At 40.3% G+C, this 52,660-nt stretch overlaps 5 protein-coding genes and 1 long non-coding RNA gene across 8 annotated transcripts in view; 2 read left to right on the top strand and 4 right to left on the bottom strand.

The window, feature by feature from the left end:
- LOC103391046 (neuronal acetylcholine receptor subunit alpha-3-like) overlaps nt 1–5,723 on the bottom strand; it is an 11,415-nt gene extending 5,692 nt beyond the window's left edge. Inside the window, exon 1 of the mRNA XM_008327158.3 lies at nt 5,456–5,723. Coding sequence (XP_008325380.1) covers nt 5,456–5,513 — 58 coding nt within the window. The 5' untranslated portion in view covers nt 5,514–5,723. The remainder of the gene's footprint in view (nt 1–5,455) is intronic.
- Nucleotides 5,724–10,172: 4,449 nt separating this feature from the next.
- On the bottom strand, nt 10,173–18,114 carry chrnb5b (cholinergic receptor, nicotinic, beta 5b). Its single transcript, XM_008327151.3, has 7 exons — nt 17,548–18,114; nt 17,167–17,296; nt 14,918–15,063; nt 14,767–14,811; nt 14,559–14,668; nt 11,774–12,764; nt 10,173–11,046 (listed from the first exon to the last, which is right to left on the bottom strand). The coding sequence occupies exons 1-7, from the start codon at nt 17,650–17,652 to the stop codon at nt 10,885–10,887; spliced, it is 1,689 nt and encodes a 562-aa protein (XP_008325373.2). The 5' UTR covers nt 17,653–18,114; the 3' UTR covers nt 10,173–10,884.
- Nucleotides 18,115–24,477: 6,363 nt separating this feature from the next.
- On the bottom strand, nt 24,478–35,257 carry LOC103391036 (E3 ubiquitin-protein ligase RNF38-like). Of its 2 annotated transcripts, XM_025063256.1 has the most exons (13): nt 34,816–35,257; nt 33,761–34,234; nt 30,089–30,141; nt 29,774–29,955; nt 28,999–29,479; nt 28,678–28,818; nt 28,388–28,576; nt 27,923–28,084; nt 27,731–27,834; nt 27,271–27,352; nt 27,048–27,169; nt 26,718–26,817; nt 24,478–25,453 (listed from the first exon to the last, which is right to left on the bottom strand). In XM_025063256.1, the coding sequence occupies exons 2-13, from the start codon at nt 34,050–34,052 to the stop codon at nt 25,391–25,393; spliced, it is 1,971 nt and encodes a 656-aa protein (XP_024919024.1). In that variant the 5' UTR covers nt 34,053–34,234; nt 34,816–35,257; the 3' UTR covers nt 24,478–25,390. The 2 variants fall into 2 exon arrangements, with proteins under 2 accessions (XP_024919024.1, XP_024919025.1); XM_025063257.1 differs by lacking the exon at nt 34,816–35,257 and having other exon boundaries at nt 29,774–30,141; nt 33,761–33,846.
- Nucleotides 35,258–36,147: 890 nt separating this feature from the next.
- Nucleotides 36,148–40,817, bottom strand: LOC103391035 (zinc finger CCHC domain-containing protein 7-like). 2 transcript variants are annotated; one of them, XM_025063380.1, is made up of 9 exons: nt 40,019–40,817; nt 39,829–39,881; nt 39,366–39,476; nt 38,675–38,845; nt 38,366–38,401; nt 37,948–38,052; nt 37,421–37,538; nt 36,536–36,711; nt 36,148–36,442 (listed from the first exon to the last, which is right to left on the bottom strand). In XM_025063380.1, exons 1-9 carry the CDS (start codon nt 40,410–40,412, stop codon nt 36,215–36,217), a joined length of 1,392 nt encoding a protein of 463 aa, XP_024919148.1. In that variant the 5' UTR covers nt 40,413–40,817; the 3' UTR covers nt 36,148–36,214. The 2 variants fall into 2 exon arrangements, with proteins under 2 accessions (XP_024919148.1, XP_008325371.1); XM_008327149.3 differs by having other exon boundaries at nt 36,156–36,711; nt 40,019–40,816.
- A 4,642-nt stretch (nt 40,818–45,459) lies between these two features.
- Nucleotides 45,460–50,126, top strand: LOC103391045 (signal-transducing adaptor protein 1-like). Its single transcript, XM_025063497.1, has 11 exons — nt 45,460–45,676; nt 45,979–46,050; nt 46,427–46,543; nt 46,636–46,692; nt 47,402–47,577; nt 47,702–47,836; nt 48,170–48,239; nt 48,359–48,458; nt 48,962–49,099; nt 49,322–49,428; nt 49,593–50,126. Exons 1-10 carry the CDS (start codon nt 45,515–45,517, stop codon nt 49,381–49,383), a joined length of 1,089 nt encoding a protein of 362 aa, XP_024919265.1. The 5' UTR covers nt 45,460–45,514; the 3' UTR covers nt 49,384–49,428; nt 49,593–50,126.
- Nucleotides 50,127–51,386: 1,260 nt separating this feature from the next.
- Nucleotides 51,387–52,605, top strand: LOC103391034 (uncharacterized). The gene is made up of 3 exons (XR_522754.2): nt 51,387–51,710; nt 52,319–52,388; nt 52,521–52,605. It is a non-coding gene; the product is annotated as an uncharacterized LOC103391034 (long non-coding RNA).
- Nucleotides 52,606–52,660: the final 55 nt, after the last annotated feature.

Here is a 52,660-nt window from a genome sequence, read left to right as displayed (position 1 = left end):
AGAGTGACAGCCAGGGAACATGTGTCTTTGTTCTCCAGGTTTTTGATGACCGTGATGCGTTCATGTACGGAGCTCAGCCTATAAAAGCAACCACACATACATGTAGTGTAATGTAATGTGTGTGCGCTCGTTCACCTTTGAATCCACTCACTCCAAACATCGTATGACTTTTTCACCAGGGCATGAAATCCAGTGGCTCGTCGCCTGTGTGCTCTCACATGAGAAGATGTGGCTCTTTGTTACCAGATGCGATCTCTCGCATGTGAGAGGTTTTATGTAAACTTTGCAGGGTTTTTTTTCTCCATACATTACAATAAAAGTATAATCTAATCATGCAAATTGATCCCAAGGCAGGACCCAGTATTTTATTTTATTATTAACATTCAGGGTAAAGCAGGACGGCTACTTTGACTCAATGAGGCTAAAGTGAGACTCCGGCTGCACCGACCTGATGCATTAATGTGAAATGAAATTGTGTTTTCCTTTACTGCTCGCAGACAGACAGGTGCCAGTGTGTCCTGTACTCCTGGTGCAGAGAGCTGTATGGGCAGCAGTGGTGCTGACGGGGGAGTTCTCTCATTCAGGATGTTTAATGACTGGCCCAAATGCTCATGTTGGTTTTTAATCCATAAAGATCACCTCAAGCAACTTTGGAAACTAAATGTTAATTTCCTGGTGCAGAAACTAAAGGCAACGTCCAGAGAATACTCCGTGAGGACGAGGGAGGTGGTGGAAATATTTAGATACTCCCGCTCTCTTCCTTCGACTTTCTATTTCTTGCCATCTCTCCTCCCATGCTGGAGCTGACTCATTTGAACGCCAGGCCCCTAAGACTAGGATGTCCCAGTGGAATAAAACAGCACGGCTGTCTGTAGGAAGAGGAGAGATTGGGAAAGAGGAGCACGACGGTTTAAAAGCAAATCCATCGGGAAGTGAGGAGAGACGTCAGTGTCTGTGTCTGTGGTGGCCGCTCACCCAATTGGGCAAGAAAGGCCGGGGGGGGGGGGGGGTGGGAGGGGGGGTCCAGTAATCACACGGCAATCGTGTTATGAGAATCCTCAAACCACAACACACAGACCCTAAGCCAAACGTGCACAGTAACAAACACACACACATGCACACACACACACACACACACACACACTGATTCAGTCAGGCTTTAATGCAGCTATATTGCTTCAGGGAGAGAAACCAGAGAGCTGCTCAGTACTTCCAAGCTCAGAAGAGCATTTAAATCTGGCAGAGAGGCAAATGCGCTTCATGATGCTGGCAGACAACTTCATGACAGCAGACGGAGAAAGAAAAAATACTATAAAGGATGAATATAAACCCCTCGGATGGTCAAAAATCAAAGAAAGTCCAAACTCCAAACTCCAGTCCTGAAAGGACCATAAAAACCAGTAGTCTGAGAAAATGTACTCAATCCTGTACACATTACTTTTGGTGGTTTATGACTAAACTACCAACTATGACTCTATTCTCATGAATGTACAACTTTATACTGATTTTTCCCTCTTTTATTTTTGCTAATATTAAGTATGATTTGGGTAATTAATTTTTTTTTATCCTTAATCTGTCCCTGAAACTCAATCAAACTGTTTCACTTTGTTCCTACGATTTGTTAACGAACCTTTACACTTTATATGGTATTGTAGTGAAACCTGTCCTCCTATTATAACTAATCTAACCACATAGACTTGGGATTCAATAAAAAAAAAACCCGTTAGCTAACTTCAAATCTCAACAACAGTTTCCACCAACACGTTCTCCCCATTTAAACTGTTGGACATGCAGCCACGTGGGGGACAAACCTCACCTGTCCTAGAGCACCTGCCCCATAATCTACCCCACATGCTTTATTTTCTCCACCTAATGACTCCCTCACTGATCCAACTCCTATTCCCACCACCTACAAGCTTCTCCATCCAGAGTGTGACTAAAATACCTCGGTACGATTGACTGCAGTATTAGCATTTCCTCAGTTACACAAACAAATCGCTCCATCCTGGATGGCAGGATACAATACCATGTGCAGCCCACTAATCGCCCCCCCACTGGGAACAGTGTGTCATTGTGTGCCTTTTTTTAAGGCACTTATCTGCACACACAGCCCCTGCTCAGGATCATTAAAAAAGCCCACACAGCCAACGAAGGATTGAGGTAAGAGGGAGGGAGAGGGGGGAAACAGAGAGAGGGGAAGAAGAAGGTGAGGGCGAAATCCTGTCATTGTTCTGGGTTTAGTTGGGATCAACTCTAACCAGCAGTGATGTCTGTTCTGTTGTGAGGATATTGGTCATGTCGTCTCAGGTCAAGGGCGATGGGACAAAACAGTCGGCTGTGGTTCTGCAGCTAAAAGAGCAGGACACAGAGTGTCTCTACACCAGGTTGCTGCACGTGTGAAGCCCAAGTCCCAAAACGTCAAAGACTGGGATTGTGACAGTGTGACAGTTCAGTGCTGCACGCCAGAGCCTGCGGGTTGACGGTGCTGTTGCGGCTGGGGGGGGGGGGGGGACGGTGCTGTTGCGGCTGGTGGTGGGAGGAGTTGTTGTTGTGTTGTTGCAAGATACTCAAGAATCCAGAACATTTTCACAGCCTTCAGCCAGAGCTGTCACACCTCCTATGGTTCCTGTTCAAAGGACAGTGTATGTTGTCTTCACCCGGGAAGAAGTTTTAGGGCTGGTAAAATAAACTCAGGGAAGACGTTTGATACGAACGCCACTGGGCTAAACTAACGTAGAGATTATTTTGGGGACTGTCAATGTCATTTTGATAACGACATTTTGATCAAATGTTTACATTTTAATTATGTCAGGGTAGAAAAATTGCTGCAATCGTTGCCTTAACCTACGGTGAAATCAAAAATGTCATCACTTTGCCTTGTTGATTACCAAGCTACAGCTACAGTTTGTTACTCCTCCTGATAAATGATGAGATGTATAATCCAACCACATCTACTAAATAACCCCTGGCCATTTTGCTAATTAGGGATTCCCTGACAGCATGTGGTGAAAAGTGCTCAGGAGACGCTAATGCTAATGAGATGGTTGAATCATCTCCACTGGATCTGTTCAGAGGAATAACACATGTACTCCACTCCATGTAAACCATCATTTTTTCACTCACAAACCAGTGGTATTACTGCAAAAGTCTCAAAGTGTACCTTCTTCATCTTCACTCTCCTCTTCCTCTGAACAAATATAGTATAAATCCTCCTCTCTGTTCAAGTAACGGCAAGAAGTGGGTTTTTTTAAAGCTTGGAAATGCAAACTGAAAAGTTTTCTCAATTCTACTCTGTTACTGATGATATAAAAGCACACACACCCACACACACATATATAGTGTCAGTCAAAACGTACAAAAGCACAAAAAGCCTCTGCATCAAAAATAGTGCATTAAAGCCAGTTATTTTAAACGACACACGGCACTTCACTTTAACTCGGCATGAAAACTTTTCCTTCAAAGCCTCCATCTTTTCCTTGCTCTGCGCTGCGTCTCCTGAGAGTCAGACTTCACTTCATATCTGCTGTGTTAAACCTTGCAGAAAATGGGAAGACTTCGATACTTATTAGGGATGTCCGATAATATCGGCTGACCAAAATGTCGGCCTGATATTAGCATAATTATGTAATATCTGTAAGAATCATTATCATTTTTTTCCTCATAAATGAAAACCTAACACGTAAAGCCTGGTTGTTGCCAAACAATGTGTGATCTCAAAAAAAGTTTTGGGGACAAACGACTGTATATTAAAGTGAAAAACGCTAGATGGCAGCATTGCAGCTCATTTAATTAATCTATTTTAATAATCAGGGGATTGTATGCAGCATGCTGGTGCCAGCAACTCATACAGTGGTTTGTATAGATAAATAAGTAAACATTACCAGGCTATATCGGCTTGATTCTATCGGATTCGGCATATTGGATATCGGCATAAAACTTAATTTCATCCCTTCACATCCCTAAAACGTATAAACGTATATGTGGAAAACAGAAATGTTTGAATACAAATATAAAAAATACACAATAAAACAATCAGAAAATGGCAGCAGAGTAATGAGGACAGTTGGTATGTATCGTCCACGGAGGCCTTCATCAGTCTGGTTAGAGCAGCCATGTGGAGCAGTCCACTGGTGTAAATGTCACTGAACAAAACAACACATCCGTCTAGCTCTCGGACGACACATGTCGTATACCTGTCACTGACCTCTGACCTCTGTGGGTGCAGGGATACCACACTCCTTTGCATCAAGTTCATTCAGGTATGAAATTGTCACTGACAATCAATCAGGTCGGCCCGTGTGTCATCCCTGTGTTGACTTAATTTGCACACACATGGGCGAGTCACACCGTCGTTCTGGGACAGAGTGGACGGTTGACGTGACATGTCCTGGATTCACATCATCAACTCCCGAGAAAACAGAACCTGCCGTGGTCGATGACAAAAACAAACTTTAAGGAAAGGATCTACAGCGGCTGTGACCGGAGCGACAGGCGACAGCTGAACCAGGGACACTCCTGGTTCTGGATCAGTTATGAATTTGTTTGTCCCTGGCCTCCTGTCCATCTGTCCACAATGACAGACATTTACAGTGTGGTGGCCTTCAAAAGGTGGGTCCCAAAAGTGGCCAACCATCAAAGTGCATTTACTGTAGTAGAGTTCAGTGTTACTGAAGGCTACGCCATCGGAGTTCTGGGCGTAAGTGGAGAAGAACAAGCAGGATGACGCTACAAAAGCCATGTATCAGGACCCAGCTACTGCGCACAAATACTACAACTACACATACATTCAGGAATGTTTGTCTCATATAACAGACAGGAGTGGTTTTGTTGTTTACTGCACTTGTGTTGTGGGAATTCTGACTGAAAGTTAAGGCTGAGAGAACATTTTATGTTTAGACAATTCAGTTCAGACTTGTGTTTTAGGATGTTTTGAGGTCATATAATTCATTTTAGGTTTAAGATCCAATAATATGGCAACGCTTTATTTTAGCATAATGATCAAGTGTAACTGAGGTTGATTAAAGTAATGTTTGAGGACTGTGGGATTTTTATGTTGTTCTAAAAAAAATAAAAATAAAAAACAACCCAGAGACAATGACGTGTGTATTTTGTCTGTTTTCCTCGCGTTTCTCTCCTCGTCCTTCGTCTTGGACTCCCACAGTAACCGACGGTCATGACTTCAAAATTAAAATAACAGCGCCCTTGTTTTGTCTTAGTATTTAAAAAAAGTTTAATTTGCATCAGACCAGAACAGATTAAAAAACAACACGTAATTCCCTGTAGTTTTCACAGCCTCGCAGGCAGAAGGACTTTGGGTAAAGTGATAAAAAACGGATTCCACAAACAAAATGAAGTAAATGTGAACTATATTAATCACTCAAAGGCATATTTAGAGTGAAATACTGAGCATGTTTTTTCCGGGTTCCACGCTGACCCACGCCGCGCGGTGTCTTACCTTTCACAGCGAAGAGCAGCAGCAGGAGGACGCTGCACTGTTTCCAAGAGAAATCCATCGGTAGAAGGACGTTTGACGAAGCTGTCAGTGCAGAAAAGATTCTGGTGATGACTATGATGATGATGATGATGATGAAGACAGTCTGCTCAGTAAACACCAGCCGCTGGTTTCCAGCGGTGTTGAAGCACAGGCTGGACTCGGTGCACGCTCTTCACACAAACACAACTTCTGCACCACGATCCCTCCTCTCTCCCCTCCGTCCAGCCCTGCCTCACATGCCCCCCCCCCCTCCCACCCCGCTCACCTCTTCACTCTGCCCTGGGCAGGAGTCACAGCGACCTGATTCACACTGACTCACAGGTGATAAGTTTAGAATAATGAAATGGATTTGGCTTAAAGCCCGCCGGGGATCTGGAGCTCCACTGCAGAAATATCCATCCATCCATCCATCCGTCCATCCATCCATCCTGACCCACATATTACTCTCAGCAGTTATGACACAATTTTAAAAATTAATATTTCTTTATTTTAATTTCTCTACTACTTCTTATATCAGACTTAAAAACAAATACAAACTTTTTATGTTTTTTATATAAAGTGTATAATGACTGATGTGTTTTTAAAAAGACAACAGAATACTTGTACAGTATATTTCCAGTATTCACATATGTGAGAAAACACAGTACAAACACACGCTTCATAGAAAAGGAGTACACCTTTAAACAAGTACAGCAGGAGTAGAGAGTAGAGAGTGTTATTCTGTTTCTCTCGGGGTGGATAATGCAGATTGACATCCAGGACGTATCACATGAAAACAGACTGTGTGTTGGGTCTGTGTCTGCCTTGCCTAAAGGCACATTATGTCAGCAGCCAAAAGGTTGGAGACAACTAGAACAGCTCATTCCCTAATTTTAGGCTCGATTAGTTTAGTGACAGAAGAGTGAAGTCGACCAAGGTCGTTCTTCTTCAGAGTCAAGAGAAGAAATCTGTAGTGAATAAGTGTCAGGGAATAAAGAAAAGGAAGAGAGGGAAACAAGAGGAGGGGAGAGTGTGAAGTGGGTGTGAATAAAAAGAGTGGAGATGAAAGGTTGAGGGGTGGGAGGAAAGGGGAGGGAGATGAAAGGTTGAGGGGTGGGAGGAAATGGGAGGGGAAGAGAAGAGAAGACAAGAGAAGAGAGGAGAACCTTCCTGTTGCATTTTTTTTTCCACACCAACACTTTAATCACAGTACATCCACTGACAAAGGACAGATAGAAAGTACGAGAACGACACACACTGTAAAGTACACACATATTCGTGACATTTCTCTCTCTCTCTTTCACTCACTCACACACACACAGAGAGAGAAATCCTAAAGGTATTTTCCATGGTACAAATGTCATCCTGTAACCTTTACTTGTTTTTATTGAATATTCCCACTTTGACACATGTGCTTCACATCCATTTATTTTTTATTATTTTATTCCTGTACTGCAGTGAAGGCTGGTCGTTGTTTTATATGTTTTTGTTTTTGGAATAATACTGTTCTTTTTTATGTATTCTGCAAAAGGTAAAGTGAAAAGTCTGAAGTGGGATTTAAACACCTCACATGTGTACGTTTGATATCCAACAACTAATGATGAAAGAACACTGAATTCTGGGGGAAAAAATACTCAGAAACGTGTCTAATTTGTTTAATGGAGAGTGAGAGAATCTGGTGGGCCAGATTACAGAGTATTTGTCACTCCAAGGGGACTGCAGTATTTACTCAAATGTTGTATAAATATATAAAAGTCCTTTTCAGCAGAACTCTTCAGCTGGACGGATCTCTCACTTCAAGGAGCGGATCAGGTTTTTCTTCTTCTTCGTCTAATCACGTTACTGTCACAAACTTGTCACTCAGCGTGACGAGACCTTCACCTTTTTCCAACCTGAAGTCTGGTGTTGCAGCATATCCGATCCTCCCGTTCCATTATTGAACAGGTTGTGTCTGGGGGAAAAGTTAGCGCTGACTTCACGCTTTCACCTACAGGTGTCTCCTTCTTAATTCATTTAAAGATTCACTCATACATATTTATGGCATCACTTAATCAAACACTTTTTATTTCATTTTTTTTCTGCTCGTAAAATCCAACGTATTACTAGGTTGATACTCTCAGTGACCAAAGTTTTACTCTAACTGCTGCTGTACTTCCACCTGTTGTAATCGTGGGTGTACGGTTATGAACAGAAACTTCTGGAAACACTCTAAATGTGCTCTGTTTAACCAGACATCAGATCAGATCATAAATGACCCCCCCCTCCACGCTCTCTTCCCATGGATTCCTTTTTCTTTCTGCCTCGTCTAATCCCGGCACTTCCAGCAGCCACGCTGCGCCAAGCTCTCAGCGTCCCCTCTCTCCCACAGCTCATCCTGCTCTGTCAGTCACGCCACACTGTGTGACCCCACTCAACCCTCCAGCTCCCACATCCTTAAACTCATTTTCTGCCCCTGTTGCGTCCCTGCTCTGTCTGCTCCCCCTTCTCCCTCACACACACACGAACACAGCAGAGTTTACCTCCGACTCCACAGCTCATCCTGCTCCAGTCAGTCTGATTGGTCACACCGTGGCCTGTTGCAGCCAGCAGCGACTAATTAAAGTCTCCTCTCAGTTATCTGATTAAAGTCCTCTGCTGATAATTAAACTGTCATCTCTCTTCACTGTTACCATAAACTGTAAAACTGTATCGAACGCCCTCTCACTCTCTCTTTCTCTCTCTCTCTCTCACACACACACACACACACACCAACACCCAGTGATCTGAGAGTGAAAACTTTAGATCCTTAATTTGTGTTCACTGTTTACATAATTATATTTTATATCGTGTTTTGGTTCTGTTTTAAAAAAAAAAAACTGTGGTTGGATTTTACAAAAATATCCATTCCATTGTGAGCATGTAGTAGAACTGTATAGCTGTTTTTGAACTATGTAAAGTTATTTGAAAGTATTATGTACAAACATGGTGATAATGATATGAAGTACGTTTACACTTGTAAAAATTATGTACAAACATGGTGATAATGATAGGAAGTACGTTTACACTTCCATCAAAGAAGAAACTTTATTAATTCAAATCTCATATTGTGTGTTTATTGTTTGCTTTCCCACTGATGTATGTTGCAATGTATTTGTATTGTTCTATCAGACATATACAGTAATGACTGATGGGACAGAGTGCTGTAATTATGAACCACATATTGATTTATTGACCAAATGTATTAACCTATATATGTATTTTAAACATGATTCACAGTAATGACTACAATCCACCAAATCTGTGAGGTCAAATTTGTTGAGTCATACATTTTCATATTTCCCCTCAAATTTTTCTATAATAATAATTCAACCGTTTGACGTAGTAGTGAAACACAACCATTGTCCTGATGACAAACCATAATATGTTGCAGCAAAGACTTGGGTAGGTTCTGGGTGCCGTAGTTTTTTAGTAAGAGACGACGTGTTCTGTTCTGAGACATTCATTGCAGCAATGTCACAGAGCGCCCCCTGGACACATTTTAAATCCCTGTAAAGTGCTCAGATCTCAGCTTAGCGTCTTGTGCCCTCGTCACCGCTGCTCAGTGGATCAGCGGCTCAGAGGCAGTAATGTACTTCATAAATATCGACCTGGGAGCTGAAATGGCAGGTATAAATCCTACAGGTATAAATCCCAATGTCTTGTGGAGGATAATGGGGGAGATGGACGGCAGCTACAGGAAACAGATCATCCTGCTGACACTCACCAGGCTGCAGATAAAAGGTCTGAATACAGCAGGGCACACAGTCAGCTTTTGTGTACGATGATCTTTGACCTTGAGGTTACCTTTCCATCTTTGACTGTCGGAATAGAAAAAAATAATTTAAATATCTTTGATCGGGGTTTGACATTGGTTTTAGAGAAAACAACATTTTTTATATTTGTATATATGTATCGCAATGTGTTTTTAGTTTGCCTTAGAGCAGGCATGGGCAAAAAGTGTCAAACTCACACCCTACTGACACGTCAGGTTTAGTCGTGGTGGTAATACGAGTCCAAGCAAAGTGCAAAGTCAACACTTTCCTACTGAAACTGGAAATCATGTAAGTTCGTGTCCCTTCCCACTCATGTCTCCACAAATGTTCAGCGACAGATACTGACGGTGTCAAGTGTATTTCTGGAAACTGCCGGAATCCACACCGATTCAAAAAGAGATACAAGACTATGGTTTATTTCAAAGTTTTACGTGTGAAGATTTCTTTAAGGAAATGTCGTTGGTTATGAGATTTTCAGATGTGTGTGTTGTGTACGTCAACTTCATTAGCCCATCCCCTCACATGATCAACGTTTTAATGAAAATTGATGCAGACGTCAAGTGTGTGATTTATAAGAGAAGGTGGATCAGCAAAGAAGATAATGAGATCAATGAATTGAACTTAATTCAAAGGCTGTCGATACACAAGTAGGATTAAGTCAAAGTCAACGCTCCACGTGTGTGTGTTTTACATTTGACAAACTCAAACCTATCTGCGCATCTCGAACGTTCTTGTTAATTTTTCACCAGAATTACTCATTTAATTAACAATTCCTAAAAAGATGGAATTATTGACTGAACCCTGATGGTTCTATCATGAAACACATTTTATTACCCAGATAGAAAATGAACATTTACATGACAAAACCAGCCAGTGAAAAAATGAATAAAGGGAGAGATACTGTTTAATTCATTTATTTAAAAAAAAGGATTCGACTCTGCTGCTATAAGTACATTAACAGACAAGTGCAGTGAATGGTTATAAGTTATAAGTTATTCATGAGCCATTTTGAAATAACTGGGAAATATATATATATAGTATGATAGAAGACATAGTGAGTCAATGAGGTCACACCAGTGAACGACTGCAGTTGGTATAAAGTGAATGAGTCGATGAGTTATTGCTTGTTTTTGACCTGATGACAACAGTGATGTGGTCATTATTCAAGGTTGTTACCTTCTAGCATTTTCATAACAACTTCCACTCATTCATTTTGGCCTTGGATTTGTTTGTGTTTACGGTGAACTAAGGCTAACAACACTGATCCAATGTAGTGTTATGTAAACAGGCCAAGACTTTGACCAATCTGTGCCTTTTCTCCCTCTGATTTCCAAGCCATATTCCTGCAGCTCAGCCCCTTTAAAATGATTTTTTTTTTAAATCAATGAAAATGTCATGGTGAAGGATGAAACCTTGGAAGAAAAGAAGAACTGGTCTGGAGGGGAGCAGGTGTGGTGGTGTATTAGGGGCTAAAGTGCATCAGAATATGGTGAGTGACCTGTGAGGCAAACATGTCAGGATATGTGTTACAGTTCCATCAACGCTCAGACTGTAAGGTTTGGGAGTCAAATCCAAAGTCCTGATCAGGTTCAGATGGATGGCCATCGTCGTCTCTGGCTGTTAGGCCTCACTGTGGTCCAGGTCATCCACTACGGGAGTGTTGTAGCTCTGGAACAAGGGCTGCATGAAGAGGCCGAGCGTCCCCACCACACACACACACACAAAGATCCACAGGAAGAGGCGGTCGATCACCATGGCCACGTACTTCCAGTCTTCAATAATCTGGAGGAAAATTATAATCTCGTTATACAGTTTAATGAATGCCGTCCTACAGTCACACCAACAGATTAAAGACAATAAATAATATAATAAGTAAAATATGGTGGAAATTTTCATGTAAATTCTAGGCTTTCAAGGTGAAAATGGTTCGGAACAAATTTCATCGAAGGATCTTAAACAAAGCAGCTCTGAATTATTTCCATCTGTTTTTATTTTCTCCCTGTAGATGAGTGAGGTCCAAAAAAACATTAAACTTCCAATCCATTTTCTTTGCTCTCACCCCGTCTAAATCCAATCTGCTCACTGACACAAAAGCTTTGTGCCCCTAGGGAGGAACACCCCCCACTTTGAGAACCGCTTTCTTTAACATAAAAACTGTTGACGCTACATTTTTACAATAAATATTGACAACATGTGTTTCCTAACATAATCTTCATTCTATTAAATAACTGTTATTAATGTTTTGCTCTCAGGCCTGAGCTAATGCTTCTGGGAAGTGAATGCTGATGTCAGCGAGCTCACCTGCTCAGGAAGAAGATAACATCAAGCTAACATCATGATGGTATATTATGGTATGTATAGGCTCTGACAGCATGTTAGGAAGTGAGGATGTTCTTCGCTCTCACCCGACAGCACAGTTCATATTAACTAACTCTGAGGCATAAAATTGTCCTGACAATACAGAAAAACCAGAGCCGATCTTATCAGGCTCCATCTTCCAAACACTTACCCCTTCATCATCATCCTCACTCTTCATCTTCTCAGCGATGTAGCGAACGCCGTCCACTGCGTCCTCCACATCAATGTGGCTTTTGAGCGTCATCCTCCTCCTGAACTCCGTGTTTTCTGAGAAGTTGCTGACCTTCCAGCCATAGTGTTTGGCTGATTCCTCGTTGACATAAAAGGATGAGGAAGAATCTGAGAGTCCCCCACCGCTCACAGCCCCCCCCTCCAGTCCACACGGCCTCTGATCCGAGTACAACTGCTGCTGGTGCTTTTTCCGGAACTTTTCCCGAATATTAGAACTGCCGGGTCTGCGCATGAACAAATATGAGGGGAGTTGGTGCAGGAAGACACGCTTGACCCAGGGTGGCATGGTGTGAGTGCTGGGTGAGCGATGGTGGATGTTGAGCACACAAACACTGGTGACTATAGAGAAGGTGACCAGGACCATGGTGAACATGAGGTATTTGCCGATCAGAGGAACTGCTAAAGACGTGGGCGGTACGATCTTTGAGATCAGGAGTAAAAACACAGTTAAGGCCAGAAGAACGGAGATGCACAGAGTCATCTTCTCACCACAGTCTGAAGGCAGGTAGAAGACCAGAATGGCCAGAGACGTGATCAGAATACAGGGAATGATCAGGTTGATGGTGTAGAACAGAGGTTTCCTCTTGATGATGAAGTCATAGGTGATGTCCAGGTACCTGATGTCATCGGGGTCTTCGTTCTTTCGGCCCGGCAGTGAAACGATGTCCCACTCACCACTGGGCTTGAAGTCGTCACGCGAGGCGAAGTCGCTGAGTAAGATCAGATCGATCTCCGTGTGATCGTAGGTCCAAGAGCGAAACTTGAGCGTGCAGTTCTGCTGGTCGAACGGGAAATCGCGGACTTCGATTTTACAGGCCGACTTGTAGATGGCCGGCGGGAGCCAGGCCACCTCACCGTTGTTGGAGACCACGGCATTGGAGTAGAAGGAGACCTCATAGGTCCCATCAGCACTGATGATGTCACAAGGAGGAATAAAGAGATTTACATTTTAAATGTCTACATTACCAAAACATTTATTTAATATATGTCATCCAAAAATACATATTCAGTCAACTTTTGCTGGGTTCAACCTCCTACGACCAAACTTTAACTTCATGACTGTGTAAATTATCCAAAGGAATATATGAGCAGCTGATGAAGAGCGGAGTAAACCGAACTCACAAATGAATATTAATGACATACAGTAAGTGGTTCAAAGGAGAGAAAACGTTTGAAAGCAGCTTCTAATTACATCCATTTATGAAGATTACCGACCTGCTGCACGTTTTTATTGCTGCTTTAAGGCTTTAATCTCCTCAATAATACAGAGTGTCAGGTTACAGTGGTCACAGTGGTCACACTGTGCACACACGTTCATTTAATTATTATTACTGGCAGCCCAGTGAGTCAGACCGCAGCCACACTGGATCTTTTTTTTAATCACAGTTTTTGGCTCATTTCAGGAAGTAGTACTAGTGATACATGGTAGTAGTATGTAGTTTTACTTAGCTGTCTCAAATTTGAATAAAAATTTTTTAATTTTTTTATTTTTTAAAACACCGGGGTCATAAATGTGATGAACAAATCTGGAGCAGATAAATCGACCATCATCAAAGTACTCGTAAGTTAAAGGTCACTTTCTGAGATCAAAACAATATTTAATCCAGGGTTCTTTGAGAACCTTCCTAAACCAAACTAAACTTTCAAAAGCTTTGGACGAGACTGAATCACCTGGAGCTTCGGATCAGCTGAAACAATGATGATGAAATAGTTAGTATTCACTTGGTAACGGACGTGGCATTCAAACAGAAACCACAAAATCTTCTCCACAGTGACTATCCAGGATGACAGAGTACTCAGTGTACGATGAATAATGGCTGTCATTACGCTTCTGCAGAGGTGAAAGACACATGGGGGTGGGAGGGCTAAGTGGGGGTTGAAATTCATGCCCAGCATCTCATCGTCGTTGCTCAGCAGCGAGCCTCACTCCAGCAACACGGCACCAACTTCCCTTTACCACAGATCTGCTGAGACAGACCTTTTTCTCCATCTAACCGTCGCTGTCAGTGATGCATTATAGATACGTGGTCCACCAGTTATAAAGTAGGTCAGGAATCCAACCATCACCCTCGGTCTCTGATGCTTTCAGGCTACTGTGAATATGCAGCTGAATTAAAAATGTAGAGAGCACACCTGCTCCCTGCAGCCTCTGGCCCCCGCCCCCCATACTGACCACACTCCTTTACTGTCCCTGTGATTATGTCGTTTAAACCATCACGCTCTCTTAGAGGTTTTCAGCTGATCAGCGGTCTCTGCTCCTTAAAGTTTCATGACTACAAGCTTTGGTGTAAACAGAGGGGAAAACACTGCTGTTCATGTGAGAGAAGCTCCAAGAGCAGAGCCGTGAAACCGAGTCACGCTCAGGTTTAGAGCTAATGATATGAAACGTGTGAAGGAGACGATAAATAGTTGAAAATCTATTTTGTTTTTTTTTAATTTATCCGTGTAGAGCTAATGATATGAAACGTGTGAAGAAGACGATAAATAGTTGAAAATCTTTTTTTTTTTAATTCATCCGTTTATCGAGGATAGCCAGTCAAGAGTGAGCAATCCTAGTGGACACTGAGTGAACAGCAGGGAATAGCTTCCAATACAGTTGACAGACGGTTCAGAAAAAAGGGGAATATAAATTAAAGATTTGTAAAGTGACAGGTTATTAAAAAACTTGGATGTTAAAAAAAAGTTTGCATAAAAAATAAACGTACTTATTGTAGAGCACGATATCTGGAAGCCAGATGTGTTGTGACGGGAGCCGGATTTTCTTTATCCCTTCGTACTGTGCAGGATCCCACATTAACCTGTAGTCGTTCCACACCTGCAGCAGAAACGGATGAGTTGAAAAGTCACGTGAATACAGGCGTGTTAGTGAAAACCCTTTTATGGGACATGAAAAATATTTGTGTCGACACAAACCTGTGTGAGCCAACAGTTGGTGGTCATTATCTGCTCCCTCTCGTTCTGAAACACAGACACAGATGGTTCGTACTGTACGGCTGCAGCAGCGGGACAGGTTGTTATCATTGAACATGAGAAGCCCATACGGAGACATGGATTTTTTGCTCACCACGTTAATCAGCTGAGCGAGGGACACCTGGATATAAATGGTGACCTGCTGGCTGTTGTTGACGGCTGGTCTGATCAGCTTGTTGTAGCGATCTGGAGACAACAGATGACTGACCAGGCGCTCCTCTACGTCTGCACACAACGCAGCTGCAAACACACACAGAGACACAATATATGTAGAAAAATATATATATATCCTGTTGTCATGAAAAGGTGTGCTCAACATATGGTCACTCTACATTAACCTCCACGAGGCCACCGTGTAAGCAGCCATGACATGACATGACACTAAACACCTGAGGGAGGTTTGAAACCACAGCACTGTGTCTGTCAGGATTAGACGGCGAGAGGAGGGAGGTACATGAGACACACAAACAAACACACACTGACACACACATTGTAACTGTAAAATATAAAAAAACTATTTTATACATTTGACTTTTTAAATTTACAAAATGTTTTTATTTTTTATTAAATAACTTGTTTTTACCATTAGTTGATGTTTTAGTTGTGATGTGTTTTTCTAGAGAAAATGTTGGAGATACAACTACAGTAGACTGAAGTCTGACTGATGTCACACAGATTCAATGTGAAAGGAATTTTTTAAAACATACTGTTGTTGACCACTAACGGCAGGCAGGTGAGTGTAAAATGTGTGTGAGGCTGTAAGTAGACCAAGGAGGACCAATAGCACACACACCTGAAGCTTACACACATCCTCACTTTACTGCACTTTCCACAAGTCAATAATTTATCATGGCTATAATACTGTTGACGTCATCTCTCAGGACGGCGACTCAGACACAAAAGATTGTTTCAAGTCAATTTCAATCAGAAAAAACAAAAACTGACGGGACAGCAAATCTGTCCTGCTCTTTTTATTGCTTTTTTTCACTTAATTCATGTCATAAAGACTTGTCGCTGAACACATTAACACTTTTGTCACAGTGTTGGCTGATATCATCGACGCTCCCAATGTGGCAGAGACTGTGGTGATGACGTACAGACTTTTATAATGTTAAGAAGTGAAGAGTTTCTTAATCTGTAATCGCTGCAGAATCTGCTTCTTGTGATCTATGTTCTGTATAGTAAACAATAATAATAATAATAAGAACAGCAGGAGGAAAGGACATGTTCCTTAGAACAGAAAAAAGTGAAAGGTCAGAAAGGTTAAAAAAGGGTTAGACAATGACTGACAAAGTCCGTCTGATGCATTATTGTAGGAAGATGATGGATATAAGCGGAGTCACGCACTCAGCATCAGCATCCTCCTTCAGCCTTCTATTACATGTGGTTAGTGAAGGTGACAATTTTACGAGAACAGTAACCACAAGGGAAGGACCCGTAGTTAGCCAGCGCCTCAGCTGATGGGTCCTTCCCAGGCCAGCCTGTCTGGCCTGTCAGAAATTATTTCATTATAGACATGTCCCAGAGCGTCATTCAGGGCACAGTTCAACCCACAGCGACTAATTAAATCCGTCAAACGTTTGGTTTGTTGACTGAGAGAAAACGATGTGCGGGGAAGTCGTGTCAGCACCACGAACAGCTCTCTACCGGGTCATCTGCAGTCTCTGTTTCAGCACCACGAACAGCTCTCTACCGGGTCATCTCTAGTCTCTGTTTCAGCACCACGAACAGCTCTCTGCCGGGTCATCTCCAGTCTCTGTTTCAGCATCACGAACAGCTCCACATTTTTACAGTAGTCACTGATTGAAACTGGGAGACGACTTCTGCACAGTACATGTCACATGACGTCAGTGTTCAGGTTCAGCATTTCAACACAGGCACAGACAGGGCCACACAGTATGTGCGTGTGCGTGCGTGTGTATAGAGTTGAAGCCATGATGTCCAGCTGCCTAATCAGCAGTAAGAAAACCACAGTGACAAATGAGTCAAGTCTAATACTGAATGCTATGTTAAATTACAATCTACGACAAATATCACAAACACGATATTAAAATTAAATTCCTGTTTAATCCCGCGTGTCTGATTGTCACCGAATCACGTGTTTAAACATTTCACTACATTTATTTTCTTCTCCAATAATGTAATTTTTAAAAAATATATATTTTTATGACTAACAGACATTTCAACTAAACACTAATAATGACGTCACAGTAGTGTTTTAAGCTACAAATTGATTAAAATGCTGTTGAACAGCGCAGATGTGTGCTGTTCTACAGCCAAGAGATGTTCCACTAAAGAACCCCGCTGTCCTGCCACAGGAGTATCTGACAGAAAGACACTCACCTGACACACTGAGAACCAGCAGAGTCATCACTAATTTTACCGGGACTCCCATCGCTGCTGCCCTCCTGTCCGACAGGCAGCACAGGAAAACTTCCAGATTTAGTTCTGTCTTTCTTCTTCCTGTCTTGAGCTGTAAATGAATGGAGAATGTGGCCAAAACAGAAAAGGGTAAAACACGCTGGTTATGGTGATCGTTTCATAGCAGGGAATCCCGCTGCGGCCACTGAGGCTGTGGAGCGTGGACAGAGTGAGGAGCAGTGACTGCTGTCTGAGCGCTGAGCTGAGGAGCTGCACTGGCTCAGAGCGCTCCGACCTCCGCCGCTGGACCCGCAGCTGTGCGTACAGAAAAAACAAAACATCAGTTTATGACTCTGGGCAAACCGGGGAGAAGCCGATGGTGTTGTCATCATTCTTCAGAAGATTCGAGCGCTTTAGTCTCTGTGCGGCGCTGGCGTCAGTTTCGATTCCTGTCGTCTTGATTGACATGTTAAACACGTGCGATATCAAACAGGAAGTACCGGGACAGGGAATTTCCACCAGGAAGACGGAGGACTGAAACCAACATGTCCACTCAAATATTAATGCGATAATGTCTTCATAGTTTATTGTTGTTTTAAATGTGATCCTATTTAATGGAAAATAACCTTAAACGCAATTGACCAAGAGAAAGTTTGGTTGATGGTGTACAGGGGAGCAGGAGGTGATGTGGCGGTCATGATGTCGGTCAAAGGAAGCAAGAAAACCCTGTGGGCATGGAGACCTATTATTTGATAGAGACACATTTTAGGTCCTGCAGATGTAACAGTGTTCATCACTGTGGTTCTGTTATACCGAGCGTCAGGAATGACATTCATTCTTACCAGGGAAATATTTACTGATCAAATAATTTAGGGATGTCAATATTAGCATTTTGCGATATCTGTAAGAATTGTTAAATGTTTTTCCTCTGATATCCTGTAAGAATTGTTAAATGTTTTTCCTCCGATATCGAAAACCCTATAACACAATGGCTGGGTTTTGCGAAATGATGTGTGCCTTAAAAATAGTTTGACAAAGCAGTGACAAACCAGTCAGATGCCTCAGTGCTCTGAACAACTGTTATTGAAATACAATTCATTCTAAACTCCTTTATCGCTCTCAAACTAGCTTCTCCAAAAACACCTTTTCCTCCTGTCACACTCTCCTTACTTTATCTTCCTCATACACACACACACACTCTCAGCATGCCTGCTCACCCCCACTCACATACCCATAACTGTTAACTTGATAACGATAAAAAAAAACCTATAGTCACTGGATGGCAGCATTGTAGCCTATTTTATTAATCTATATTGATAATCAGGGGATTGTATTGTTAAAACGTTTTATTAACCTTAGTTAGCAGGCAACACTTAACTACCACCACTGCCCCGCTGTATTGATATCGGTTGATATCGGAAATCAGAAATTAAGTGTTCAACGTTATCGGTATATCAGACATGGGCAAAAAGTTCATATCGAACATCCCTAAAATAAATGAATTAATAAAAGGTGAAGTAAAGATGTGTAAACAAACACAAACCTTTACGCTAACGCTTCCATACACGCACAAGAAACAAGATTAAACCCTACTCAGTGGTGCAGGTGCAGCTGTATTATGTTACCTTCACATCACTTCTTGTTAGAGCCACTGCGGCAACATGTGAACATCTGCCTCCAAAAAAACCACCGTGGTCTCTGCTAATGAACGTTATCACTGCTCCCTAAAAGCAACGGAGAGGAGCAGAGGGGAGATTTAATTTAATCTGCCCCACTTAGTGCACAGTGGGGTGTAAAAAGTGCACACACACACATACACATACATGAGTGAAAAAATAGGCATGATACTGATCCAGACCAGACGCTGCTAAATATTATTATTGTTTACTATACAGAACATAGATCACATGAAGCAGATTCTAAAGAGAAATTATATTTTTTTTTAATTTAAAATTCACAATAGGGCTTTTGTGGCGTTTTATCTCATCTCAACCTAATGTGTCTAAAGGTGAATTGAATTTTCCATTGAAATGTAGAAACCAGAAAAACCCACACAAGGTTAGTACAAATATCAGAAAAATCAGTAACAGTAAGTTATAGGATCTGTAATTGATTTAAGGACATTTTCAGTGTGATCCCATTTAGAGGAAAATACAATCACAAATATGAGATCACATATATGATCAAAAGAAACTTCTTTCTGAGCTCCACACCAGGACTCGTTTTTGTTGTAGTAAAATATATATTTTTTTAAATGTCACTTAGTGTGAGTGTTACAGATCTGAAGTGTATTTTTGTATTTCATATTTGCATAATCTTTCATCACTTCACTTCCTGCAGCCATTGTTTCTGATGCCACTAAAGCCTCGCAAGTATGCACTGAACACACACTATCATCAGTTCACTGTGTGTGTGCGTGTGTGTTCTCTCCGCAGACAAACACACACTCTCCACTCAGTCTCCTCCTCCCTCCTGGGAGTAAAAACAAACACACGACATCTACATATGTCTCCCAGCAGATGTGTCATCCTTCAGTATTTCATTTAAATACGTTAAGTTTGTCTAGTTTTCATCAATCTCTCACCCTTCCCTCTGCCTCCTGACTGAGCCTCTCTGCCTGCGGGCGACGACGGTCACAGTCTCACTGAGGTGGTCCATTAGCCCGTTTCTTTAATCTCATTATAATTTAACGTCACTGGAGGACATTTGTGTCTTTCTAGGCACTTGGCTAGTACGCCGTCCCAGGATCCTGGACCAGGTGTCTATCTTTAGCTCGGTGTTGTACTATAATATAAATAATGATGCTGTGTACTTTGTGAACGCAGGGAAATATGTCTGTGGCTCAGTGCTGAGCTGCTTAATGCTTCAAGATACAAAAAGTCCAGTGTGTGAATTTGTACAAAATTGCTCATGTAAATCCTGTTTCCAGAAACATTGGTAGGTTTTCCTGAATTGGCCTTTAAAACTAAAATCTGAAAATGGGTGATGAAAAATTATTATTATTTTCTAGGAAAAAGCTTCAGAAAAACCTTGGCAGTTTTTTGGCACAAAAATTGGTAACAGAGTATATTGCATGCAACTGTAGACAGGGCTAACTATTTCTTCTGCAGTGGTTCCCAAAGTAGGGGGCGGCACTACCTATTTGATACGGAGCTATTGCAGGGGAGGAGAAGCCAAGATAAGTAAGGGAGATTTGATGGAATATCTGTGTATGTGCACATGTGGGAGGTGGGCGGCAGTATTTCTACCCACAACCAGATGAGGTGGGGGTGGGTGAAGGATTAGCCTTATCAATATCCTGCATGCTTTAAGACACTAAAGAAAAGCCAAGTGAACCAATGGTTACCTAGAGAGAAGTTTGTTTATGACGACAAAAACAGTTTGTTTAAAGAAAATAAAATGTTTTTCATCCAATTTACTTGGTGAACAAAGACGTAGGGGTTTATCATGTCGACCCTGTCTCAGACCCAACCTAAATGTTTTGAAAATACATTTGGAATCTTATCATGGTGGAAGTTATTTTAAATGTTCTGACGGAGCCCAGAGCCTGGGAGCGTGTCTTCAAACAGCCTCGGTGTCCCTGCTGCTCTGCCATATCTGACTGATTTGCCTCTGAAGTGGAAGGAGATGGGTTTCTGTGAGAGCCCCCCCTTCAACCCCCGCCCCACAGTTTGCCTCCAAAATACTTCTGAAAGTCTAAGAGAGGGCTAAGTGCTCTCTCAGTTTCAGTTTCAGTCACACTGTCCTTATCTTAGCAGGATTGGTGAAATCCTGAAAGGACTTGGTGCAGTGTAACCTCTGCAGAAAAATCCGCCTCAGAGCAAAAAGATTTCAACCATATGAAGGCAAGTATGTAGCGAAGGTCTATTAAATTTTTAAAGTGTCCACTCAGCGTGAATGCGGGTGCATGTGCAGGACGGTGCGCACATGCATGGCTGATTTGTCTTCCTTGCAGTGCCCTCCTCTGCTCAAAGCCTCTCATGTCAACTTCACTGCAGGCCGAGAAGATTCAGCAGCGGCAACAACAGTCTGACAGCACAGAGCCACACATGCACACACAGTGGAGAGGAAATGAGACAGTGCTCCACTGTCACGCTCCCTGCCCAGAGGTGATGAAGGAGGATGAAGACGAGGAGGAGAAATGGCAGCAGAATGACGTTTGTGACAATTAAAGTTAGAATTGTAGGAAATGTCAGATTTTACTGGTGAAAATATATGTGCAGATATATTTGTCTGACTTTTTTATTGCTTGTTTATTGTCATTAGAGCCAATGTTTTTGTGATGACTTTATGTCATATTTGGTTATTCTTTTGTCAATTCTTGTTGAATATATAATATATTCATTTATTAGCAAAATGTATAATACTAAAAACAGATTCATAGCTATTTTATATACATTATTGACACCGTGTTATTGGCTAACATTTAGATGTATTTGTTACATCAGCTAACTAATTTTATTTCACCTGCTCTCGTTTGGTAAAAATGGGATTTTTTTTTTTTTTTTTGGTGTTTTGCCTTTTATTTCTTAAATTAATTTGTTTGTATTTCTTTTAGTTAAGGTTTGGGAATTTGGTCTTTTCATTTCTGTTTTCGTAAAGCTAATATTGTGGAAAAAAGCAGAGCCCTAGCCATTTTTGTGTAAGTAACATAATTGTAGCAGCTGGTTTTCTGGTCATTTTGCCTGATTGAATTTGCCAAAGGTTTATATTTAATTTTCTTGGTGTGTTTGTGACAGTGTGTGTTGGTCAACGTGTGTTCAGATTCAGGTGTTGACTTACATTTTACCCTTTACATTTCCAGGTGCATTCACATGAACACGGCTGCTTCTCTACTCCACAGTCTTCTCTCCACAGCACTGGACTGGACTCTCAGCTCCACCAAAACTAAATCTCTCCGCTTTCACTACTGAGCCATGACTAATTGAAGTAAAGTGGAGATGAGTGGCTTCAGAGGCCTCAAGTTTACTTTATTTCAACTAAAATAATATGGGGAAAACAAGAACAGATGGTCAAAACAGAAAGAGCTTTGGGGAAAGAAGATGAACTCCAGATGAGATGCATTTCTGACAGTGTTGACCTGCATCTGGCACATTTAGAAGTAAAGTTAGGATCTACTTCAACATCCGACCACCTCACAGGAAATATTCCACATAAGTAGATCGCAATAAAAAATCTGCTGAGAGACGTCTGGACATGATGATGTTGGACATGGACAGAGACAAGAAAGTTTCATGGATTCACTGAGGGCAAATATACAGTATATCGATGGAGACAGACGCCCCCCTGTGGTGACCTCTGCAGGTCAGAGCTCTATATATAATGTAAAAAATATTCAACACACTGCAAAGTAAACACGGTCTGCTACTGTCAGTTTGTCAACTGGATTTATAGTAACTCTAGCTTACACTATAGTACACGAGTACAGTGTACTATAGTGTCACAACCATGAGTACTACACTCTGCCTACCAAGACATTATACTCTACATTAGTTCTGCTGTTCCATATCCAAACTGATCTCAGTTCAGTCTGTCTCTCGGTGTGGACATCGCCTTCATTTCACTTCCTCCTTATGTCTGTCAAAGCCGCTCACACACACACACACACACACACCTCATGTCCCAACAGTCTTTATGCTGATTGGGTCTGACAGCTCAGAACACGATGACATGGCCGGAAGCCACGAGTCTGTGGAAGAGTGAGTTTCTCTAATCGTGACTCACTCTTCACTGTGGAAGCTGCCCATGATTTACCCTCTCACACTGCAGTGATCATCATCATCATTAAACACAGAATTAAGCCCCGCCCCTCGTTTAAATATGTTGTCATCAATGCCCTTTGTACTGCCCTGCTCCCTGTGTTGAGTCTGTTAATACAATGTTATTGTTATATATTTATCTGATGATGTCACGGATAAAATAAAGAAAAGATGAAACACTGTGAGAACATGACACGAATTTCCACATATATTTTTATATACAAAGAGCAGACACACACACAGACTCACACAGATTCACCATCACCATTCACACTCATATTTATACAAATCCTATTTATTTCTCCTCTCTCGTTTAACCTTCAACCATCAGACCTAAAAACAAAAGTTTTTCTTCTTCACAGCCACCATAGGTCAAATCAGTCTGGAACATGTCGGCCTTCCCGGCGCCGCCTGGAGGCAGGAGAGGCCGATGCATGTGATTCAATGGCACACAGTTAACAACCCAAGGAGCAAAACAATTCAAACTGTCTTTCTCACCAGCAGGGAGCCTCTCAGCCAGCTGTGGGTCAGGGTCAGGACACTTCAACATAACTGTACACAACTTCACTCAAATATTTCCAAAAGAAACTTCATATCCAGTGGATGTACTTTGACTGAACTTTGTCTTGTGTTTGTCCTTATGTGAGTTTGACTGACCCAGTTAAACAACTGCTCAGGAAAGAGGATTAAATAAAACAAGACAAATATATCGCTGTTCCCTGGAGTCCCACCTGGGAAGAAACCCCATCATTCCCACTCTACGGCTCTGGAAGGAGACTCAGTTTAAGGTAGGTGTTTACAGCAGAGGCAGGGAGACAGGACAGGACATGGAAGTTAAAAGACTCAGCAGTGATGGGGGTGAAAAATGAGAGGAAAAAATATATAATAGAAAGAATGAACAATATTTTACAAATAAAAAACAATACAACCATTTGCTTTATTTCAACTGTACTTTAACAGTTTGTGTTTTGGATCAAAATCTGTCTTGGACAATATGGATTCTTTAATATTAGTAAGTAATAAAGATGTGATAAATCTCCAGTGCCCTGTTTTAAAATACAGGAGGAATACTGCAAAAGAAATGTTTTAAAATACAGGAGGAATACTGCAGAACTCAAAGTCTTTGCCTGAATTTTTATGGAAATTAAGTTAAAAAAAAACATCTGACAAAGAAAAGCTCATGGGAAAAAACAAAGGAAATTTATGAAAAGTAAGATCTCTCTTATTTTTATCTTTGCAAAGTTAACACTTCCCACATCTCAAAATAGGTATCCCCTGGTGCTAGTGACCTTTGACTTCTTTGGGTTTTTTTATTTTTTGCACAGCACTATAACAATACAGAGGAAAGTGCATATATTTGACTTGGCTAAAACAGTATTTAAAGATGACAACGATGTCAGAAACGAGCAAAGGTAATTGAAAAAAGAAGAGTGGCATCGCCTAGCGGAAAGCAGAAGCTACTACACCACCTGGGACACAAAAAAAAAATCACACACTTAAACCAAGTAAAGATACAAAATACAAATTTGAAAAGTTCATATCAAGCCTTTTATTTGGTATACAGATATTCATTGATTTATACAGTATATATATGTATAATATATAACACATGTGCCATCGCCAAGTCACAGACAAACTTACTTTCTCTAATAAATGAAAGAAAAGTATTATAATGCACTTAACTCTGAAGCAGTGCAGTGGAAGCCTGTAACCGAAAGGGGGAATGACGAGGTAAATGCCAGCCAGGAAATGTCACCCATAACTGCATTATTATCATAATAATAATAATAATAATAATAATAATAATAGTACCACAAACATATAGGTCAAACTGGAAAAAGTGAAGAAGAGTGGCAGCATGGACCCTTAGTGTCGTGTTTGAGAACATGACTAAAGTTACTAAAACACACACGTACAAGCACACACAGTGTATGCTTACAGACATACAGTGCATAAACGTATAAACAGGAAGTAAAGTTCGCCCCTCCAGAGTAAAGGGACCCTCAAAGGAGTCTTGTATACTTCAAATGTAAAAACAATAAACAACTAACAAACTACCTCACACATGCACGCAACAGCCGTGCACCATAGAATGGCCTGATCAGATGATGCTGGGACATATTAGTTGCATGTATACACACACACATACACACTCACTCACACACACACTCACCAGTGCAGGATGAAGTCTTGTATTAAAACATATGTGAACCATCGTCCATGCAGAAGAAGAATGACAAACACAAACACACACACACACACACACTCCAGAGGAGAGAATGGAAGAAACAACGGTGTTGTACAAAAAAAAGAGAGAGAGGGAGAAAAACAAAACAGAGAAAGTGTGTCGTATGTGTGCATTTACAGTAAACACACACACACATTCATACGAGAAGGCAGTACTGAGTGAGTGTGACAGATCGTGGAGTATCAGCTCCCTCGTGTGGTCACTCCGAATCTCGTTGCACCTCTGAGGCGTCCGCTCGACAAATGGGACAAGTTCTGTTAGCCTGAGGACACGGAGGGGAGACGGTTTGTTACAACAAACAAGGCGTCGTAGGTGATGTCTCCATAAAACCCGTATCCAGAAATGGTTGCAACATGTTTTAAAAAAACGTGGGAAAAGCTTAAATCTGTGAGTTTGTTTCGCACTAAAAAGCCCGATAATAAACGGGAAATACTTTCAGTTACAGACAAATAAACGAGAAGACCAAGTATGTCATTTCTTTTATCTGCATTTAAACTAGGATTTGTTCCAGTTCCGCAGTGGAAACTTTGCTCAACAGTAGCTGCGGCAAAAGACTTGAGGTGATCAGGAGTTTAGGACAGGGTTTTATCTGAGCCGAATCTTCCCGGAACAGGATCCGCCACCCCCGTGTCACTGTGTTCCGGGACCTCCCACTTAATTAGGCACTGGTTTATGATTCCAGTTATCAGGTTCTCTTTACAATGCACCTTACATTTTAGCACGTGACTCATCTGGACTACATGCAGGGCAGTAAAGAAAAGCAATATTTGTCCAGCTCTCGCCATTTCAGGGGATATAAGCTGAACGTCGTCCTATGGAAAAACCTGTAATAATGGACCGAGTCAACCATTGTACGTTCAGTCAAAACACTCCCGGTTCCATTGGCTACGTTTGTACTGCAGTGCCATCTAGTGGCTTAAACGTTGCGGACAATCAGGAGCAGTTTATGTCACTGGCCTCTATAGCAATGATTTCTTTCCTTAAATCTTTTTTTTTTAAGTTTAAATGGTGACACACTTTTTTAGAATTGTTTTTATAGAGACAGACAACAATTAAATGCGATACAACATTAAGTGTCTTGGAATGAAAAGTAAAAAAAACGTTAATAGTTTTGACCACAACTAAAATGACCAAAAGTAAATACCCTTATTCACACACACACAAGACTTAAATGGCTGCATTCTTCTCAACAACACAGCACTGTTATTATTAACACCCTAACTTGGCCTCTTCCAGCATTTTCAGTGGGAGCTCTTGTGTTTTGTGTGGTTTCAGACTTCAGACTCCTCTGAGCTGAATTTAGGAGCGTGTTCACACAAGCCCGATGTTTGTTTCTGTTATCTAGCAGGATATTTGAAAAAGAAGTGAGTTTTTTCTCACATCGCTCTCACATTCACTATGAATAACCTGAGCCGGTGTTGAATTAATCAAAGTGTTTGTGTGTCTTACTGTTCCTGCTTGGTAATCAAAACCTTGAGTTAACCTGATGTTCAACAGTGTGACGTAAGTTCAGAGCTTTCACTTACCCTCAGCCATTTGTCCACACACTTCCCGTGGAACTCGTGGCTACAAGGCAGAACTCGCAGCAGTTGGCGTGACTCAAAATCACTCATACACACCACACACCTGCAACACAACAGACACAATGAGGCATGTAGCAAGAGTACAATAGATCTGTTGATTCAACACATTTTCACCCGACAGACCACGCCACATGACTGACTAGGAATTAATGCTGCATAAACTTATACCTGTTCACACTCAGCGTGGAAACATTTTTAAAAGCATAGGATTATGACTGGTCTCAGTGGAAAGAAATCTCTCTTAATAACCAGGTGGTTGTAAAAGTCACGTACAGTGTTTGCTCAGACTGATGGTTATTTGGATTAAACCGATAGGAAGGAAGCTGTTCGATGTCCCCCTTGGTCAGTCCACGGAGTTTGGCCTCTCCCAGACGCTCAGCGAGGTTTAGGAGAGCCTGAAGAAGGAGAGAAAAATATATTTGTATAAATATATGTATTTATAGAAAGTCTGAGTCTGCGATCAACAAGAAAAAAATTCCCAGAGGAACAAACAGACCTCATAATTTTCTACTTCTCCATCGTCGACGTCCAGCTCTAGGCTGATGGCAGGACCTGCGGGCTGGACTGGCAGCATTGAACTACAGGAGATCAAACAGAGACTGGTTTGAAGTTCACATCATCAAAGAAACAAATTAGGAGTCTGAGAAGCTCAGATGTGCAGCAGTCTACAACTCTCTCCTTAAATGTAAAAATATTATTAGAAAATAAAGTCAAAAACTGAAAGGAAACTTTTGTTATTGTGTAAAGAATTGACTAAACTATCAAACCATCACCTTTGCAGAGAAAAGGGCTAGAAGGTATGACCTTCATTTCAGAACATTTAAAGGGATTCAGAGGTTCGGTTTCATTGACTATAAATATTTTTGAAGCCCTGTCAGTGTTATACTGTCGGAAAAGTTACAATTCTACCTCTACTTCCTTGTCTGCGTTGTGAGTTATCAAATGGATCTACTCACAGGAAGTAAGGCAGGAGGCTGGGGTGATAAGGCGAAGGTGGCAGTGGCTGTTGTGAGCGATACCGTCGCCCAGGGAGACGCCGAGGAATGAAGTTTGGATACGACTGAAGGTGATTAAAAATTAAAAAGAAAAAATGTGATCATTTTTAAACATCCAAAATATTCTATTTTTAAATTAATTTTCCAACTCACCATTCCAAACAACTCCTGCGGCAGGGGCTCATGGGACAGGAAATGCAGCTGTGTGGAGTGTGGGGTGAGTGCTGGGTGGGTGGCTGGTGGGTAGTGGAGCCCAGCACCCAGAGACAGATGCTCTCCAAGCAGCTCCACGTCATTTTCAATCCTCTGTAACGGCTGGGGTGTAATGACAAAGAAAGTTTTTGTTTTTTTTTGTTTTAATAAATCACGCAGTGACAGACATGCCTCGCATGAGGAACTGAACAAAAACATCACCAAACAAATGGTGCGTCACACTCCCATACAAAACCTCATCTAAGAACCGTAAGAGGAAAAAAAAAATACAAACTCAAGATTCAAAAAAAGATAAACTCCCTTGAGTGGAAGCTGTGTGAAATCAGATTTCAAACTGTTCAGACATATACTCCAGATTTCTTGAATTTCGGATGGAAAATAACCATCCCACCCAAAGCTACTCACCGACCGAGCCTGTTGTGTGGGGTAGGGTCCAAACTGCCCAGGCTGTGGCAGGTGAGGCGGGTGATGGGACAGGTGTGTCGGGGGATGGGGCAGATGAGGAGGGTGGAGCAGGAAGCCTGGGTCACTGGACAGCAGTGATGGGAAAGGATAGGGCATCGGTAAATGTTGGACAGAACATGTCTGAAGAACCTGCGGCAGACGTGGGGTAAAACAAACGGACAAAAGTTCATTTACAGCGTGATACTTGAACAGACCATTCAGTCACAGTGTGAAAAGACAAACACACTCACGGGGGGAGGGACACTGCAGACAGGGTAGTGCTGTCCACTGAAAACCACAGAGCATGCTGGGATCTGCTGAGGAGCAGAGCGGGGCGGCAGGCCAGGTGGCGCCCCCGCCTGAGATATAGGGTATGAGACTGGAGCGGAACCCTTCATGGAGGAGAGGCAAAATAGAATATTACATTTGCAGAATCTGATTTATGATAGTGATGACATCTCAAAACACTTTAATTACAATTTGTAAAAAAATGATTATATATATTTTTTAAAGACACCACTGATCTCTGAAGAGTGATCAATTTGATATAAAATGGTATTAAATTAATTCACCTGCTCATGCAGGTCCAGCACCACACTGCTCTGTTGCTGAGAAGGGTGATGGTGTGGGTGAGGGTTGTGATGATGCTGTGGGTGGGCTGCAGGGTGCAGCAGCCGAGGAGATAGATTTGGAGACTGATGGAGGGGCCTTGGCGAGGGGTTTGGGGGATGGGAACCGGGACGCTCGGCTCGTCCTGGACCCGGGCCTCTGGGTGGTTGTTGGCTGTAAGGTTGGTAACCCTGGGGAGGAGGAGGAAGAGGAGGAGGAGGAGGAGCTGGATGACGGTAGTTTTCATCCTGGTGGCCCGACGAGTGGCCATGGTGGGAGTGCGGATGGTGGTGATGGTGGTGGGAGTTAGGGTGGTGATGGTTGTGGTGGTGTTGGTTGTTGTTGTTGTTGTAGTGGTGGTGGTGGTGGTTGTTGTTATTGTGGGCATGGTGATGGTGGCGAGTGAGGCGGTCTCTCCTGCCACGGGGCCGTCTCATTGGAGGACTGAGGTGAAAAAAGGAAAGAGGGAGAGATAACTCAAGAGGCAGAAAGACAAAAGATACACATATATACATACAAATATATACATATATGCTTTTATATATGTATATATAAATTATTTTACACAGTACTTCCTATTATTGTTTTTACATCCTGCTAAATACAACAAGACCAACCGTCTTAGACAACCTCCATACCAAATATTACTTTATAAATACAATGGATATTATTTACTGTGTATCAGTCAATAATACAGTGCTTCACATGTGCTTTTGCCACAAGCATGCACAGCCTTACCTGCGCCGGTTGCGAACAGGTGTGTGACATCTCTCCGGCATGTAATGAGGGTGCGGTCTGCGATTGGGAGGGAGCTCCCAGGGACGAATGGGAGAGGAAGGTGTTGAGGAAGGTGCAGAGCCCAGGTCCAACATGGACTGCTGAGACAAACGCTGTCTCTTAGGGCTTGGACTGTCATCCATCTGCAGACACAAACAGACAAGGATGGAACCAGAGGACAGACAAAAGTTGAATGAGTTAGAGAGTACAATGGTAAACAAATCCTATTCAAATACAGTGGGAGGGTAAAAAGCAGCTGTCGTGTTTCATACTTACCTTGTCCCGATCATCACCACACATGTTATCAGGATGAAAATGCAGTACTCCTCCTGCGGGTCACAGATGATATGATATTACAATCACATAAAGAACTGAAAACATGTAAAAACGTCCAATTCTAGGACAATGCTGTTTCGTATATCTGAGCATAACCTAATGTGTAGCTAAAGATTTAACTGTCCAGGTTGACAGAGTGAGAGTCATCAGTCCATTTTCCATCCACCGTTTCATCTACCAGGAAAGAAAACTGGAAAAAACAAACTCATGGAAAAACATCCACATAGTTCTTATTTTTTAGGGCTGAAGCTCGTGGAGTAGATGACAAACTAAGTTTTGGAATTTATTTTCAAACTTTCTTGCAACTTAGACACATTGAAGACTATTTATGAATAAATATAATAAATGGCTAAAGGGAAAAGGAATAAACTCATACTCAGACAATTCAGCTTTAAAGAAAATAGTGTGGATATCTCTGTCCTTTCATTTTTTGTAGCAGAAAAAAAATACCATTCTTTTATAATACAAGATGGAATAGCATGTGGAAAATGATACTTTAAATAATCTATGGGGGTGATGCTTAAAACACAATGGTCTGGTTTGTTTATCTAAGAGTTAACATGTGCCATCTGGATGCAGCAAGTGCACACAGGCAGTTTGGCACATGTCCTTGAATGCAGCTGACAAGACTTGAAAGTGTCTAAACAGTTGCTCTAAAACCTTTAATCACCAAAAAGAGGGAGGGAAAAAACCCTCCCTTATCTTTCTGCTCCCCCAGATGCTTCCAACATCCCAACACTTCCTTCAGTTCCTCAAAAAAACAAATCTGGGGGAAAAAAGCCCCCAATTTTTCCTCTTTGCAATACCATTTCAGAGCTATATGAAGTCTGCTGATAGCGACAGCTCAAAGACGTCCTGCGAGAGGCAGAAGCGAACAGACGGAGGGTTGGTTGACTGACTAGTCAACAGGAGGGCCAACACACTGGCTCACATCTTTATTCATCTACCCAAGCCTTTGTAGCTAAAACCTCACAGAGTCCTTGGACTCAGCTGCTCGTGCAGCTTGTGCAGAAGTAGGTCTGTGAATGCTGATTCACCCCAGGGCCAGGGAACTGGGGGGATGATGGTGGTGATGATGATGATGATGATGATGATGAGCCACATTAGACAGTGCTGCTGGTGAGCACATGATTTAGCTTCTTCCCAGCATGTCTACCAGGGACAGCTGACACATTTACACTGAGGACTGATTTTAACAGGGTTATAAAAAAAATAACAGAATATGTTAACACTTAACTAAAACCATCAAAGAAATCCATCATCAAAAACCAAGCATGTGCAGCTGCTGAGAGGAAGATGGTTGATCACAGGACAGGGACATTTGCACAAAGCTCTGGAGTCTCTCACTTCAGAAAGCATGTGTTCCCTCCATGCAGGTTATTTTTGGTGTTTTGCAACAGCGGCCCAATCGCACAGGACAATTAGAAACCTGCTTTAATTCATTCATTGCACTTTTGTGCCTGAGGGGGATTTGATGTGGTACAAAAGACAGCTTTACATAAACCCTCTCAAAGTCAACAAAGAAAACCGGCTGTCAGTGCCGCCTCAGTCTTAAAGAGGTTAAGGGGGAGTTCTATTTTTTTTATGCTTTCATTTTAATTTTCTATGCTCATTTTAAGGGTTTGACTATTATTAGACATAACACAAAAACCTGATTTTGATTTGGGTGAATAAACAACTCGAGTGTTAATTCTTCCATGTCTTTGGCTGGAGATTTGCTTATAATAGCACAGCATACACTGATAAAGACCAGTTCAACTAGTTTGGCAACGCAGAGCAACATATAGTGAATAGCATTAGGGTTTATATTGAACTGCTCTGAAAAATTAGTATTATGTATCCAAGCAGTGGAGCCATTTTTAAAAGAAGAAAACTATCTCAAATAAATATCTTGTGCAAATAGATCTGTGAGACTATTTCTATAGATCTGTACTGTAGACTCTGCAATTAAATGTGTCACAGGGCCTCTGCAGGAGACAGATTACATATCACGTATCACATATTACGATCTGGAGGCCTTCAATAACACCCGGCCTGGACCGTCCAATGGAAACTTCTGCAATGCTAAACCCGTGCTGGAATAATTACATCTGCCAAAGAGGTTGGTCAGTGTGTTGTTGTTGTGTGTAATGCACATCAAATAAGGACAGTTTTTTTTTATTTACTTTACATTTCCTCAGAATGTAGGTCATTATAAACATGGGTTTTAATTTTGAATAACTTAAATCAATTTCTGTTATTATCTAGTAATAGCTGCTTTTATAAGTCTGTGTTCCTGTACAATTAAGCCAAAAACCTCGATTAAGTTCTCTCTTGTTAATTCTAGCCCTTGTGCTTTCCAGTTTTATATGCTGTTTGGGTGCTTTCTATATCATTTGCACCTCGGCCATGCCAGATAACAACATCCATCCTGAATGATCTGTGCAATCACAAGTGGGTGGAATTAAAATGGATCAGAGTTTCATGTGCCATGACCACATCTGCTCCTGCTGTGCTGTACGTCCACCCTGATAACATCATGCCTGGTTGTAAGAATAAATAGAGGTTTTAAATGAGCTGCGGTTATAATCTCTGCTATTAGCTTAGCAAATTAGGGAAAACTATTTAAGATATCATAAAAATAATGTATTTTTTTCTGTTTTAGTCTGACTTAGTAAGTCATACACACAGCTGTCTTCTGTGTTCTACTGTAAAGCTCATATTTTGTACTGATACTTGACCAACCAATGCTGTTGCCCATGAGCCGGTTCAAAACCTGTTGTCCAGTGTGGTTGTCTATCCAATTCCCATGTCCTTAACAAATACATAAGAACGGAACATATAATTAGCTTTAATGACAGAAGAATGAATAACAGCACAATGCAAATCATGTGCTTGCACTCTACCACCATCTACTGGTAGTGAAAAATACCAGTACTTGACATATATCAAGTAAATATAATTGGAACTCTGTACAATGTAACTCTGTATAATTGGAACATGTACACTGACACAGCAATGTGTTACAGCGCTCGTGTGACAGGACATACAAAGTTTATACGGGTTAGCTACAGTTACACCGATTCTGGCTTGAATAGGCCAATAGAAAAGACGAGTTTATTTCCACAATTGAACGCAAGAATGTGGAAACATGCGGTTCCAAAACCACATTATTATCTGCTGTTGTACTGGTCTTTCATCCTGCCGGTACGACAGTTAACTTATCTTATTTGTTTTCAACTGTCGTCCTGATGCTGCCCCGTCTTACACGTGACACGGCACGTAAAATGCAGTCGACATACATAAAGTGTACCAAGACATTTAAAATGATTCTGATTCCGAAATTTCTGATCTCACATAAAGAAAAAAAGGGGGCAAAGCAAACTGCCAAAGCTGAGCCGGTTTCACATTCACTCACATGATGCATAGTTTGGCTTTTCAAGCAACACCTGGCAGTGAAGAGCACTGAGCCTTTCAGTTAGATGTCTCAGAACCTGTTCAGCTGCCAGTGGTCTGCTTGCTTCCTTCAGGGGGCGTATCCTCTGTGGATGTGTGTGGATGTGTGTGTGTGGATGTGTGTGTTATTGGTGCATCTGCCTGCTTTCAGGCCCTGTTTCATGATGCTTTACTTACCGGCCCCGGGGTGCCTGTGGGCTCCGAGTGGAGGGTGTCGCTGTGCCCCTGCGGACATATAGCTCCCCTGGGTGTGTTGCTGTTGCTGCTGGTTCTCCGAGTAGCTGCGACCACCGTGGTGTGGCCCCCAACCTGAGTTACTCTGCTGCGAGTAACTCGACCCTCCTCCGCTGGCGTTTACCAAGCTCCCACTACCAACAGCGTTACCACTGCCGTTACTGCCAACGCCGCCGTTCATGCCGAAATGATAGAAGCCTGACCGAGACCGTGATCGAGTCCTCGGGGGGTCCATGGTTGAGGATGAGGAGGAGTAGGAGAAAGAGGGCGGTGGTGGATGGACGCGATGAAGGTAGTGCTGGAGAGATGGACGTCCAGAAAGGGACAGAAGCCACCCTCCCTCTTCACACTGCCTCTGCGACTCTCTCGATCCGCCTAGTTACCGCTGACGACCACTGTTCTCTCAGGCATTTAAAGCTACCATTTAAATAAAAGCAAGTGAAATACCTGGAAGCACAGCTTTCAACATCTGCGTCCACTCCAACCACTCCCCCTAAGCTCTGTGCGGGTCAACTATACGGAAAACACTTATTTATTTAACAAAACTAATAATTCCAATTAACAAACTAGCACACAGTGGAACAAAGCCACAGTGGTTTGGTTATTTTTAGTACTTTCCCTCGTTGCTAGAACAACCGAGTAGATCTTAGGATCTCTATTGTCTTTCCACAGAGCTCGACTGTCAGGTTTACACAGTGTGAATTTAAAGCCTTTTTTTTCTTCAAAAACTGGTTCTGTCAAATATGGTTTTAAACATATTTCTTACTTTTCGAGAATAACCCACCAAACAAGTGCTAAAGGCTAAAGACTAGCAAAATGTTATACTTAAAGCCCCAACACAAGCAAAATGGCTAACTGTGGAGCTTTCAGCAAAGTAAAATAAAACCAGCCGCTCGGGTAGCAAAAGTCAACTTATTATCATGTGTTTGTGATCAATTTAAAGCTAAAGCGATGGCTTTTGTAAAAGTTTTAACCATCTGTGCGTTGCCAAACTATACCTCCTGGTCCAATAGCATCCCCTCGGTAATGCAGTTAGCCACAGGCTAAAAGAAAGCAGGGTTTAGAGGGGAAAACAAGTCCAAGAGTGCCGACATTACAGGTTCGCTAATGTCGTGCTGTGTTGAGGCCAAAGCCGGGGGTTCCGCGTCGCTACTCACTGATTCGGTTAGACTACGCAATGATGCAAAAAACTACCTTATCCGTCAAGCAAAGGTGGACGGATTTCGTCCAATTTAAATACCCTCTCGCTTTGGCTGTTTTCTCTGGTCAGCAGGGAGTGTAGTGGAGATCAATCAATGGGTGTTTCACATCTCTGTTCAGTCAAACACAATCGACCGCCGAAAGACACTTGCTCTTCGTGCGATGCAGATTGTGCTAAAAAGATGAGCAACTTGCTAAACAAGCTAAAAATGATTTTTAAAACTATATTAAGGTCAACTGTACTTTAATATTTTTGTCTAATAAATAGCGAAAATAGGTCAGTTTATTTCCATATGTAGTTCGGGGTAGACTGCTTTAGTCTGGAAAACCCCAGGCAGCTGCCGAGCTCATTAATAATTCAGCAGCTTCGAAGCCGAGGTACTATAAAGGGTTTGAAAACGCTCACGTTTGAAGCCATTCCCCATACTATATACACATACCCGATCGTTTTACAGTGATCACATGGCCACAAGTGATGCAGTTTTAGTTAAAAATCCGTTTGTGTCTGCTCATTGTTACAGACCCTTATTACTATTTTAAAAATAGCATATCGCGAACCATAAATGAGAAAACAGTGCCTATGGATGTAAAGCCTTATTCCCGTCTTCGATTTGTTGTTGAAGGTTTTATTTGCAGGTTTATGTGTGTCATCATGGCCTTCACGATGGAAAATGTACGGGTTTAAACTACCGATCATTTAAAAAGTACATATTTTCAGTTGCTTTGGTTCAGGTGCTAATTTACATAACTTCAATAATAATTGTGAACCTTATTCTGCTTTAACTGTATTGTTATGTGAAACAAGTGTGTTTTGTGAATTTGGAAATTTAAACAAATAAAACTGACCCTACTTAATGATAAAATAATCCAAAATACAAGGAAATCAAACAACAAAATATAATTCTAATTTAAATTATACTGCAACAATTATAATGCTGACAAGCAAGACAATATACTTATCTTCAAAGGGATTATGAGACTTAAATTTAAGACAATGTTAAGACTGCAGATGGAAGCGCTAAGCTTAGTTGTTAACATGAATCCAAAGGATGCAATGAAGCTGGTCTTCATGAAGAGTACAGTACATGCTTACCTTAGAAAAGAGAATCAAACACACAAACACAGTTATATCAATAAAAACTTTTATTATTTTCATTGATGCGGTTTAAAAAATGTTCTATTGTATGTAAAAATAAATTATCTTCTTCTGTGACGTATTCTTTGCTTCGGGGAGAAAAGGTTTTCACCTCCAATGTCCACTTCACAGTGAGGATGTAAATAACCCCGTCTCATTCCTCCTCTCTTCCTCCACCTCTCTGCTTCTCTACTCTTCTTGCTCTTCCTTCCCTCTACATCAGCTCTCTTCTCCTTCTTCTTTAGTGGAGAGGGTGTGGCCTGGCAGTGACCACGTGACCTGAAAAGGTCCTGAAAGCATCCTTCATCATCAGAATCACAGCGAGACCTCCCCAGAATTCCTCCCTCTCTTCTGGCTTGAGCTTCTCTCCTGAGTTTTTTCACCTGCTGTCTCTCTCTGCGCCTCTCCGGCCATGTCTTCTTCCTGCCAGTTCGGGGAAACACCTCCTGCTTCATTCTGCACCTCCCTCGCTCTGACTGGTTTTCCTCACCAGCTTCCTCATATGGTTCTGTCAAATGCTGCTGGTTTGAAGGACACACAGTATCCACACCTGCAAGCTCTGTGAACAGAACACAATGAGAGTTTAATTCATTATCAAATGAGATAATATGGAGCCCCATGTTTAAAGAAGCTCTTTATAGATGCTTCTAATAGTTTTTTATAGATTTTTTTTTGAATTTGCACAAATAATTGATGGTTTATATTGTCTTTACAGGACATTTGTAGCAATGAAGGAGCAAAACATCTTTGCACTGAAGAGTCCAACTTTCAGAGCCATAGCCAAAAACAAGACCTCTCGCTGCTAATTATGTTTTCATCTCGCAGCAGGTAAATATTAAAAGCCGCACAAGGTGATAACATGTATAAATATATAAAAGGAACTAATATATTTTTTAAAAACCACATTGGCAGGCCCATAGTGATTTAGCAGCCGGTTCATAGATGCAGGTGACAGGTGTAATACTCTCAACCACAGAGGGCACTAAAGGACTGTACAGTGAGGAGGAGCTACCAAACAAAGGAGAGAAGTAAAGATGCAAAGTTCAAATTCTTTATCACATGACCATCAATATGGGTAAAGAAGAGACTTAGCACAACACACTGAAATAAAAGTCATAATTCACAGTTAATATATATATATATATATGTATATATAATGGCAGCGATCTTTATAGACAAATATATATGTTTCTCAATGTTTACAAACATAATTACTTTAATAATTTGTATTATTGTATATGTATTATATAACTGATGTTTTTTTTTACCTCGAGTTCCTTTTTGTGTCCTGATACCACGCTGGAGAATGTCTTCAATGGTGTCATAGTGACACACGTAGGGTAATGAAGGAAATGTCCCACTGACCATCATCCTTTTAGTGCACTCCTGAGAAGGACACATAAAGACAAGGGGTAATGTAAATGAAAAGTAATGAGGAAAGATGGTGCATTTGTATCAAAACAAAGTTAGAGGATACGACGAGAAGATGGATGTGGAACCAGAACACGACAGGTGTGAATGAATTAATATTATATGTAGTAGTCGAGGTGTGAAAGACAGTGAAGCCAAACCCTGTTGCAATTCTATCTATTATTCAACAAAACACTGGAGAAACCTGCAGAGAGCTGACATATTATCATGTATGAAAGTGAAGATCAAGCTAATTCAATGAATGTCTTTTTCATTCATTCAAACAAATAAAAACACAAAGTCAATATGAAAGGGTAGACAGAGGAAGAAGGAAAGACCAAGATAAAGAAAGAAAGAAAATAAATGTCTTTTGTTTGTCACTTACAAAGCCATAATGTCCCTTCTTAGAGCAGTTGTAACAATGAGCAAGGTGTCTCTTGTGTTGGAGGGTGTGGACTCCCTGTGGCCTGAGAGGAAGCTCCAACCGAATCTGGAGAAAAAGACAACAGGAGATTAACTGAGATTAATCCACAGCTATCCCATGATTAATCAGATTCATAATTTTGATTTTTTTTTAGAGTTCTTAGAATTTTATTTCTTCACTGTACAGTAAAAATACTATAATATCGTAGCGGAACACAATTTCATTACTGTGTATATCACAATAAATACAACCTCAAATCTAGCAGTAAACGTGTCTGCATCCAGCCAAAAGGCATTAAAAATATTGGCAGCTTGTCCAATACGAGATGTAGGATGAAAAAAATCAGAGAATGCAGTAAAATCAAAACTGTTCAACTCACTGTTAAGTGGTATTGTCGCCATATATCTGGGCAAGTCTGTGGGGAAAAAGAACAGAAAAACATATACTCTATATTTATTTAATTGATTTCCTGCAGGAAGAGTGGAAACTCAGAATGTAACTGGAACACGGAGGAAGAAGTGTTTGCAGGGATCAAACAGTTCCCCATTAGTGGTGGCCAGAGGCCAGAGTCCCACACTGACGACAAATAGTTGTTGTTGTTTGTTTGTTGTTTTTTTTGTCCCAGTATAGCACTACAGTACACTGTGTATAAAAACACTCAGACAGAGAGACAAACATAGATACTAACATCAGACATGTGCCCCATCACAGCACAGCGCCGGCAGAGCTGGTTCCATACTGGGGGTGTCTCACACGGCTTGAGGCCATGTGACTGCAGCCCACAGCTGGAGCAGGGTCGGCTCGGACAGTCTTTTTGAATGTGGCCCCGGATCCCACATAGAATACATCTGGGACATTTCTGCAGCGAAGAAGAAAAAAAGATTATTACAAATATGCCTATACACCACGTGTCAAACTAGAGGCCTGCAGGTCAGATTCAGCCCACTGAGTCATTTTGCGTGGCCTGTGGGAGCTTAAAAAGCATTTTATTGCCTTTTAATAATGTTATACTAAACATTATACCAATAGAAATTTCACAAGATGCTGTTGTTGTCTTGACACATAAGACAAGTCAAACTACAGGCTGAAGATTTGTTGAACTAAATCAAAGACAAAGCTGAAGGTGTGAACAGAAAGTGTGTTCAATTCAAAAACATCTACATCTCTCACAGTGGATGTGGGCTGCAGCCCAAGAGCCACATTTCCACTCCCACATGTCGTCATAACAGGGTGTAGAAATAGACTTTTCCATATGTTTGCATGCAGGGACTTGTGACAGCCAGGAGTCACAGCATTTGTTTGAGTGTGTGATGTGCTCACCATCTGCTTGCTGTAAGTAAGAGAGTGCACTGTGCAAAAATGCTTTTGTGTTAGAATACCTTATGGTAATAGCAGCTTTTAGCAACATGACCTGCCCTGCCACAGATGGTACAGAGCGCGTCACGACCAGGTCCAAAGTAGCGGCTGTTCAGAGGCTTATCCACACCAAACTGGATAAAATCAAGAGACGTAGACATTTCACTGCATTATTTATGTGCATTTGTGTGATCCAGATTAAAAAAAGGCAAACGATCCTTCTTTTCTAAATTTTCATATCCACTCCCTCTTGTCTAATGTTTGTCTTTAACCCATGAAATGTATTTACATTAATAAGGATTGCAAATAGATAGGGTTGTCAATTCATAGTTTGTCATTTTATAAAAGTTCACTTTTATCAAAATAAAAACAACAACAGAAACATTTCACTAAATGAAAAGTCTTCCTTGTTCATATATATGTATTTAAATATATATATTATAATGTATATATAATATATATTTCAATTACAAAAGAAATTGTTACCTTGTCTTTCCCTGAGACAGCCCAGATATCTTTAAATGACTTTACTGTAAGATCTGTGTTAAAAAAGAAAATTGAAAAAAATAAATTATGTGAATTGTTTATCACTATAAAAGGCTAGTAAGATAAATGTTTTCCAAGTCCGTTTGCTTTAGAAAAAGTATTAATTATGATGATTGATATGAATGATTACCTCCATCTCCTGAGTCAGACTCACTCTCTGAGCTACACCAGTAGCCCAGGTTCAGTTGGATGCTGGAGTCTCCTTCCTGCTCCTCTCCTCCCAAGACCATCCACTCCTCGACAGGCTGTTCGAAGTCTTCACCATCATCTTCCTCCGGCGACCCAGTACTAGAATCCGACCTGGTGCTACTGCCCTCCAGACTCTGTCCACGAGTGATGGGAAAAGCCAGAAGGAGTGGAGGAGAGCTTTCTCTGATGGGTCGGGCAGTTTGACTGTTGGTGCTCGGACGTTTTTCATCACTAACATCCAATATTCCCTCTTCTTCACCAGAACTGCAGTAGCTCTCAATAAAAACAAAGTCCTCGCTGACATCACCCTCTTCGCTTTTCTTTAGGTTGTCCATTCTGATGGCACACGAGTGAACAGCGACCGCTCGATGCTCTACGCTGCGTGTGCACCAATGCAACGACGATCGACGCTTACAGAATTAAAGTGTTTCAAACTAAAACAGAATACCTTTATCATTATTCCTAAACGCAGAGACACGACGACGTCTTAAAACGTTGATAGCAAGCTACCCACATCTATGCTAATAAAAGTTAGCGCCGTGGTAGCCATGTCTGTTAAAGTAGCATCAATAGTTAACCAAACAAAGTATGTGTTAGTTCATAGTGTGCGCTTACTATTCTACATTACCCATAAACTGCGATAATACAGAGAAAAAAGATTAGCGTATACGCAAAAAAATCAAGACGACCATGCTTGTTTACGTATGTAGTAAACCGGTGTTTTCTAAAAAGTTGGCCAACCAAAACCTAACCCAGATTTTTAAAAAAGGGAAATGAATTGGCTGTTAGTAATGATCCAGGAGTGTAGTAGTAACGTCGCAACAACTTCCTTGCACAAATGTACTTTTACACACAAACTTATTTGTTATTGTTATTTAACTTATTTAATACATTGAATTTCTACTTTGACAGTTAGAATCCATAGTTTAATACTTTGTAATTAATTGATATTTTACAGTGGATTGAGCAGAGGATCTAAGTTGTAATATTTTAGGTAAAAATCAAATAAACTAAAAATGACAGAAGTTTTTTCATGTTTTATTATTTAATATTTTTTAGTTATTTCTGTGGCCTAGAAGAGCTTTATACTTCTTCTACATTATCTCCTATCTCTTTTACTCCCATAAATTATGTGCAGTATTTAATACTGAATCAGGTTCTTCAAGTACTTAAAACAAATAAGAGCAGTGGTAAAATGCAAATAACTCATCAGAAAAACTCATCAGAAAAACACTGTTGTGGAATGCAGACAAACCTGCTTTTACTGTCATTTATAATCACACTGTGTAATGTCTTTAACTTAGCAACTGCTGTAAACAGACATTTAAAGAGCAAAACATTACATTTTTAAGTTGCTGTGTCTGTTGCACAACAGAGCAAACGTGTCTGAGAACATATTTCAAATAAAGCACATAGGGCTTAAACTGGTTTGTACCTACATTTGACAAGTTTGTTTTCATGGTATAAGTTAAAAAAAACAGTGATGAAGAAATAAAAGCCAGGGACTGCCTCTCCCTGTCCTCGGGCACTTTTACTTTCTCAGCCTTGTTGTCGCCACGGAGAAGAAACATTTCCAGTCTCAACTGCAGGGTCCATTGTAACGGCAGCTATGTGCGTTTTCAACAGCTGCTGTCCAACCTGTGTCTCAAAGACATGAGGGGTTTCAGTGATTATCACCATGATGATGGTATTTATTCCCAGGCCCGATCCTCCGGCAGCTGTGATGCCTACAAAGACAACTGTTGTCTGGATCATATAGTCATCATCTGCAGGAAGCATGAGAAGACTGGAGAAGGTGAATTATATTCATGTGTTTCACAGGTGAGATGAAGTGAAAGGATTATGCTGCTGCTACCAATGCTGCTGCTGCTACCTATGCTGCTGCTGCTACCAATGTTGACTAAACTGAATGCTCAGTGCATTTTCAATAGAATCAGGATATATTGGATATATTGGATAATTCACTCACTTATACTGCTGCAAATGGAACAATTTCACTTTTACCACTTTTTTTCCCACCAGTTAACCATGTTGTCCTTAGGTAATATTAATTGTTTGTTATTAACTTCAATACTTAAAATATATAGGTATAAAATACTGTACCATTGTACAAAATAACAATCACTTTTTATATATATAATGAATAAAAAATAATATATAATATTTAATATATAATTAAGTGTTACATTAATAGCTACACAATATGTTATGCATTAAAGTAGGAAAAATGGAAGAACAGACGACAACGTGATCTAGTATGATCATAAAATGAAACAGTTCAGAATTAAAATTTGCAGATGCTTTTACATGATTTTGTCCCTAAATATTTTGAAGACGAAACCACAGAGAAGAAAAAGACACAGGAACAAGTGGCTGCTGATCATCAGCTTCTTGATTTCTCTACTGGTCTTTACCTTTTGGAGTAAGTGACAAAACTGTTATGTGTCAGCAAATGTAAGATTATTATTTTTTGTATATATGTATATGCTGTATCTGCTATATATGCTGTTTACCATTGGGCCAAGTCAAGTTATTTGGTACATTTAAATACTGTGTTGTTTCATTTCAGTTAAAATGAGAAGGTTTATTTGGGTTTTATTTCTAACATTTATGGCTTTTTAAAGCAATATGTTTTTATATTTGGGACAGTCTCCTTAATGTACACGTCTCTACATGCTCTTTTGCTATTGTTATAATACATTTTAATTAACTTTAATTTACTTGTCTTGGCCAAATCGAATCATTTTTGTAAGTCAACATGTTTTTATTTTCTATTTTCTGAAGTGGGCAGAATGTGCAGGAAAGACAACGATGCACAGGACAGTGTGAGCACAAATTCACACAGAAAGGTGAAATATTTACTAGCTTTGGTGACAAATCAGAAAATATACTTTTCTTTTCTCTTTGTCTGTGTTTTAGGGAGCCAGTGTGTTTTTTCTGTCCCAGGCTGTGTGGCTGCTGGGCTTCCTGCTCTTTTGGACCATCTGGTTGCTCCTGCGACTCCTGCAGGTGTTCCTGGGGTTAATCAAGTGGCTGCTGTGGTTCATCTCCATCTTTGTCTACCCTCTGTACTGCTGTTTGTCCTTCTTGCTGACCTGTGTCCTCTTACTGCTGCATTACCTGTGTGATGCTGTATATGCTGCCACTGCCAGTCCTGTGTATTACGGCATGTTCTTCAGCATCGTGTTGTTTCTGATCATTTTGAGATTTTCCATATCTGGTTACAGATAGTTACAGTTAGTTCACCACTGTTGAGGCCTAACTGAACTGTATGATATCATACTGACCAACCACACATTGTCACCACACAAACTGCTGCTTGAGGCTGTGTAGATTGGTCCAGTGGTGATGATGTCACTGAAGATCTCTCACTTGAACATGATGAAGACCACCTGGCAGCCTGGAGCCATAAATAAAACCAAAAAGTGAGCACAGAACAATGTCAGCCATAGTGATTCAACATGATGACCTACATCAGTGAATATCAACTGGCGGCCCACAGGCCAAATTTAGCCCACAGAACCATAAAATCCGGCCTGAGACTGGATTCCAATATTGTGATGATCAAAGAGAAAACATTTATTTTTATTTCATTTTATTTAAGAGTACAGCCGCCAAGGTGTCTGTCCAGAAAAATTCTGACCCTCATAGAAATATAGTTGGTGACCCCTGACCTACACAGCAAAGCTTTGCTACTGATGTCTTGTCAGACATGTAGGTAATGGCTATGGTGCAGAACTGTGACGTCTGTCTCACTTTAATGACCTAAAATCAGAAGTGTGAGATGATCATTCAGACTGAGGTCAGTTTCTAACACAGCACATACGATCCCAACTTAAAACCACACACAAAGGAGGCCATGGTGAGGAAAAGTTAAGTCATAAAAATCTCATGTGGGTCACACAGGACATAGGCCTGATGTTGTGTCACGTCTGTCTAGTCTTAGTGTACATCTAACCCAAAATGACAATGTGGGTCACTCATTTACTTGGTCTAGTGCAATACAGGTGATCATACTGTAACATTTCATTTTAAGCGGAATCATTAGAGTTAGTTTTTCTTTTCATTTCTGGATTGTTTCAAAACATTTTATGGTCGGATTTGAAACTTCGGACATCGGACAATCTCAAGGATTAATAATTACTCTTGTGGAATGCTGTAGGAGTATATTATTACGGTTTATCAGCATTATTTTATAAGCCTGGTGATTGTAAAAATGTCATTAACCTCAGCTACTTCTGCCTGTGTTGCTGCTCTACGCACTTTCATATTGCCAACAATAATCAACAATAATCATCATGAATATCACATACAAGGGCCAGCATTTGGATCAGTCTACTTTTAGTTGACATGTGGCCACTTGTGAACCAACCAACCAATCAACTAACTAACCACAGTTAAAAACAGATCAGTGAGGTTAAGAATAACCTTTCCAGAAATTAAGTTTTTTATTTTGTTATGTGGGGAGAAAGACGTGTAATATTGTCCATTGTTTGGTCTGGAAGAAAGAGATCCAGGAATGATGATGTGAAATAAAGCGTACATATCCATCCCATCCATCCATCCATCCATCCATTTTCTTCCTCTTATCCCTTACCCAGTCGTGGGGGCAGCAGTCTCCACCCAAATCACACTGCACCGTACCCACCCCCCTGAACCTTCCTGTGGGTGGTGAGTCCACTGGAAGGTACCAACCACCCTAACTGGGATTCGATCTTGCCCAGGAGGTGAACCCTGGAGTTCCACACCAATGAGACATTGCCTCTGGGCCAAAGCGCCATAAGCATACATATTTTATGTGAAATTCATATTATTGTTTGTTTTTTTTTTCCAAAGATTAATAACTGGCAATTGATATATATTAGTAAGTATGTTGTAAAGCTATATTTTAAAAGATATCAGTGATATCTTTGCATTAGCCTGTGTCTGTAGACTGCATTCATGTTGTAAGTAATGTATCTCAATCTTGTATTGATCCGTACCCTTTGTTTATTTTACTATTTAACTGAACAGGAAGTCACACCCGTGTTTTTATCTTTTCAGTTCACCTGATATTTTCTCGGTAAATCCTGTCACAGTCCAGCGACAGCTACAACTGGCTGCAGTTGGCGTCACCAGAAAAACAACTCTAACCCTAACCTTAATTGATCTTTACATTTGATTTAAGCACTTTATGACAACTCATTAACGTTCATCTGTTTCCACCACCAAAACACTTAAAACCTAAAAAAGCTAAACTTCACTCCTGAGGCTTTACAGTTTTATATATTTATTTGCTTTTCTGAGACTGTCCACCAAGAATAGCTCCATAAACCTGTGTGTTTCCCCTGTTCAAATGTTCAAAGTGCAACGGAATGTGTTTTAGCAACAGCACTAACATATGATAAAGGTACACGTACACAGCAGCATTGAACTCTTGATATACCAGCAGTGACGCATGAACAGGAGAGTAACTGATGTGAAACGGAATCAAACCAGTACAGAGGACACACAGTGTTGGACCATGGCCTGCAAAGATGTCTACAAGAGAAAGACAAAAATTGCAGTGGAGCCTTTGTACCATTCTGGACAACTTTTGGTAAAAAATGGTAATAATGGGGTGAGTATGAAAAGAGGACAACATTTCACTGGGAGTGAGACAGAAACAGTTTAATAAATGAAGATAAATATATAGCTTCATAATTCCTCCTGAACTGTGATGTGGGTTATTGAAAAAAGGGGGATATAGTCCTTTAAAAGGGTCTTTTTGGGGGGTTATTTTTAATCATTCCTAAGTGCATAATTTGCCAAAATCTAACCTTTTTTAATATTTATTGTTTCTACAGATTTTTTTTAATCAATATTTCACTTTCTCCATTAAAAAAAGACTCTTTTTTACATTTATTTTGTTCTATCCTTTAGAAATATAAGTCTTTTTTCGGAGAGCTCCGTGGTACTACACTGTTCCTGTACAAACACAAGAATCAGGAAAATGTGAGAAACAATTTCCACGATTGTCATTTTCATTTATTTGTTTGTTTACTAATTTATTTCTTTAGTGCGACGGGTATGTTGTTTATTATGATTAACACAGAGTGCCCTTCTCTCAAGTTACAACTTTAATCTCATAAATTGACAACTTTTTTCAAATAAAATTATGACTTTTTTCCTGAAACTTTAATCTTGTAATTTTTTATTTATTTTTTAAAATTTACAACGAGTCCCTAACACTCAGGTGTAGCTCATTTTGTGTTCATATGAAATGAAAGGGGCGCATCTGTTTTTGCACATTTAACACCGGACGTTTCCTCATATTCTCATACATTCAAAACTCGACTGATCCAAGTTCTCTGATGCTGCACATTATCAGTACACAGAGAAGCTGAACCTGGAGAAGCTGAAGTCCAAGGATCTGCCGTGTCCCTACATGTCAGTGGCACCGACTCTCTTCACTTTCATTTTTAACTCAACAGTGGTGCAGTTGCAGGTGTGTGAAGGTGTTTTAGTGGAGGTCAATATTTTTGGCTTAAAAGTATAAACTACCCTTCATGGTGTCTTAATGTCTGTGTACCTGTACAGATGGACAATCCTACTGAAGGAGAGCTGTGGAGGGGTTACCTTCTGACCATGACAGAGGTAAAAACACTCCACCCATGTATTACCGTCTCTCCACTGTAGCAACGTGTAGTTTAAAAGCCTCTGACCAAGAATTAAGTATTTGTTACCAGAATTTTTCATAAACAGTATAAATACATTCTGTAGATCTAACTAATTCAAAGCATGTTCTTAAAGATCTCTCTGTCTCTGTCGTCTATTCTTCTATTTCACATTTTTATTGTTTAATGTTTGTAATCATAGTGTTTCTGTGTGGAAATATATACCAGTAAGAATTGTCTTGAAATCAGCTGCTTAAGAGTTAGCTTAGCATAGCATAGCTCAGAGTAGAGTGGACTTAATTGTCACTCCAAGAACAAGTGGTATACAAGTCTGTCAAAAAGTACGCTTCTGGTTGTAAACAACTTAAATAAACAAACAATATGTTATCTCTCCTCCACACCACCACACACGTACACAAAAAATCAGAGGAGGTTAATAAAACCTTTGTTTTCATGAAGGCACCATGGCTATAATGCTAATGCTAACGCTAAACCTCAAACATTACTGTAAATGTCTTCATCCTGCCTTAGCTGAAGCCTCTAAAATATAGTGTATTTGCCTCATTAAAGTCTACTTTTCTTCCCAGTTAGGACAGCCCCTTCTTAAAGTCTGTACCAAGGACATAATGAACAACATTATAATTGAAGACATAACAGGTTTGTTGTCTCTGTCCACTGATTCTCTGCAGAAAAGGATTTCTAGAAAACTTATGCTGTCCCAGTCAGTGTTTATGATGCTAGAGGAAGCCCTGGAACAGGAAAATATAAGATCTTGTCCCATCTCTGCCACGGGGGTCCCACAACAACCACCAAGACCACCCTACCAATCAAATGATTATGAGTATCACCACCTCCACATGCCTCGGTGAGACTGAACCGCCAGTGAACATTTATGTCCTTGTCACTTAAAATGTGTGGTCTTACGTCAGATACAGTCTTTGACATGATTTGAAATGTGTTGATCTTGACTCTAATTTACTGAACTTTAGGTGTTTTCTTAATGTCACACGGAGGGAAGCTGAGAAGATGCTCGAGGTCTGCCCTGAAAATGGTAACCTTATCCTCCGTCCATCAGAGAGCCAAAAAGAGAACTACGCTGTCACCATGAGACTGTCAAAACTACGGTACAAACTGAACTCAGCTGAATCAAACTGATCACATTTAAAGACACACACACATATATATATATATATATATACATATATATATATATATATATATCCATGGTTTTAAATCATTTCAAAACGTTTTGCTTCTTTATTGATACCTGCACACTGACCTGCCTACAAACTGCCTCTTGACATGATTTTTTTGATTAATCGCAGGGCGTCTGTGGATTAGTCACAGTTATTTATGATTATTCTGGATTGTAATTACTAAAAATGAAACATATATAGATTATTTTGGTAAAACTGTATTTAAGGGTTTAAATGAAGCTTTTCTTCTTTCTTCCTCAGTGAACCTGTCATAAAGCACTTCGCAGTGACCCCCAAAGAAACTGGCTATGTCATTGAGCTGGATCCACCTGTGAGTTCTACTGCTCTAAACATGAATTTAGAGTGACTTACAATATATGTATTTACATTCTATGACTTCATTACTTCTAAAGTGCAACTAGCTATGAGCTTTTTTTTTATGGTCTGTAGAAGAAAGTGGCCTGCATACGTGATGTCGTTGACTACTTCTGCCGGGAAACACAATATGAGGCCGAACCTTACGGAACTCCGGTTTATAGCAAGTCGATCAGTGAGACCACCTCTTTTTAATAAATCCAGAAAAGTTTATACTCCTTCCAAAAATGCTTAATCAATGATTACATTTCTAATTTGTTAATACAGTGGTTTTCTTTTGGTAATTAAAAAGGACTAGGTGTTAATTTTTTAATCTATGACTAAAGGTGGAAGGATCAAACATGTAGCATTTTCAGCAGAGGTTTCCAGAGATTTTTGTGACTCTATGGCTATTTTTGTTAACAATATTATTAAGTGTAGACAGTGACGAACTTTAAATGTTTGCTAAAGTGTCCTGAGAAATGTGTTCCTACAGCTCCTCCTCTTCCTCCTTTTGTTTCCTGTGATACAAATAAAAGCACAAATCATAACTAGAAGGTAGCATCTTCTTTGGGACAATGTTGCTTTGAGGCTTTTACAGATAATAATTATATAATATACTGAAGAGCATATGATATAGACCAGGGATCAATAAGTAGATTGTGATCAAACAAATCTCAACTAAGACTTTACCCACAGAACCTAAGACTTCAACCACAGCACCTAAGACTTCACCTAAACCAAAAATAGCTTCGATGCAGCAGCAGGAGCCACAGTTCCATAGATTCAATCCAATCAGATGTGTGGACCTGTCAACTGATGATGAGAAAAAGCTGCGTGAGTGTGTCTATGATAGTACTAACATCCAAAGTCTCTGTTGGTTAAAACTACATGTACCTACTCATACTTTTTGTACCACTGTCCAAACTAGGCTCAAGGAACGATGAACTTGCGGACATTTTAAGAGCACGGAATAAAAACACAGATCGTACAGTCACAGATGAAAATGGATATATATCCTGTACCTACTCATACTTTTTGTACCACTGTCCAAACTAGGCTCAGTGAACGATGAACTTGCGGACGTTTTAAGAGCACGGAATAAAAACATCACAGATTAAAACAGATATGGATCCTTCCTGTGAAGAACCGATCAACAATCACAGGTACGTTCACAGTCTGACCCTGGAGCCACTTATTGAATCTATCTTCTCAGCCGTTGTGTTGCTTTAAAATTTTGTGAGTAGACCGTAAAAACTCTCCGATGTTTTGTTACGTGTTGTCAAATTTCAATATTTCCTATTTACATATTTTTTTCCTTGTGTCATAGGAAAATCTGGAATATTTTGATTTGAGATTTTTGCACCTACTGACACTGAAGAATGGGTTTGGTCTGATTTGCAGTTTTGACAAAAATTCTTTCACAAGTATACTCCAAAATACTCGAATGCTTCAACAACCAGTTCATGTTTTTTGTACATTTCTTCTTAATGATTTCATGACAAAAGAATTTAACAATTATCTATGTTGACTGTAATTCTTTATTTTCCCACACATAGAAATTAGCCAACGTGAACATTTTATAATCATAGTTCCATATGTTACTCCATTGAGATGGTACTTTTATTTTATTTTTTTCATCAACATCACAGATCATGTCATTGTAGATTTAAAATGTAAAGTTCATTCATCACTCAGTAAAGACAGCAAGACTGTGAAAAAGAGTCAATAAAATAAAGCAAAAACAAAAAAAAACTCCCTTTTGTCCCTTTTTACCACTTCACTCCCTCACACCGTAGCAGCCTTTATATATGAAAGACAAAAAATACCCATAATAACTTAATGTCAAGATTAAAAAAAAAAAGTCAAACTGAATAAGTTAAGAAGATTGTTCTGTTGTGAAAATCTTCGTCCATTTCTGCAGCTCCTGTATATGCTGCCACTGCCAGTCCTGTGTATTACGGCATGTTCTTCAGCATCGTGTTGTTTCTGATCATTTTGAGATTTTCCATATCTGGTTACAGATAGTTACAGTTAGTTCACCACTGTTGAGGCCTAACTGAACTGTATGATATCATACTGACCAACCACACATTGTCACCACACAAACTGCTGCTTGAGGCTGTGTAGATTGGTTCAGTGGTGATGATGTCACTGAAGATCTCTCACTTGAACATGATGAAGACCACATGGCAGCCTGGGATGAGAAGAAAATGTTGTGATGTTGTGTCACGTCTGTCTAGTCTTGGTGTACCTTTAACCCAAAATGAAAATGTGGGTCACTCATTCACTTGGTCTAGTGCGAAACATGTGATCGTACTGTAACATTTCATTTTTAGCGCAATTATCAGAGTTAACTTTTTCTTTTCATTTCTGTATTGTTTCAAAACATTTTATGGTCAGATTTGAAACACTTTTTCTTTTTCTTTGTTTTTAATTTCGCTGACTCAAAGTTAGTTATGACCAAAGTCTGTCCCTTGAACAGGTTTAATCCGACTCTTGTGGAATGCTGTAGGAGTAGATTTATTTTAAAGGTTTATCACCATTATTTTATAAGCCTGGTGATTGTAAAATGTCATTAACCTGTGTTGCAACACTTTTATATGGCCTACACTAGTCAACAATAATCAAGCCAACTAAATAACCCCATTTAGCAAACAGGCACTGAGCCATGTAAGGCATAGACAAAGGTAAATGTGTTGCCGTCCAGATGTGTGAGGTTAAGAAAAACCTGACACTGGAACCCCAGGGTTCACCTCTTGCCCAGGAGGTGAACCCTGGGGTTCCACACCAATGAGATATTGGCTCTGGGCCAAAGCGCCACCGAACCCTTTGTTTATTTTACTATTTAACTGAACAGGAAGTCACACCCATGTTACGTTTTTATGTCTTTAATTCACCTGATATGACGTCCCCAGAAAAACAACTCTAACCCTGACCTTAATTGATCTTTACACTTGATTTAATCACTTTATTCTCATTAAAGTTCATCTGTTTCTACCATCAACATCTACAGCAGTATTTGTCTCCATGGAGGGTGATTTGGGTGAAAACACTTAAAACCTAAAAAAGCTAAACTTCACTCCTGAGGCTTTACAGTTTTATATATTTATTTGCTTTTATGAGACTGTCCACCAAGAATAGCTCCATAAACCTGTGTGTTTCCCCTGTTTAAATGTTCAAAGTGCAACGGAATGTGTTTTAGGAACAGCACTAACATATGATAAAGATGCATATCTGATAAAGACACAGCAGCATTGAACTCTTGATATACCAGCAGTGACGCATGAACAGGAGAGTAACTGATGTGAAACGGAATCAAACCAGTACAGAGGACACACAGTGTTGGACCATGGCCTGCAAAGATGTCTACAAGAGAAAGACAAAAATTGCAGTGGAGCCTTAGTAGCATTCTGGACAACTTCTGGTAAAAAATGGTAATAATGGGGTGAGTATGAAAAGAGGACAACATTTCACTGGGAGTGAGACAGAAAAAGTTTAATAAATGAAGATAAATATATAGCTTCATAATTCCTCCTGAACTGTGATGTGGGTTATTGAAAAAAGAGTGATATAGAGGCTTTGTAAGGTTGTTTTTTTTTTTTGCCAAAATCTAAATTTTTCATTTGTTGTCTTTACAGATTTTTTTTTATCAATATTTCACCTTCTCTGCTTATTTTATACATTTATTTTGTTTTATCCTTAAGAAGTTTAAGCCCTACTTTGGAAATACACTGTTCCTGTACAAACACAAGACTCAGGAAAATGTGAAATTAAACACTGTTCACTTTGGTGATGGGTTAAAAGCAGATGTCACATGTTGTTGTGTGCAGTGGTGTGCTGTGTCACAGTGACAAGGAGTTCACTTTCACTTTATTCATTTATTTTCTTAGTGCTTTTTTCTCAAGTTACGGCTTTAATCTCATAAATTCCCAATTTATTTTCACAATCAATTAATCTGGATTGTAATCACTAAAAATGAAACATATGTAATTTTGTTTTAAATTCAAACTGTATTTAAGGGTTTAAATGAAGCTCCTCTTCTTTCCTTCTCAGTGAACCTGTCGTACAGCATGTCGCAGTGACCCCCAAAGAAACAAGCTATGTCATTAACGTGAATCTAAATGTGAGTAAACATGACTTTAAAGTGACTTTTTTTTTTAAATCTATGTGTTTACATTCTGTGACTTCATTCATTCAAGTGCAACTAGCTATGAGCTGGAAATTGTTTTTGTTTGTTTTTTTCTACGGTCTATAGAAGAAAGAGACCCATATACATGTTGCCGTTAAGCACATCTGGCAGGAAATACATTATGAGGCCAAACCTGACGGAACTTCACTTTACAGTAAGTCGATCAGGGAGTACACTTATTTTTAATAAATCCAGAAAAGTTTATA

The sequence above is a fragment of the Cynoglossus semilaevis genome, chromosome 15, assembly GCF_000523025.1.
Source record: "Cynoglossus semilaevis isolate Cse_v1.0 chromosome 15, Cse_v1.0, whole genome shotgun sequence".
Classification (NCBI taxonomy): Eukaryota; Metazoa; Chordata; class Actinopteri; order Pleuronectiformes; family Cynoglossidae; genus Cynoglossus; species Cynoglossus semilaevis.
Note: the sequence above shows the minus strand (reverse complement) of the source record. Positions and strands in the feature narration are given on the sequence as shown.

What these genes read in the sequence shown, in the direction of transcription:
- chrnb5b (XM_008327151.3), bottom strand. Translation starts at nt 17,652, where the DNA reads ATGTCAATCAAGACGACAGGAATCGAAACTGACGCCAGCGCCGCACAG. An exon ending in ACACCATCGGCTTCTCCCCG is followed by an intron (nt 17,297 to 17,547) that starts GTTTGCCCAGAG and finishes ATTCATTTACAG; the next exon opens with CTCAAGACAGGAAGAAGAAA. An exon ending in GATATCGTGCTCTACAATAA is followed by an intron (nt 12,765 to 14,558) that starts GTACGTTTATTT and finishes TGACATCATCAG; the next exon opens with TGCTGATGGGACCTATGAGG.
- LOC103391036 (XM_025063256.1), bottom strand. Translation starts at nt 34,052, where the DNA reads ATGGACCCCCCGAGGACTCGATCACGGTCTCGGTCAGGCTTCTATCAT. An exon ending in AGCCTCCTGCCTTACTTCCT is followed by an intron (nt 27,353 to 27,730) that starts GTGAGTAGATCC and finishes GATCTCCTGTAG; the next exon opens with TTCAATGCTGCCAGTCCAGC. An exon ending in GTGTGGACAAATGGCTGAGG is followed by an intron (nt 25,454 to 26,717) that starts GTAAGTGAAAGC and finishes CCGTGTCCTCAG; the next exon opens with GCTAACAGAACTTGTCCCAT.
- LOC103391035 (XM_008327149.3), bottom strand. Translation starts at nt 40,412, where the DNA reads ATGGACAACCTAAAGAAAAGCGAAGAGGGTGATGTCAGCGAGGACTTT. An exon ending in CTGTCTCAGGGAAAGACAAG is followed by an intron (nt 39,477 to 39,828) that starts GTAACAATTTCT and finishes GATTTTATCCAG; the next exon opens with TTTGGTGTGGATAAGCCTCT. An exon ending in AGAAGGGACATTATGGCTTT is followed by an intron (nt 37,539 to 37,947) that starts GTAAGTGACAAA and finishes TGTCCTTCTCAG; the next exon opens with GAGTGCACTAAAAGGATGAT.
- LOC103391045 (XM_025063497.1), top strand. Translation starts at nt 45,515, where the DNA reads ATGAACAGGAGAGTAACTGATGTGAAACGGAATCAAACCAGTACAGAG. An exon ending in AACACAAGAATCAGGAAAAT is followed by an intron (nt 46,051 to 46,426) that starts GTGAGAAACAAT and finishes GCACATTATCAG; the next exon opens with TACACAGAGAAGCTGAACCT. An exon ending in TGATGATGAGAAAAAGCTGC is followed by an intron (nt 49,100 to 49,321) that starts GTGAGTGTGTCT and finishes TGTCCAAACTAG; the next exon opens with GCTCAGTGAACGATGAACTT.